Raw genomic sequence first — 71,287 nt, 5'->3', positions numbered from 1 at the left:
CTTTTCAAAAATCTACTGCGCATTTTACAGTATACTGAACAGTGTTATTGGAAATTACATTTGCTATATTGCAATAGTTTGTAAATATAAAAATATATTATTACTATCAAAGTGGGAATTATATACTGTAAAGCATTCCTAATACTCCATCATTTTAAATATGCTCAAAATTCTTCTTCTAACATTCTGTACAATATATTCCAGTTAATAGATATTTCAGTTTATTTTAATAGATATTCATTTCTTTTTTATATAACAACTTTCTACTAATGGAAAATGTGCGTAGAAACAGGTGCTCTGATTTGTTAGATGCGTTTAAAGAGAAAATTATCAGCCTGACAGTCGAGTCATTCATCTCAGTTTCTTAGCTTTCTTTTAGAACAATCAAAAAATATTTCACGAGTCTCGGAGCGGAAAACTCGACACTCCCGCGTCTCGGCTCGAGAAATCGTTCAGCACCGCGAGGGCGGACGAGCCGCCGTTACAAAGAAGAAGAACGAACGTCTGACGGTCCGTCACGTGCACCGCGAACTCTCAGCGCACCGCCGGTACCGTGCGAGCCGAAGGCGTGTGCGTGAATACGCGTGTTTCACTTGGGAATCGCCATCGGGATCAATAAAGTAGCCATCTAGAGGTTATATAGCGCCTTTCACATACATCCATCTATCAATTATATAGTGCCTTTCACCCTATCTATCTATCTATCTATCTATCTATCTATCTATCTATCTATCTATCTATCTATTATATAGCACCTTTCACTCTATCTATCTATCTATCTATCTATCTATCTATCTATCTATCTATCTATCTATCTATCTATTATATAGTGCCTTTCATATCTATCTATCTATCTATTATATAGCGCCTTTCACTCTATCTATCTATTAATTATATAGTGCCTTTCACTCCTATCTTCTATCTATCTATCTATCTATCTATCTATCTATCTATCTATCTATCTATCATATAGTGTCTTTCATATCTATCTATCTATTATATAGTGCCTTTCATATCTATCTATCTATCTATTATATAGCACCTTTCACTCTATCTATCTATCTATCTATCTATCTATCTATCTATCTATCTATCTATTATATAGTGCCTTTCACTCTATCTATCTATCTATCTATCTATCTATCTATCATCTTAGCTCTAGAGTGTAAGAGGTGCCCACATCTTTTTCGGTATCTCCTCAGGGGGGCTGACGTCACGCAGACCCCTTACTGACGGACCTTCTTTAATTAAAGCAGCCGCTCCCCGCTGTAACTCTCCACCGCGGCTCCCGAGGCTCACCTCCTGATTGGTTTAAACTGTGGAGGCGGGTCTCCCAAGAGCGGCTCGACCAATCGTGAAGCCCCCCTGCGTGCTCATTTCACGGTGGGCTTCATTGTTGATTTCCGTGTCTTTCGAACATACGAAGAGTTCACTTCACGGAGTGCTGTGAGTTCCGCTCTGCATACGTCGTGTTTTGAGGTCATTGTGACATTTTGGAGGGTCCTGCCTGTCAGAGGGTCTTCCTGCCCGCGTTCTACTTTGCTGTTTCTACACCCCTCGAGTGTTTTAGACCAGCCGTGCAGAGATCGTCGGTGGGCTGCTGTGCGATTTTTAGAGGACCCCCGGCTTTGCTCATCCGCCAGTCGTCTTACTGGCCGCACATTCCGGTTTCGCTTTTAAAGTCCAAAGAAGCAGCCCGCCATGCAAAGACCCCCGCGGTGGGGGTGTTAAGAATCCTCAGAGTCCTCGTTTTGTGTTGCATTGCGTTTGTTGTCTTTGGTCCTTCAGACCCTGAGACCCCCAGGCACTGCAGTGATTGTCACACGTGTGCCATTCAGGTGCCAAGTTGGACTTTGTGAACTTTTCAGTGCCACCGGAATGGCTGCCAGCCTCCCTTGCGTGACTTCACTCTGATATTTCAGTTCTCTCCACAGCTTTAGAGGGCTAAAGACGACGGGGGGGCTTCATAGTCTGCGCTCATTGGAGGCTCTCGTGGCGTTCGTTTCTTTAATGGTTGTCCAAATTGAAACATGGGGTCCGGACAGACAGACTGGGGGATGGGGGGGGGGCGATGTGAAGTGGATGGCAACAAGCAGGACATCAGCAGCCGCTCGACCGCCCGCCCGCCTGAATTTCCGACTTGAGTCACCAAACTAAAGGAGCCGAGGACATCGGTGACAACCCTCAGTGTCTCTTTAAAGCGCCATTTCGTTCTGAACATCCAAATGGCCGTCACCGCTGACCAAACTCCAAAGTCCGCCATTGGCGTGGGCCACCTCAGCTCGAAACTCCAGACGTGCAGCCTTGAGAGCCCCTCGGCGCCGGACTGGACCTTCAGACGAGTCGATGAGGATGAGGATGGTGATTATGGGAGGTGCTACTATCGTTCTGCATGAACCACCCGCTGGGCACATCGAGTTTCGACTCCTGACCGGAGTGAGCCACCAACGTCCCTTTTGTGCATTTCACCACCTCAAAGCTTTGCTGTAATTGTGTCACTGAGCAGCAGGGTGACAGGAGCGGCCAATGCTCACATGTGACTGCAGTGACCGCCGTAGGCAAAGATGACGCATGGCATCGCCAGTCCAAACATGGCCAACCTGACAGTGTCACCAAAGCACCTCCCCTGACTTGTCACTGAGGCATGTGACACTGTAATGTCGGTCACTTTGTCCTGCTGTCCTGTCTCTAAAGTTCGGGGGTCCGGCTGCTGTCGGTCTCCTCCTTCCACGTCGCTCGCATTTAGAGAAACACGAGTGGCTTCACAGCTCGGCCCACTTCATTACGACAGGCAGTTGGGGGTCCGTATTTGTAGCCGACTGCCAGGCCCTTAATGTGTCTGGAAATCCCACCGCCATTCCACAGCGTCACACAATGCAGAAAGTCGCCGTAACGGAGGCTGAATGGCAAACGGAGGAGGTGGACATGGACTTGTGGGCTGCAGTTAGGACCACCCGACCAGCAGGCCCCTCAGTGTCTTTGTCTTCTTCGCTCTTCAGGCCTCCACTGCCAATCTGACGAGAGGAGTCTACGGCAGCCACACGGGTAGAAGAGAAGAAACCACAAAAGTGCACGTTGGGCACATAGAATGACGTTAGTGAAATGCTGGGCACCCAGGGACCAACGCCTGGCATCACAGGGCCCAAGGGCTAACGGAGCTTTCAGTGCAAGTTGGCCCAGTGGGCCGTCGTCCTGTCGTGGGACCGTCCATTCATTTAGTGAAGCTGCACAGTTCAGGGCCGGAAGAGGAAGACGAAGAGGAAGAGGAACGACAGTAAGTGACGGGCACGAGAGCTTAGCAGGCTGCTGGACTTGGAGGCAACATTCACCAGGCTCGCCGTCTCCTTTGGTTTTGATGAATGCAGGCAGGACCACCTCAGAGCTGATAATGTCAGACGAGGGTCCTCAGCGGCCAGCAGCCCGGGGGTTTACTGCGCCCACCTTTAAACACCTGGGGACGAAGACGAATCGGCTCATCCCCAAAGGCCCAAGAAGATCTCGAGAAGCCACGCTGACCTGACGTTGTGCAGCAGACGCCTGAAGTTCAGCCACTTGACCCAAGGACCCCCCAAAGTCCCCCTCAGCGCCAGTCACACCAAAGTGAGAAATGGAGGAGGCCAAAGGAGGAGGCCGGGAGGCGACTTGCAGTACAAACTCCAAGCCACTCTGCCAAGGGGTGCCCGGGGCCTTGGATGGTGACAGGCTGAGGCTGCCCGCGTGGTGCCAGTGTGAATACTCGACATGAAGAACTCCTGATATTTTATCCCCGAGACTGTCGAGCAGCCCCCTCAATCAGAGGGGCAATCAGAGAGCAGAGCAGACACCCGGCGTTCACGTGAAGAGACCCCAAAATGGACAACATGAGCACAGCTGGAAGGGGACAAACAGAAGATGCTCATTGAGGACCACCGGTCACCTAGCGGAGGGACGCGGGGCTCCGTGATGCCCTCAGCTGAAAAGTCCAAGTGGTGGCTCGTTGGGCACACCTCCAGCCAATCGGCACAGGAGAGTTTCTATCACCCCCAGAAGTGCTCCAGGTGGTCCCTGACCTTCTGGCTGTAGCGCCCCCTGGTGGTGCCCACAGAACCCAACAGTGCTGCTCTGGACTCCAACTCCCAGCATGCCCTGCAATAAAGCAAAGTGCCACAGCAACCCAGTGGGGGGTGCCCTCTCGCGTCCCAGCCATGCTCTCTGCCTTGGTCCTGCCACACGGCTGGTGTCACAGGCTGGTAACGGTCCCCGCCATCTGTCACACTGCGTCACACATGGCTGTCAGAGCAGAAGTTAAACTAAACCAACATCTTCCTCTCTGTGCTCCTTTAGATGGCTGCCCCCTGAGAAGTCCACGTGTGCCCCACTTGCTTGTGCCCCTCCAGGACTGGGCAGCAACATGACATCATCACATTACAGCAAATTCCGGATTCTTCCAGTGGGCCGCAGACCTCGTCTCCCGTCCGCGCCGAGGACATTCCCGTCACCCTCGAGCACTAAAACTAAAAAGGGACATTAACGTGTCTCAGAGACCACACGGCCCCCCAGATGTGTGTCTGTGCAGGTGGAGGTGGTCCGGGGCTTCTTGGCCCCTAACTTGGCCCCTTTTTAGATCCTCACATCAAAAGCGTTGTCACTTGGCACGGTGGGCTTGATGTTCCTGACTCGTCACCCCCTCGCTAGACTACGTCACTCAACCGCGTTAAAGTGGCCCGCTGAGTGAATGGACGGATGTCGCTGCCCCCCAATTATGTTGCCAATCCGTTTCTGTTTTGTTCTCTTTACAAGTTGCCGTCGTTATGAGCGCTAATTCGGTTTCCTTGCGTTCGTGTTGTCCACTTTGCCCCGCGATGCTCTGGCACCCCCTCCAGGATTTGTTCCTGCCCTATGCTGGCAGACCCCCACGACCTCATTCAAGGACAAGAGATGAGCGTACGATTGGCAGTTATGTGACTGGCATTGTCACAGCGCCCTCTGCTGCACTCAGTGAGGAGTGATGCTGCCTGATGTGGTGCTCTCCTCTGTCTTTCCGCGTTTGACTGGCGCCGTCTGCCCTTCAGGGTTCACTCCATGGCATCCACCCATCAAGCCCACCACGCGTTACTTTCTGTTCTGCTGCAGCCTTCAGCCACAATAAGGACACCCGCACTTTATGAGGTTAATGGACTTGCTAAGGGGCACAGCAGCCGCTGCCAAGAGGTGGGCACTGGGACCACAATGTCCAGTCGTGAGGGAAGGGGGGCGCTGAGAAGAGCGACTTTAAAGTCCATAAGAATAAACCTGAATAAGTGGCAGAGCAGAAGAATGAATGAGAATCCAGAAATGGGCACCATAAATTCCGATGGACAAGCAAGAGGGCAGTAATGCTGTGGTCAGAAATCGACAAAGAAACATAATGTGTGGACCCCGGGCATGGGCAGCCCACCTCCCACTGACTGTTTAGGCTTTGTCCTCGAGGGTCTCGCCAACACCACGGGGTGAATCCAGAAAAGAAAGCCCAGTAAAGTAGAGCGACGGCACAAGGACCACGCCATGCCACACACTTCTGGGCATACAGTCTGCTAGGGATATGGCAGACTCTCATGCCGTTTGCTGCTGTATCTTCATGGGTGACGTCTTCAGTGCAGAATAGCAAATGTCTTGGCTCTTGGCAGCCCACCATGACAAGCTCTGGGGCTTCAACGGGCACTCCCCGATACAGAAGGCTTAATATGCCATCAGCAGGGCGAAAGGACCCGGGCAGCCAGTGCAGTGAGGTGCTCAGGTCTCCAGTTGAGACGCCATCTGCTGCATTCTGAGCTCCGAGACGCCGCTCAGTCATCAGTGCCAGGGACTCCCACCGTGTCTTCCAGCCTCCGTTCATTGCCAGCGGATCTTTTGTGGTAGCGGACTTCACTTTGCCTTTTCTGGCGGCTGCTTCATGGGTCCCGGTGGAAACAAACCTGAAGACAGGGGGCGCTGTGTCAGCCCGCAGAGTAGCAGGACTCAAAAACAAATTGGCAGGTCCTGTAAGAGGCGGGCAGCGACTGAAGGGCACGGCGTGAGAACGCAGGCCCAGGTCTGCTTTGTGAACCCGAGGAAGGCGGCTGTGTGCCTTCTGGGCACTTCGCTGGTTCAGATCCATAATGACCCCGACACAGCTGGTCAGCACTGTGTAGGTTTCCACATGAGTCCTGATGCCAATGTAAGTGCCTGGCACACCATTTTTTAATGACATTTTTGGAGGTGACTGGCACCATTGGTGGGCATACTGACACTTAGCCAGAGTGGACCTGGGTGAACATGGAAACTTTACACTGGCATGGACTGTGCCAGCAGTGTCTCTGGAGCTAAACACTGTGCCACCCACCCCAGTAAGGATTCCGTTTTTTTTTGTTTTTTTTTTTAGGTTGCAAAGAGTTCAGGAAGAGAAAAGCAACAACAATGGGCGCACTGAAAGGCACCACACGGGCACTAACAGCAGACAATAGCCAAGTGCCAGTGGCCCACTAGGCTGCACCTGCTGACGCAGAACTGCATGCCAAGGGGGTGTGCCCGGCATTGGCTGCTCTGAGCACTGACCCAGATAAGGAAGGAGCTGTCCAATCCAAACTGAACATGGGGATCACCACATAGGTTAAGACTGGCAGGCCTGGCAATGGGTGGCACAGGTGGGAAGCATCAGGAGAATGAGGGCATGGCAACTGGCATGCAGCTTTGGTATTTTCTGAACCAGGTGAGTGGAGCAGCACTGGCTAACTGGGCAGACTGGCACAACCCACTCGGGCAGGATTTGGGTCACTTCCAGGTGAGGGCTATGCAGGCACATCATGGGCCAGTTGATTGGAGGACAAATTCACACACATGCCCAGTTGGTGCCCAGTGCGTCTCTGTGGCCATTCTACTGTAAAAAGGTGCTACATGGACTTATCGTTGGTGTCTCCTTACCTCAGAATGTACCCAGTTTAAAACACAATAAATAGCAATAAAAGGGCACCAATCGACAGTGCCCCCTGCAGGCTCAGGCAGATAATGAAGAGGTGGGCATCTCCAATAAGGGACCTGGAAATGTGGAGTCAGAAAGGGGCAAGACATAATGGCGACTGGGCATGCATGGTAATGTAGTGAGCAAGTGGCACCAAGTGGGCAGCAAAGAGTGCCATCGATCACATGACCGCATGCCTGCCCAGAGAACAGAGGGCATGGAGACCATCTGAGTGCCACAGTGACATGTTACAGTTCAAGACAAAGGTCACTGGCACACCTTCACAAAAATTCTGGTGCCCACGTCAGTCAATGCTTCCTGGGTATATCACATTGCTGACACCGTGGCCATCATGGTGACCACCCAGTCTGAAACCTTCATGCCACAGCTGCTTTAGGAGAATGTCCTCACCGGTTATGTACCCTAATGGCCATCTGCAGTCCTGGGCATGGGATGGACGGGGGGGTCCACTTGTATTTATTAATGAATTCAGTTATTTTGTATTATTCTTAATCTGCATGTCTGCTGCTTTATTTATGTGTCTGTTTGTCCGTCTAATGCAGTCATCCGTACTCTGTTATATAGCGCCTTTACATCTGCCTATCTGCCTCTCACATCGGCCTGTTATATAGTGCCTACCGTGGCCACCAGGGGGCACAGCCGACACACTCGGACGTGGACACGAGCTCAGCACAACACACGCCCTTTGTATGGAGTGGAATCGACACGTAGGACCCTGGGACCCTGATTATTACGAGTCACTTTGGACCCTCCGTCGTTGCCCTGCACACAGTTCTGAAGCACAGCTGTGTCTTTACTTCTCCTTCTCTTCTCCTTCCTTCCTTCCTTCCGCCTCCACTCTTCCTACCACCTCTGGCACCCAAACTGAGGGCGGGCGGGCGGCTCCTTTACGTGGTGCCCGGGAGTACTTCCTGTGTCCCGAAGGGTTGGCCCTGGCGCACTTCCGGGTCAGGCCGGAGCCCCGGCCGCTAGGTAGGTAGGCCAGGCCCCCAGTCCCCAAAGCACCTCCTCCAGGGCTGAGTCACAGAACTCCAATTCCCATGAAGCCCTGTGGCTAACCGCGGCGCTGCTGCCATCTAGCGCACCGTCAGCGTCCCGGCCGGGCGAGGGTTCCGCTCGTCCATCTTTCTTATTGATTATCGATGTGCTGATCTTCGTGCGCGTTTCGTTTCTTTTCTTTTCTTTGTTTTTTCTTCGCCCGTCCTCAGTCGCCCATCGCCCGCCGGTGACGCACCCCCCGCCCCCTCGCTTCCCGCTCTGCTCGGCCCCGCTCGGCCCCTCGGTCCGCTCCTCCGTCTCTCCCGTTCGTCTTAAAGGTTAGCAATGTGATTTGTGACAGACACGCGGCCCGTGCTCGAGTAGCTGGCACCTACTTTTCTGTGTCGGAATTTAATATGCAACTTTTTATTGGAAAACAATCGGACTTGTCTGGCAAAATCCCGGCTGCAATATATCTGTTAGAGCAGATAATTGGATAAAGGCAGGGAGAGCTATTTATCACTGCAAATTTTCAGGATTTCAGGATTCTTTTTATTATTTTAATATATTTCTTTGGTATTAAATCACAAAAATGATGAATTACACCTGTCGCGGCTGTTTTTCCCTCCCTGACAGAAAATGATGCACTACCCAATTTAAGTGGTCATTTGGACTTTTAAAGATATGTATTTTTTTTTTTCTATTAAAAAAACCTTCCAATAGTTTTTCTCGGGCTTTTTTTCTGTTTTTAATAACGAAGTGTAAGTGGATTTTATTGTCGCCGTAGCCGCTGCTCTCCCGCACCTTTAATATCGCGCCAATTACCGGCGCCGGGCTCTCCGTGAGCGCCAAACCCGCCCGGCGTGCGCACCGCCACGGGAAAGGAGCCGCGCGCGCCGGGGACTGCAAAGTTGGGCGAATGTGATGAATGCGACGAGACCTGATTAAACTTTATTAGGTGGCATTTCATTAAAATCTGGCATCTCTGTCTAGTTGTTACTTTGACACATCAATAAAGTAATCGCGACATGCCAGGCAAAGGCACGACTCGCGCCTTTCATTATTTACCTGGCACCACGCAGACGGGCAGCTGTCTCCCGGGATGCCCTCCGTGCCAGGCCAAGCAGTGCCCTAGCGCGCTCTGCACGGCTTCTCTTCATTCTGCCGAGGAGAAACCTGCTAGACTGCGACTTAGGGGGGCGACCACCTCCAAGAAACTGCGAAATCCGGCGACGTCCCCACTCAGGGGGCCCCCTAGTGGCCCCGGAAAGGCAAGCGGCTCGAACAAATCACGGTCAGCCCGTCAAAGACGGTCCCCGGCTGGAATGGTGGCGGCCACCAGAGAGAGGCGCTGGGCTGGAAAAACACGCAAAGAAGTGGGCGGCGCCGGCTTTATAGTGCCTTGAAATGTAAGGACGAAAAGTGAAGGGGCGGGCCTGCCAGAAAGAAGGAAAAGGGGAAATGCGGTATACAGGATAAGGAAAGAAAGAAAGAAAGAAAGAAAGAAAGAAAGAAAGAAAGAAAGAAACTGTGAAATGTGCTCTACAGGATAAAGAAAGAAAGAAAGAAAGAAAGAAAGAAAGAAAGAAAGAAACAAACAAACTGTGAAATGCGCTCTACAGGATAAGGAAAGAAAGAAAGAAAGAAAGAAAGAAAGAAAGAGAAAGAAAGAAAGAAAGAAACTGTGAAATGCGCTCTACAGGATAAGGAAAGAAAGAAAGAAAGAAAGAAAGAAAGAAAGAGAAAGAAAGAAAGAAAGAAAATGTGAAATGCGTTCTACAGGATAAGAAAAGAAAGAAAGAAAGAAAGAAAGAAAGAAAGAAAGAAAGAAAGAAAGAAAGAATGAAAGAAAATGTGAAATATGCTCTATAGGATGAGAAAGAAAGAAAGAAAGAACGAAAGAAAGAAGAAAATGTGAAATGCGGTATACAGGATGAGAAAAGAAAGAAAGAAAGAATGAAAGAAAATGTGAAATATGCTCTATAGGATAAAAAAGAAAGGAAGAAAGAACGAAAGAAAAGAAAATGTGAAATGCGGTATACAGGATGAGAAAAGAAAGAAAGAAAGAATGAAAGAAAGAAAGAAAATGTGAAATGCGGTATACAGGATGAGAAAGAAAGAAGGAAAGAAAGAAAGAAAGAAAGAAAGAAAGAAAGAAAGAAAGAAAGAAAATGTGAAATGCGTTATAGGATAAGAAAGAAAGAAAGAAAGAAAGAAAATGTGAAATCCGTTATAGGATAAGAAAAGAAAGAATAAAACTGCGAGCGTTCGTTAAGTTCGTTCGTTCTTTCTTTTTTATTCCGCCCATCATCACATTTCAATATTCAGACCGTCTTAATAATTCATGAAAGAGAAGCCTTTAAGGAGTCGCGGGACCCCCGGGGTTTTCTCGAAGGTGTCCTGCTGGAGGGTCTCAAGGTGTGGTGTCCTCCGTGGCCGGGGGGCTGCCAGCAGCACAAATCATTTCGTGGACGTAGACTGCGCATCTCACTGGGAGCTGCAGTTTTTTTAAAAGATTTCCGAAGCCTGTGGCCACAGCGCCATTAACGACCATCACTGTTTGGTGGTGGTAGGTGATTGGGGGGGTTGTTGGTTTGGGCAACTCAAAGACCACAAAAGAGCCGAGTCAGGCCACTTGTCGGTGGTCTCGGTCAAGTTTCCCATTTCACGCGAGTCGCGGATTGACTTGTCGCCGATTCAAATCATGACGCAGGCTCATCGCCCACCATTTGACACAAAACGCCATATACGGGGGTCTGGTCTACTAACACAATTAACAGAAACAACAACAACAATAATAATATTAATAATACGAAGGCAGAAGAGCGTATTAGTCCTATTGTTTCTGGCGGTATAACCCACTGAATATACACAGAGACATAACAGAGTAGCTAGTTATGTGGACTACGGGCACGAATCCAGGGGTACAAGTGCCAGACAAGTATTAGGGGCACCAGCGGTCGTGAACATCAGCGATATCGCCGTCATGTCGGATGTTCCAATAACAATCGATAGATCAGTCCTAGCGAGTCGTCCTGATATTGTGCTGAATAATAAGAAAGAGAGAATCCGCCTGTTGACCGAGGACTTGAACTTCCTGTTCAAAGAAACCGAGGAGATCAGTAAATACACGGATGTGGACATCGAGATTAGCAGGATGTGAAAAGCCAACACTGGGCCAGTTATAGTTGGAGCACTGGGCACATTGAAGAAGGAGCGGGATGAAAACTTGAAGAAGCTCCCAGGCCACCCATCAGGTTGTGAAGTGCACAAGATGGCACTTGTGGGCACTGAACAGATCCTTAGAAAGGTGTTACTGTAAATCACTTTGGCTTCTGATTTACCAGCTAAATCCGGAAAGACATCATGCGAGAGGAAACTGACTCTGAATAATAGTAATAATAATAATAACAAGCGCAGGGCAGTGGTGCCAGGGCGATGCCGCGGCAGTTGTTCAGACCCCGCACGTTTTTGTAATCCGAGTGACAGGTGAGCTGCCAATCATTTGACCCTCCGCCGTTGTTGGTATTTTTTTTTTTGTCTGCTGTCCCTTCATATGTGACAGTGTGTACATGTTCAGTATGTGAGTGCCAGCCACATTTCAACATTTCTGTCGTGTGTGCCACGTTGCGTTTCGTGTGCCATTATTGACATTGTTTATTGTATTAGAACTTTTTTTGTGAAAATGTGCAGCGAATTGAAGACTTAGGTTGGCAACCTGTGGCCACCTGGAGGTCACCAGTCTCGTAATTCTCGCTGTAACGAGCGCCACTCGCATGCCCGCCGGCTTCAGAGCTGATATCACGAGTGGGTGAGGCTGGCACGAGAGACGCCTTGCTGAGGTGAAAGACCCCATATAAACTATGAAGTATAAGGTCCCCGTGCCCTCCATCCAAGTCTGCCATTCAATTCTTTATGCTTCTAAAGGTTCTAGAAGCTCACTCACTCCAGCTTGGGCACACGGCGTGCGGTGTGCTGTGACACGAAGCCCACGCATTGGGGATATGAGAATTTTTAAAAAGACCGACAAGAGGAAGACGAAGACCCCAATAGCGGCTTTCAGCACTGGCGCGGTGACAGCAGCAATCCATAAAGTGCCACCAGCGGACAGCAGCAGCCACGTCCCCCCAAATGTATTCCCAGGCCGAGCGGCCGCGCGCGCGCTGCACTCCCGACTTATTTCAATTATAAATCACCGTGTCCCTCGCAGCCAATCACACTCATTTCCAGCCAGTGCATTTGCATACGCGGAGTGATGGATCGCCGTGCCAGCGCCGGCGAAGCCCTGATCAGCGCCCACGGTGGCCGCCAGTCTCATTCCGCACATTTCGTCTGATTTGCCGGGCAGTCGGACGCGTCCCTGTGTCCCCAAGCACGTGTGGCCCGTGTCCCCCGATGTCGCTCGGAACAAGTGCTTAGCTCTCTTTTTTTGGCATTTTTTTGCACAGTTTTATAGCGGCCTCTAGGGGTCCACGTGACTGTCATCATCATGTCCTTCCGTGAGAACCCTGAGTGCCGTGAGGACGGACTGAGGTCACTGATGTGAGGTAGAATGCCTGGGGGGGCTGGGTGGTCTCATGTTTTTTCTGTCCTCCCTGGCCATCGGACCTTACTTTTATTGTATGTTAATTAGTGTCCTTTTATTTGTCTTTTTTTCTCTTTCTTCATCATGTAAAGCACTTTGAGTTTCATTATTTGTATGCAAATGTGCGACAGAAATAAATATTGTTGTTGTTGTTGTTGTTGTTGTTGTTGTTGTTGCTAAGGCGTTATGTTCGGAAGCAGTCAGCCCACCAGGGGGCGCCAGGCTCCTAACTCGTTTTCTAATCTTAGGTCTCCAGTGCCAAGGAAGGCGCCTTCCAGCATTTTCATATTTTTAGGGTTTTTATTTCATGCCAGGCTGCTGGACAATATAAAGCTCAGCCTGCTTCATCTTCGGATGGTGTCTTCAGGGGGCCAGCTCTTGGTCAACCTCATGCAACCTTGGACAGACATCCTCATGCAACACTGGACATGTACTGTGCCCTGCGTGCCCACAGGCAGCCCTGCGGAAAAGGGCAGTGTAGGGGGCGCTCTAAAAGTATTCCGTCCCACAGAGAGTGAAGCACTTGGGCCCTAACTGTGCACTCCTGTTCAGTATGGAAAGGCGCTATATACAGTAGACGAGGAGACGAGGCTGAGAGTCATTATACTGTACGTTTGGAATGATTTTAGAGTGGAGGCTCTACTGTATTGGCATACCACTCCCATGCCATGCCCTGTCCAAGTGACATGTAGACAATTTTATGATTAAACCGTACTTTAAAGCACCTTGGGGTGGCAGGCACTATATAAGCCAAAGCATTTTTATCTGTGCCCTGGCTTATGGCTGGCACCATGGAGTGAGGCCGCTGTGCCCGGTGTGCCTCTTCTTTCCACCTCAGCAGCTCACCCGCACGACTCTGCCTCCTCTCCTCTCGCCTCATTTCCTGTCTTGATTGGATCAGAGGTTGGCAGCTGTGGACAGACCAGGTCCTGGAGAGATAGATGCCACTTTGGCAGTGACCTCCACACACAGTGCCATCTGCCTGCAATGCAGGGAACCTCCTGTCTGACATTTAACCCTTGCTGTCCTGTGGAAAAAGCAGTGTGGGTCATCAGACCTCAATGCCGACACTCAGGCTGGCAAAAGAGTACAATGACAAGGGCACAGGCAGGCACCACTGCATCACCTGGCACAGGTCAAGGGGCACCAGGCTGTGTTAACAGGCAGGTCAAACAGGAAATGGAAGGGTTTGGGTGACCAGGGTGCCAACTGCTAGAAGAGGGTCAGGCTGAGGTGGGCACCATGACCTTGGCACACAAACGAGAGACCAAGTAAAGGAGCCAGGTGAGCGTCTGTGAAAGGAGGAGGTGGACGGCTCTCACTCTTTCTATGGAACTGCACTTCAGGAGCCATCCGGTCTTCATATAGCGCCTTGCAGAATCTCATTGCTGCCATCAGTCCCAGACCGAAGGACAACAATTAGGTGCCCACCCCCAGTTACACCACAGTACAAGGCGCTATATCTCATATGCACACCTGCTCAGCTGGCACTGCTCACTCACACTGTCACTGTCACCATCTCTACAGCCCCCTTTGTAGCTAAATGTCAGCTGAAGAGCGCACAGCTCAAGGGCACTGAAGTGACCGCCGCGCCATTGATTTGTGCCATCCACCTCATTATCGTCTGATTATCACTCCATCTGCTCACGGCTGACCTGAAGTCAATTACTCAGCTAGGTAGTTGCCACTGCCGCCTAGACACTTGGGCCTTATAGCGCCTGCACTTGATGCCCAGGCTGTCGAGGTCTCTCAGTTAAAAACAGCGAGAAGTGAGGGCACCGGGCTGACATTAATGATGCCAGAAGTGGACCCGACCCGTCCACCTCACTTGATGCCCACTCACCATTCCAAATGGTCGGGTCGGGTGCCTCATGCCTCCTTCATGGCCTCACTCTGGTGCCCATCTCTCACTTGGCATTAATCAAACCCAGAGTTCACAATCAAAAGGCGCTCTGTTGAATCACGGCTTTTAATAAGGAATTGAAGTGACAGGCGCACGTGCAGTACTGGTGTCCCCCACAGGGGGCGCTTTATGCATTGCATGCCTGGTCATTTTATTTCACTCCCAGAATGCCAGAGCCCACCGTGACAGGCACTATATTTAGTGGACAGTGGGGCTGGAATACGACGTTCAGCTCAGCCCAACCCCCTGCTCCCTGGCCCCCCGGTCACCCCGCCGATGTCACTTCTTTTGACCTCCCTGGTGCTCTCAGGACCCGTCACCGTCCAGATTTTGGCTGTCATTCTGCTCCTTATCAGGGAGGTGGGGTTTGCGGCGCCATTTGTTCATGCGTGGCACCACAGCTCTGCCCGCTCGTCAGGCCGTTAATCCGCCGGGAGTCCACTCTGTGAGGTGGACGCAAATCCCACAAACCCCCGGCAAGGTGTTGATGAGATGAGCTTCTGGGCCCCTCGCTCAGCCAGCCCCTCCGCCTTGGCGTCTGGAAGCCGGCGATGAGACAGCCGGAGCCGAGTGGTCACTTTGGCCTGGCTGCCTGCCGCCTGGCAGGGAGAGGTGGCAGATCTTGGCTGTGCCAGCTGGGGTCAGCGGGAGCAGCCTTAGTCTCCAGCGAGGTCAGCGTCCCCCTTCAGACTTCGGGCCGATTCATCCCCTCAGGGGTCAAACACATTAGCACCGTCTGCCCATGCGTGCCGACTGCCACGGTGTGGCCATCTGTGTGTGGGGCGCGCTGTGCCCTCCCACTGGCACCTGCAGGTGCGCCTCTCCACTTCTAGGAGGTGCCCTCACCAGCCCTTATTGTGCCATAAGAGGTACGCCAAGGGGCCCGGGCCTTCTCCTCCATGGCTCCTGCCCAGGCTGGTAGGGCTTGGTGCTGCAAAGCCTGCGTTTCATGATTGCTGTGCCCAGTCCGATGCCAGCGGGCAGACCAGGCCCGGTATGTGCCGGTCAAGCTGAGATGGCAGCTGTAATGTCTGTCACCCTCCGTTCCGATGTGCCTAATGAGTCAGGCATCGAGTGTTCAGAGTGCAAGTGGCAGCGAACATCACGTTGGGCCGACAGTTGAAGTCCTGCAGAAACAGCCGGCCAGTCCAGAATCTTCAGGTACCGAGGAACTGGGAAGGGGAGTCTGTGCCCAGTGTTGGCACAGTGGACTGGAGGGATGGCAAGAGAAGCCCGGAGTGGGCACAATGGACACACTTTAAAAGCCAGGAGACCAGTGGGCTCGAGATGTTCTGGAGCAGCATGGGCCACAAGGTCAGCACAGCAGAGTGCAGACTGGCAACAAGGACCAGGCAAACTGCACAGGGGGCAGTCGGCACGTTCTAGCCATCTCAGGATGGCAGCTCACAGGACAAAAGGGACCAGTTCTAGGCCACAGCAGCAAATTCTAGATGGAAAGGTCTGCGAGTTCTAGAGTGGCCAGGAGCAGATCAAGGAGAGCTGGGCTACTCTGGTCCAGTTCTAGATGGCAGCTCAGGGCAGCGTGATAGGTTCCAGAAGGTCAGGCCACCTTCCAGAAGGGGCATCAGGACTGTAAAGCCATACACTTTTAGACCAGTTCTAGAGCAGAGAGTCCCTGTCTGGGCACCAAGGCCCCTCGAGATCGTCCCACTCAGGGTTCTAGACCATGGGCTTTGCCAGGCCTGCCAAACTCTCCATTCTAGGGCAGTAGTCTGGAAGGGTCCGACCACTCCAGATGCCAGCAGCCCACCCGCAGAGGGCAGCGCCCTACAATGGTCCCACCAGCAGGTGGCGCCCGGCCCGCTCGCCGGCCCCCGCGCCACATCAGATGCCGAGCTCCTCTTCTGAGAGCTAATTGGGTTTTCCGTTGGCAAATTGAGTTCCAGGCAGGGAGAGGGCCAGGGGCTTTTCATAATTGTATCGATAAGAAAATGAATATGATAAATGGCATTCATTCAGCACAGACAAGATTTATAGCCGTCCTCCGGGCATCTGGTGAAAAATAAAGAAGCAGGTTTATAAAAGTGACCGGCGCGGCGTGCGCCTCGCGCCCGCTCGTCTTCGAGACGTCTGACCTGGCACGGCCTGTTGACACGGCCTCAGCTGTCACTCATGGCCCGACCTGGCGCGCTTCGCACGAGTCTGTGCCCGCCTTGCGCTGAGGTCTGAAACGGCGCCCCCCAGAGGCCTGACCCCGCTTCGCCGCGGCTATGAATAAACATCTAATAAGTCCCGGCGATATGAAGCCATTTGTTTTCCCTGGGAAGCTGAGGTGTCAAGGCACACGCGTGGCGCCCCGGAGTCGAGCGCGGGCACTGTGTTGGGCGTAAGCCGAACGCTTTGTTCTTTTGTTGTCATTGCTCACTCACACCTTCACGTGACACTGGCAGCTGCCTTGGCAGTCAGCTTGTGGCAGGGTGGCACTCAACAGGCCTTCAAGTTTTCAGAGTTGGAGAGCAGCTGCGTGGACCCAGTCCGGATGCTGTCTTGTGCCCGTCTCCCGCTTGGGGGTCCAAATTCAGTGACACTGCCGTGAGGACCTGTGAGTGCTAGTGACAAGCGTCTCAGTGCAGCGCCCCAGCTGTCATTTGCTCGTCTTGACACAAGGCGGTGCGGGTTCCTGAACGGATGAGCCTCGTCTTCTCTGTCCACCTCGGGCATCACCACAGGAGCGCAGATTCCCACCCGTCACTTTCCCGTCTCTCCTGAGGGTCTCCGCCATGTTCCCTGTCAGTCTTCACACCATGGCGCTGACATTGTGCTGTCCCAGGTGTCATGCCCGGTCTTTATGTCATCTCTTGGCTTATCGACTGTGGCACTGTGGCTGCTGGTTCAATGCCCTCTTAGTTTGCCATGTTGGTGGGCACCATATAATAAGAAGTCATTGGACAGTCCTGCCCTCCCCCTTTCTTTTGGTCCTCTCGTCTTCCGTTATTCCCAGAATTCCATGTGCTGCCCATTCCTGCTTTAAGTGGTCAGCCTAGCAGTAAAGAGTCAGCTGACCACTTTGTCCATCTCCTCCTCTGTTGTCTTCCTCTTTTCTTTCCCTCCTCTTCCTCCTCTTCCAACTGCCCACCTTCTCCTACCTTCTGCTCATTTCATGTCCGTCATTGTCCCACTTTCCTGATATTTGTCCCCTACAGGCAGAGAGCTGCTCCCAAGCTTCAAGATTCCCGATCCTCCACCCTCTTCGTCATTCTGCCCAGCTTTGCATGCTTCACATCTCCAGATGCCATCCATCTGTTTGTGTTTCTCTGCCATTCCCGTGCCCTTCGTTTTATTTTTTGAAATAGGCAGCAGGACGTACAGTTGTGGGGTCACCACCATCTAACCCGTGAGTTTCTAGTGCCCTTCTGTGCCAAGCAGTTGCCCAAGCTGCCTGATGTGGCCCTCTTTACTGTCTCTGCCCTAAAGTCTTGCCAGGCTCTCAATCTCCTCAGGTGGCCACCCCATGCTGGCACTCTTTTGGTCAGTTCTCGAAGCTCTAGATGTCCAGCTCCACCTCGGTCACCATCAGCAGTCATGCCATCCCTGCACCAGCCCACTGATCAGTGGCACCCAGTTTGGCACAGTGGACTTGGCATCAGCCTGCAGAGCGCATGGCTCTGAGTTCAATGCTCACCTTTGCTTACCAGTGAAAGGCGCTATATAAAGTTGAGGCAGTTCTCTTACATTCTCACTACTGGCATTTGTGACCACAACTTACAGTAACTGCTCTGCTGCAGCCCACCCATGTGACACTTAGGCACCAATTCGCCCGTGGATGATGCCCCGAGGGAAGTGGCACATATAAACTGCCAGACCATGGACTGACCCCTATAAGCCCTCAGAACACCAGTTTTGGTAAATTCAACAGGTGAGAGGGGGGGCTCTTTGTTGGAAACCCCTGAAGTTCCAGATTTTCAGTGAGGGGCCTGACGTGAAACTCAAGGGGGAGCAAATCAACTCAACAAGGTTTAAGAGTCTGCTGGCATCAGCTGGCATCCGCACTCAGCAGGATTTAGTAGTGAGATCTGGGTGCCCACTGCAGGCTCCGCCTAGGGACATTTTGGGCCAAGTGGGCACCAAAGTCTTGGGAGGTGGCGCACTGGGAGATGCCCATCGTGGCTCCGGTGGCCTGAGGGGTGGCTCAGCGTTCAGGTCTGATTGGCACGCATGGCACTGTGGAGGGAGAGCGACTGAAGCCCCTAAGCCCTCCGGGCCACTTCAGCTGCTTCCATGTTGTGCTTCACTGCCTGAAGCGGGTGCTCTTGGGATGTGGCCTGCACCCTACAGGTGTCACCCAAATGCCAAGGTCATGTGCCTCACTGAAGGTCAGTTCTGAAGGTCCCGCCACTGTCCATGTGGCACAGCTGTGCCCGTCCCAAGGTCCCCTGTAACCCAACCTCGATGGCTCCATTGATTTCGTTTTGGAACCTCCAAGCTGTAGCTGGCTGACGAGTCCTCAGAGGCACAAATCGATGTTTGTCCACCTGAGGGTCTCACACACACAGCACACACACTGCCCCCACCCCTCGTAACCCCTGACTGTGACCTTTGAACTTTGAACAGCCTTAATAATGATGCCATCACATTCTTAATCTACAGCGATGTCACACAGGAGTTGCCACTTGAAACAAAGGGACGCTCTGGACGCTGGTGGCCTGCTGCCTGGCCTTATGTCCATGTGTCTCCACCCAAAACGCTTCATCCTCATTGGCAGCCTTCCTCCTCCTCCTCCTCTCCTCTCTCAGATCCAGCTTATGACATCACCAGTCCCGGGCACCCGTCCAGTGTCACCCCCAGCTTCCTACACTTCCCAGGAGCCTCTGGGAAGCCATAACTCTTGCTGCTGCCCACTAGTGGCCTGGGAGTTTATTGGTCACGTGGAGCTCAGCCACGTCCAAGAACACATTGGCCTGGCATCCCAGCCGGGTCGGGGACGGGCATGTCCAGGTCAGATGCTGCCTTTCAGTTCTCTCCATCCACTTAACACGGGCTCAATGTGCCCAGTTTGTTCATCTCAAATGGGCAGTGATGTCTAAATATGTGGGGGGCACTCTCCCTTATGTGGGCACATTTGCCATTCCCACTGTGCCCACCCATTTCCGTACATTCAGGTGGATTTAGCTGCATAGTCAGAGCAGCTCTTCTCAAACCTGAACGACTCTTCTTTTTACATACCCAATTTGATGCCCGTAGGGATGTGTTTGCTGGCTTTATAACACATTGTGCCCATATGGAAGGGGCTGAATGACCAGAACCTGAAAAGGGGCACTTGTCTCCACCCAACACGCCACAGAGAAATGAAACTGTGAGCCCTGGCATAAAGTCAACACCTCGGGTATTGCTTCCCTGCCCAGTAACATGAAAGGGCCAATCTGGTCAGCCTGAGCAGCACGCAGCACAAGCCATCGGCCAAGGACTGCCAACATCAGCCATGTGCCCAGCACAAGGTGCGTCAGAAGTGTGAGCGGAGCACAGATGCAGGTCGAGGTCAACAACTGATGGCAGTCATTTAGCTTTAAGACCAACCCGCCCGCCTGTCACAAATGACTGTCACCTCATGCCAAGTCTTCACAGCCTCTTCTGCCCCCATTAATAGGAGACACGTGTGACCGATGACAATAGAAACCAGCATGGTAGTGGCGCCAGCTGAACTGGGAAGTCATAGAGGTGGGCACCAGCCCTTGTCTGCCCAAGTGACACTGTTTACAGGTGGTAGAGACCCCTTCTGTGTGCCCCCTTCTCCTGCCATTTCCATATCTGCTCTCTCAGTAGGTGATTGAGTGTAAAAGCCAGGGTGGGCACATCAGAGCCATGGAGTGTGCCACCTCAGGGCTTCAGGCTCATCACTGCCACATCCTGGAGAACACCAGGACCACCAGAGTGGCACCAGTGGTCACACGAAAGCCACCATCTCAGTCACTAAAAGACAGGTCACCCGGGCCACAGGTGACATTGTGGAAGGGAATTCCAAAGCTGCCTGGCAGGGGCAGTCGTACCTTGACTGGAAATCTCCTGCGCTGCCCAGCGGTCCTTCTTAAGGGTGTTGTTCTCCTAGCGACCACTAGCTGTCACTGTTAGTGAATTATATAGCGCCCCCGACCTTAGAGGTCATTCTGGGCTCCACATCTACAGGTCACCTGGGTGAAGGCTTGTGCCCTGGCAGGACGCGGAGGTAAATGGATGCCAGGGAGAGACATGGAAATGCAGGAGGCCCCCCGACTGGGGGGTTGGCTGATGGCATCTTTTCATCATCTCAGCTTTGTTTCATTTTGGGAATGACCACCACCCGAGACCCCCTTGTCGGCTCTGACTGCATCGAGGGTCTTCCTGTGGTCCTCAGACCCTTCACCTCACTCCAGTAGGGGGAGCCCCACCACGTAACTGAGACTTTCAAAGCCTCTGGTCACCAGCAGATGCCAGTAAAGGTCCCAGCTGGGCAATCCGTAGACATTAAGGGGGCCCTGACCCGGACTAATGCCATGATGGCACGGAGATGCCACACTTGCGATGCCATTTGCTTTGCAGATGGGTTCAAGTACTTTTCTAAATGACCTCCAGGTCAGCAAAGGCGGTGCCTCCTGTGGGTTCAGAGGGAAGTGCCCCGGGTGCCCCTGATTGGATGGGACAGGCTCGACATGGGCCCCCCCCCGGCCCGCAATCAGAGGGGTCCCCTCATCAGCAGCACAAAGTGGATGGCGTCACGGGGGCTTCTCACTCAAGCGGAGAGCAAATTAGCTGATTAGCCTTAAATGGCAGCAGACTCGGCACGCGGGGCAGCCAGGGCCTCCATGCTGGCAGGGGGGCTCAGCCACCAAGCAGTGCGAGTCCGGGGTTGGCCGCGGCTTTGAGACCCTTCTGATGCCATCTGTTTATCTCTGCATTCCACGTTTGCACCCTTGTACTGTATATGCCAGCTATGCCACACAAAAGCAGAACTCCTGATGGGGAGGAGCTCTCAGGTATCAGAGGAGGTCCGGGACACAAGTGGGGGACAAGGAGACCGAGTGACCAGTGGTGGACAAGGACGAAATGGGACTGGTGAGAGGCACAGGGAGTGGTGGGAATGTGTTTGGGAAGTGCAAGACTGTGAGGGGCCACAAAGAGGACAAAGTGGGCACACAGATAGTCAGGGGGCAATATGGAAAGTGAGGTGGGCAAAGACTCGGACGATAAGGAGAGCACAGAAGCGGGCCAGTATGAGATGTGGGCACCAGGGGATGCCTGGGAAGACCAGTGTCGGCAGGAGGACTGGTAGCAGCGCCAGGGTGTCCTTCACAAACAAGCAGCCTGAAGCGGAGAAGATGGGAGGTGGCACAGCAGTTAGGCACGGCCTCCAGGCTGCAGCTGCAGCTCCCACAAATGAAATCGAGAGCCACCCGACGCCATAAATAAAAGGCAGGGGACAGAGCGGAGACTGGCGCAGGATGGATGGCTGCACTTAGCAGTCATTTGAAAAGAAAGCAGTTTATTAATTAAATCGGCCTTCAAGACAGCCGCGTCGCCCCGGGCAGAGCAGGAGAGGGGCGGTGGGGGCGGGACCCGGCGTGTCGCTCGGGGCAGAGGGGCAGGTGCAGGCGGCACAGGCGGCCCGCCGACTGGTGGCTCTGTCCTCTGGGGGCCTCTCTGACTGGCACAAAGTGAGGATCGCGGTTACAGACCTGCCAGAGAGGGCCGGCCGGGCTTGTGGCAGCTGGTCACCCCTGCTGAGAGCCAGCAGGCGGGGGTCAGGGGGTCAAAAGGCAGCCATTAGGAAGACAAAGAGACGGCGAAGTGACAAGCAGGTTAATCGGCTTTTATTAACTCTGAGTCGGTAATCTCATTGAGGCGCTGCCAGCACGCGTCCCTTTGTACGGCGAGGCGAACGATCCTCACGGGCCTGAGGTGCACTGCACGGCAGGCTGGCAAAGGGAGAGCACGGGCTCTGAGTGCCCGCCCCAGTTTGGCCATTGAGCCCCCCTGGTAAAGAAGTCAGAAGCTGTCTTTATTGAACAAAGGCCTAGCAGGGCGCTATATAAGCAGAGCAAAGTGGCATTGGCCTGGGACAACGAAAGGCGCTATATAACTAGAGTGCCCGGTGCACCCTTTCTTTAACTTGCAGGTGATGCAGTATGTGTACCCAGGCCTGCTGGCACCAGGCTGACCTCCCTTAATCTGCACTGCTGCCAATCTAATTAGTCAGGAATGGCTGCTGATTGGACAGTAAAAGGCCACCAGCATCAGGGATATCCAGTGGGCAGTTAGTGATCGAGGTGGGTGGGCGCTGGACTGATATGATCTCAGTCACCCCACCCGACTGTCAGCCACTGAGGTGGTCCCTGGGCTCTGAGGGACCCTCATCGGAAGCTCCTTTGAACACTCCCAGAGCCCCGGGCCGTGTCCACCATCGACGGTCAGCTCATCTCGTGTTTGATCCCTGCAGACCCCCCTGCCCAGCGCCACGGAGGCCCACTCTGGTAATGCTGATCCCGCTCTCTGTGCTTGGCAGGCTGAGCCTCTGACATCAGCAGCCTTGAACTCCACTCATGCATTCAACCATCAGCAAGCGGCAGCGGGCAGCTGTGCCCTCCTGGCAGAACAAACGTGCTGGTGAGGGGAGGCCTCTGCAGCACCCTTCTGATCAGAGTGGGCGGTGCCCACCGGACCGTGAGGGCGTGGCAGCCCAGGGAGGCCACAGAGGTCAGGGTCCACACTGGGACTACTTCTCCTTCAGAGGGGGGCTTGTGGCCAGCGGCAGATCATCATTTGTGCCCAGAAGGACTTGGCCGCATGCCAAACACAATAAAACGTCAACGGCGAGAATCCATCTGGAAAAAACAAAAAGAAACTGACATGGGGGTCGCACTGGCATTCCTGAATATTTGGGGAGAAGAAGAGGCCGACCCACAAGGTAACCAGCTGGGGGCATCTAGGCTGCGTGAACCTCGGTCAGTCTGTGAGTCACACAAGTGTGCCACGAAATGACAGGTGGACCCCAGCCTGATGGCAGAATGCCATGTCATGTATGGACTCTGAGGTGCCCACATGACAACAGGCACCGTGCAAGGCACAAGGTGACCAAAAGCCATAAAAAGGAATCTCAGGTAATAAGGATTGAGTTATGGCGGTGCCCCCTGCGATGGACTGGCACCCCGTCCATTGTGTCTTCCTGCCATGCTCCTGCTGCCCGCTGGCATAGGCCCCAGCTCCTCGTGACCCTGCCCTGGACAGGCGAGTTTTGAAGATGGATGGAGTGATGGGTTTTTGATGCCCATGGAGCACTTGTGTGTGGTGCCCACCACGACTTTTGTGAAGCGCTGGGCAAACGAGAGGCGGCCATTCAGTCTATCAGGCCGCCTGCTTAGCCCTCAGGCCCCTTTGGGTCCATCGAAGGGGTTAAGAGGGTCTTGAATGTCGTGAGGTTTTCGTTATCCGTGGAGTCTGTCGCTGCTCGACGATTCCCGTCTTTTCCATTTTTTCCGTTACTTTCTTCGCGTTTCTGATTCACCGTCTTGGTTACGGAATCTTTGAATGGGCGCCGCCTTTTTGTGTGTCGTGTACATCAGCGGTGGCTCCAAGTGCCACCGTGTGACAGCTGGAAGTCGTGTCATGTGACGGTGGGTCGCTGATGGCGTGCGTGTTTGTGGATGAAGACGCCTTTGGAGGTCAGCCACTAGGGGTCCCCTCAATATTTCTCACCCTCTGGTTTTTTGACCCCGGTTTCCTCCTGGTCCATTGAGCTTTAGAGCGCAAATCCTCAGAGAGAGGGTCTCGCCCGCCCTGTTCTGCTGGGAGTTATGGGCTACTTTCTAGAATTGGCCTGTGGGGCGTCAATGAGTTTTCAGTGAAGCACCGGTCCCATGATGTGACTGGCAAAGGGGCTGGCACTACTGGTGACCCCACAGGGTGACCACTTTGCCAATATCATGACATTCATTGTAGATGAAGACCAAGTGGATGGACTGTGGCGCTTCTGGTGTTCTTATAGGGGGGCACGTCGGGTGGTCTGTCCAAGTGAATGACTCCCAGTTCTGCCAGTTTAAGATAAGAAACAGAATGGCACTGAAGAGTCTCGAGTGGTGACCAGGACAAGGCAAAATGGGAGGGGAGATTCAAGGGGGCTGTCGGTATGCCCTCTGCCCACTAAAATGAGCCGATGGATGGCACACTGTCACGAGTGATGACTGCCTCAGCTTCTGTGGTGGGCACACCCTGACACACTGAAGGACACGTTGACAAAATGTGACACTCTCTGAGGGTGTTTTATTTAGCCCCTTTACACCACAACGCAAGGACTGTTGAACCCGGGGTGCCCTCCTCAGCTCCTGCATTTTCAGATGGTGCCCTTAGGGTCATCATCCTCATGTCATCCCCATGTCCTCAGATATTCATCCCTCAGATGTCCAGAAGTGTCCCTTTTGTCATTGCAGGGCAGAGCTCAGACCTCGGGCACCTTCATGAAGGCTCAGGCAGGCATCAGGGGCTCACTGGTATGATCCCAAGACACACATCCACTTATGACTGATGGCACTCGTGTCCATATTGAGGGGTCTGCCAGGCACAACAGTGACTGTGAGTGGACACCCGGACCACTGGGGCAGAATGACACCTTTAAGATGGAGGACTGACATGAGGACTCAATGATAGCATCCCACGGCTGTGCCCCGCTGGCATGGTGGGCACAGGAGTTGGAACACAACCAAGAAACAGACGAACCCCCTCGCATCTTTCATTGGATCACAGACAGTAAGCAGACGGCAAGTCAATGAGGTGACCCAGATGTCATGGTCCAGCAATGTCCCTCCAACTGGCAGCTCTAAAGGTGGAGCAGATGCCCGGTGGTCTTCTGGTAGGACAGTCTGAAGGGTGAACTCGGGACGGTGTACTGAAGTTGTAGACCCCTGAAGACATCGAGACATCAGGCCAGCAGCATTGAGTCTTCATTGTCCTGCGCTGTCCCAGTTCCTGTTACTCCCCTTGTCACTTTAAGATCACCTGAGAGATCCACTGGCCTAAATGGCCCAAGAGGAGACCCCATGAACAGGGGACCTAGTGACATCGGCCACCATTCGGATCACAATGAGATGTGACTTCAATTAAACAAGATGGTGTGGACTGAATGGGGGCGCTCTGGAGCAGACCTGGAGCCCCCGCCAGCCAAAATGGCTTCTAAGTGACATCACCTAACGAGAAGGAGCCAATATGACACAAGGTGGCCAATCGATTCCCCCCGCCCAGCTCCCAGACTGCAGGTCAGCTTACCTTTACCAAACCCACCCACCACCACCTCCTTGTCCTCCTCACCAGGGAGCAGTGAAGACCCTTGTAAGGTGACGACACTTCCAGGTCACCTCAGTTCCCATGGTGGCTACATATCTCAAGAGCCTTTGTGGGGACCCTTGATGGTGCGCCTGCCACCCACAGGTGGTTCCCATAAAGTTCAATCTCAGGCAAAGCTCTGTGAGTGTGGCATCCCAGCCAGGGTGTGCCCTGCCCTGCTGCCACCTCTGCCCCCCTGCTTGCCCTTATAAATGGATTGTATGAATGGCTGAATTCCAATCCAAACTCTGGAAACTGGGGTATCGACAGGAGATGGAGGAGGGCACACTCACCATATCGATACTGAGACCTCAGAATGGGCAGTGCCAGCAGACCTCCACAGGCTGTAATACACAGCAAACCCACACACACACAAACACACTGTGGACAAGGGTGACCCAGAGAAGCAGGACCCCCACCCCAGGTGCGCCGCGGACCCCAGTTGTGAGCTCCACGGAGATTCTTTGTGGGCTCCTCGCCGGTGCTGCCAGATCGTCACACGCCACTCACGTCCAGACACGTTAAACTGCCGACGTCACCCGGTCCTGGGACCCCCCAACTCACATTTCTGGCCATGTGAGGCGCCGTCCCGTGCTAACTAAACTGGCACGTGCCCGCCACACACCGCGGCCCACCCTGCCGCAGCAGACTTTCTCCCCGGCGGCCGCCCACTTGGATTTGAGAAATCGGCAGACGACAAGAACGGAGGAGGCTCGCAAAGGAGTAAATAACCGTTAAAGGACAATTTACACCGAGCGTGAGGTGACAAACGGATTCGATTTCATTCTTGTCGTTCGGCGGGGCGTAAAGCAGCTTAATGTGGACGTACGGCGGCAAATTATTGGAGGCGATTGATGTGGAGGAGCGCCGAGCGGGGGATCAAAGGGGGGTGGGCGGCGTGCTGACGTGGCGCTGCACCTGCAGCTTCGACCCCACTTGAGTTCCTCGAAGGGCAGCGGTGGGCGCCCCACACTTACTGGTCACCTTAAGGGTGGGAGCGAGTGCGGCGGTGGGCCGATCGTCGCGACATCCATGCAGCCATCGATGACATCGCGCACGCGGATTTCGCTGGGAATTTGGCTGTCAAGAAGCGCTGCGCGTGCACCTTGCGAGCTTGTCGCGGTTCTTGGCATGCGACCCTGGCGTCATGGCGCGTCCTCGGTCACTTGCACGACTCGGAAGGGGAAGCTGGACCCCCTGGAACTCCTCGTCGTCAGCAGGTCGACACGCTCGTGGATTTGGAGTCTGCAGGTTTGAGTTTCTTTATCTGACCTGCGCCAGCCGCGCCGCGCTGTTTGCCCGATATAGCGCCTTTCCTTAGTCACAACGTCTTCCGAGTCGCACCTTATTATTTATTATATTGCAGATTTTGTATTATGTGGCTACATGTGGCATTTGTGCCCATGGTACCCATGATGACAAAGTGACACCTTGTCTGCCAGAAGGCCTGCCAATTTATTCCAAATCAAAAAGTGATTCTTGATTGTGGTCGTCCTGTTTGCTTTGGGGTCCAACTCTGACATCATTTAGATGGGCACATGTCTGTAAAGAGGGTCCCAGAATTCACACAGCGTGTCAGCACAACACCAAACCCCAAAGTCCAAGGAACTCTCTGGAGACCTCAAGTGATTAAACTGCAGTGAGGCGCAGACCACTGGCCTCAAAAACTGTGACATGGGACAACTTCCACGAGCTGGCCGTCCCAGCAAAGTGAGTAACTGGACAGGGAGGGTCTCGATCAGGGAGCTTCACAAGTCTTGAAACGGGAGAGCTTATGGTGGGGTGGGTAGACAGGGGGTCCTCTCGACAACCCACCTGGACTCTGAGAGTCAGAAATGGATGGACAGAACTCATGGAGAGCCGGCACCACTCGTCACCTGCATCACCTCATCCAAACGGTGAAGCACGGCGGTGGCAGCATCGTGCTATGGGGACAGGGACACTGGTCTGGATTTAGGGTGGGATGGGTTCGTCCAGATACAGAGAGGGGTCCTTGAAGAACACCTGTGACCTCAGACTGGACTCGAAGCGTACAGTCAGGACAATGCAGGAGTGGCTTGGGGACACATGTGTGGGGGTCCTACACTTAGAACAGCTGTGCGGAGACCTGAAGATGGCAGTTTGCAGTCTAATGAACAATTTTGGGGGTCTCTGCCAGGAAGAATGGGGTGCAAAGCTCACAAAGGCTGGAATGGCTGCTAAAGGGGCTTCTACGAACCATGGATTGAAGGGTCTCAATGCTTCGAGGAAGGAGAGATTTCAGGTTTTGATTTCTCATAAATGTTTGGACCTTCCTAAACACGGCGTCACTTTGTCATTATGGGCTACGGAGCGGAGATTCATGGACAGATAAGGCCAATGCAGTTTTGTTTAAAGCGGGCACAACACAATCGACTGAGAGGGTCTCGATACTTTCTCCATTCACTGTGTGCTAATGCGTTGCCTTTTGCTTCTTAAATGTCACTTTTAGGGCCACACAGTCCAAAGCCACCTGCAGCCAGAAGGTCAAAAATCCATTCTGTGGCGTCAATAATAAAACAAACGTGTCACCTGTTAGCTCAGAGAAAGTCATGGCATTGGAGCAGGCCAGTGACCGTGGGCTTATCAGGAGCTCATCGGACCACCGCTTCTCATCCCACCACCCCAATGCGCCGCTGTGTCCTGCCAAGCCCATCCAATCCATCACAGCAAGCCTTCAGTAAAGTGATGCACCGAAACGTCGCAGAGTGCCACCCTGTGACAGAATCCTGCAGGGAAAGCCCGGGCAGAGCGAATTACCATAAGGACCGCCCTGTCTCAAACTCATTTGAATAACAATTAGGAAACAAAAGCTGGGAGGAAGCACTCTGCTTCAGTGAGAACTGGCACACAGACTGGTCAAAGGGCTCATGAAGCCAAAGGCATCACACGCTGAAAAAGTCAAGGCCACCTGACCTCACCGCAAATCCACGGCTTTCATGTGCCACCGATTAATAAAGTGACATCAGGCTGAGCAGACCCCGCTGTCACCTGCTCCCATATCAGAGCTACAAAGGCACCTGCATTGGACAACGTAATGTCACAGCTGGCATGAACCTGTGACACCCCACCCATGCCACTGCAGTGGGCTTGTGCAGAGATGGCACCGGAAAGAGGTGTCAAGAAATGTGGAGTACCAGTCTGTCATGTTGATCAATTTGGGTAGAACACCCGCGGGCACCGAGACCGTGACAGGACAGGAAGTGATCTCAGACCTCTACTGGATGGAGCCCCAGTGCCCGCCTGGGCAGCACCTGTCATGTGCAAATGTATTTAGTCACAAAAAGATGAAAGCGTCCAGAGGAAAGGAACCCGAACTCCATGGCCATCCATCTGTCGAAGTCTGGTGAAACGAGCAGGCCTGCCAACCTGTACAGTCCTTCAAGCCTGGTGCTGTGGCAGGCTGTGTGCTTGTTGCCAAGTGCTGGAGCTAAAAGAAGCCGAACGCCATCTGATGTGGACCACTGAAGCGCCATGAGCGCGTGGAGCCGGTGCCACCCTGTGACTTTGTGTCAGGTTTGAGGAATGCATGATGGCTGTCATTTCAGTTCCACAAAGGCTCTGCCGGTGTGCCAAGTGACACGAAGGACGCACGTGGAGCAAACCAAAATCAACGAGAGCTTCTCCTCGCATTGGCCCAGAGTGCACCTTTGATTTGCTTGACTCTTTGGGAGTCGCCCGCATTTCTCAGAATAAACGCTGTTACTGATGTGCCAGTTTGTGAAAAGTCTCGGAATTTGCCACAGTCCAATGTGCCCTGAGGCAGTGGCACACAGAAAGGCATCCTTTAATCTGCGCTTGCACACATCGACTGAAGATGCTTGAAGGTTTCCCCTGCCAAGTGCCACTGTCTCACGTAGTGCTTTGCATGTCTTTATGGGGGCATTGGGGTGCCAGGAGCTGCGGTTGAAGGCACTCGTTGTTCTTTTTATTTTACATGAGTGGTCAGCCCTTTCAAAGTTGGTGGCTAATGTGACAAAACGTGGCCACCTCAGCTTGTCTTAGTGGCAGGGCCATGAAATCAGACGAGAGTGCAGGTCATGACAGAGGAACATTAGAAGTTTAGAACCAGAGACCAGCCGGCCCAACCAGCTTGTCCATCCTGTGCACCGAGAACATCCAAAGTAACATCAGGTTGAGTTTTGAAGACCCCTTAAAGTCCTGTGGCCCACCACACTGCGTGCTCACTCAGTCCAGATGTCTGGAGTTCTCTTCCTGATGCTTATGTGACATTCACCCTTCACAGGTCTCCATGGGTGTCCCCCCCACCCCCCGTGTTCTTCATGAACTCCTTGTGAAGTCCCTGTCCCCATCCCCTGGACTCATTCACTTCAATCAGGTCTCCTCTTCATCTCTGAGAGGACTCAGCTCTTTGAATCTTCATAACTCGTCCCCTGTAGCCCTGAATCAGCCAAGTCGTCTTCTCTGGACCTTCTCTAGCTCTGCTGTGTCCTCATGGAGACCAAATCTGCACCCAGGACTCCAGATGTGTTATAAAGACTTGAGCGTCACCTCCTGCGACTTGTGCTCCACCCGTCAAGGCGCTATATAACCTATTGGCCTTCCAATCTCCTCAGTTGCTCTCCATGGTCCTGTGTTGGCCCAGCCGCTCTCCTCCGGACTTTCTCCAGTGCCACTTTGTCTTTTTTGGAATATGGAGACCCGCAGGACTCCAGCTGACGTCTCACCAGTGTGTTATAAAGACTTGAGCGTCACCTCCACACGTCAAGGCGCTATATAACCAGACATTCTGTGAGCTTTCTTAATGGCTCTCGACAGTGTCGGCCAGGAGGTTGCGTCAAGTCCTCTGCGACTCCAAATCCTTCTCATGAGGTGGACTCTCGATTTTCAGACCCCCCATTGTGTATTCAGACCTCACATTTTTACTCCCTGTGTGTCACACTTTATATTTGGTGACATTTATGTCATCATCCACAGATCTGCTGTCCCTCTGTGACGATTCAGCGGCTGCTTGGTTCTCAAGCCTGGCACCTTTGGACTTTGAAAGGAGGCACGTCAGGAAGTGCCAGGATGGAGTCAGCGGGCTGGGGGGGCTTTGATTTTGTCTCCAGTTGCTCTTTGCTTTTCTGCAGGCCCTGCTGTGTCATTAGGGTCAGATGCTGGTCACGTCAGGGGCCCATCAAAGGGTAGCACTAGTGGGCTGTTTAAGGGGCCCCCCAACTCCTGAATCAACGACTCGCCCTGACTGAAGAATCTCTAAAAGAACTCCCAACCTGCGCTCTGTGCAGAATGAGGACATCCCACCAGACGGAGCACAGGGCACCGCAAAGGCAAAGCCAGCGAGTGACCACCTCCACCAGGCTGACGTTTTGGGTTCTTCTCTCCAAATTAAGGGACACAACAAGCAGCTACAGGGCAAAGCAGAGCAGACATGGAGTTGGTGAGCCCGAGGAGGACCAGAGCAGCAAACGGCCTGAGCTAAGTGACAGGAGGGTTTCGCCTCAACAGCAGGAGAAGGTCCAGCAGGCAACCCACGGGGAAGCAAATGAGGGGCAGCTAAGGGAAGAGCCCGCCACTGGAGAAATCCCACCAGTCAACAACAGGAGCCAAAGGGTTGACTCGGAGTGGCGAGGGCCGGTGAGGGTCCTCAGGATGCACTTCATCACACCAGAAAGACATGTCACTTGCTGAAAATGCAGAGGGAACTCGGGGACAGTTCTTCAGTGTCAGACCCTTCAGTACCAAGGAACACGCATGAGCATATCGAGTCACAAGACCACTCGAGGGTCCGCTGCAGACAAGAGGGGCTGACCCTCCTTGGCCACTGGCATGAGATGCCAACGTGACAGCATGACATGAACAGCATCTACAAAAGAATGGGACAAACAATTCAGATGGAAGTCGTTCAAGTCGGAGGAAGACATGAAAATAAAAGTCAAGCTGACCCCAAGGAAACTCGACCAGAAAGACAATCAGAAGCCCCCCGCCGGGCTACAACGTTTACACCTTCACACTCGGAGCATTAGAAAGAAACTCGGGGTGACAACAGTGACGTGGGACTGTGATGTGCTTATGGAGAGGAGCACGATATGGGGGGGCTACACCAGGAAGGACAGGGGGGCGCTACACGTGAATTCAAGATGGAGGAAGGGAATGCAGCAGGATCACTGGGGGCGGAGCTAGAAAGGATGACGGCCAGAGATTGGCTCGTTAGAGTTTGCCTGATTTCAGATATTTAATCAAGTGGGACACACGTGCAGGAAAGAAGGCGGTGGAGATTATGGGGGATCAGAGAAGCCCCCTGTGGCGAATACAAACGAGGCTCAGGCACTTTCTGGTGATGGCCATCTTGATCTCCTCGTTTCGCACACTGAAGACGAGTCCTAAAATCAGAAGTAACCCTGAAGATCACAAACGTTTAGAAGAAGACAGAGACTTCTAAGGTGGTGAAAGTGGACGTCATGGGGCGAGAAGGTGCCTGCAAGACACAGTTTGAGAAAGTCGGACCTCGGCAAGTGTAAAAATAGATGGCCTGACGTCAGAGACCACCTGATCCGGGCTCAGAAGAAGATTCACAGCAAAAAGACTACGTAACCACCTGAAATGGGCGAATAAAGGGGAAAAAAAGAGTAGAAGTGGAAAGACCACCATAGAAGGAAAGGAAGAAATCATTCGGACGTAGACGAGAGTCGGAGAGAAGCCGACGAACAAACAGTCCTACGCCATTAAAAAGACGACGAGAGAGAATGTTAGAAAACTCAGGGACACCTTCGTTTGCTCCAAAGCGACTCACAAAAGAGCTCAACATCATGGAGTAGCTTTAGGCCTTCAGCTGACAGAAGTGAGAAGATGTCGTAACTCGTACATTTACAATCGATAAAGCAGTTCAAATTAAACAAGAATATCAAACATCACCGAGCAGACAAAAGGAGAAATCATCGAAAATGAGGAGGAGGCGCCAAACGAACTGAACGAATATTTCACTCAAGTATTTGTAAAGGAAGAAACAAAAGAAATGCACAAGTGAAACCACACTTGGTCCACCGAGATTCTCGAATGGACGAGCCTGACGTGTTTCAAGCCCTCTGGTATCGAAAGAAACGAAGGACGTCACCTTCGAACCCTGATGAGGGGCACTGGGCAGTCACTGGAGAGACGCAGATGTGACGCCGACCTTCAAAGAGGAAGACTGAAGAGGACCAATCGGCAAAATGGCCGCAATAAAAAATACCGAAATGACGATAACGGCATCGAGAAGAGCTGGCGTGGGATTAGGAGAGGAAGGTCCTGCCGTGGTTGGCAGAGCAGAATTGACATCGACGTTTAGTTCTGCACAACAGAGTGGACGGAGGTCATCGGCGGAGACCCTCAGTGTGGGTCTGTCCTGCATGGGACCCTCACTGCATTCTCGGATTTCATTCTGCTTTAGTTAGTAAACTTGTGAAGTGTGCAGATGACACTGACAGTGGAGGACTGGCAGACCCTGAGGGTCAGCAAAAACAATTCGGAAAGACGATGGAAGACCCTGAGCTTCAGGAAGAGACCTCTGAGGGGTTTCAGGTGACACCACATTCTCATCGAGAGAGAGGCAAACAAAATGTCAGCTCATAAAAACGATGAGATGTTCTACTCAGATGCACACACCTGCAGTCCTCACACTACAAGAACGACAAAGCGGCACAGGATGCCCGCAGAGGACAGCAGCCAGGGGGTTACATCTGCTTAGTCGCAGTAAAGGGGGCAGCGTGGGGACGTCATGCAGGTCTTCAAAGTCCTCAAAGGCAGGTTTGAATCAGATAGTCGGGGACACACCAGTGGGAATTACAGGGACGAGATCTTCTTCTTCTTCTTCTTCTTCATGCAAAGAACTGTGGGAATTTGAAACAAACCCCAGAGGTGAAGCAGAAACCTTGAAAAGCACTTGGTAGGACCTGGAGGAGACATGGGGGCCGCTTAGCTCTCAGACGAGCCTGGTGGGCCTGAGGGGTCTCCTCTTGTTTATCAGATTTTGGTTTTCATTCACCCAGCAGATGCTTTTATCCAAACTCCACATAATGGTGGACAAGACGACGTCACAAAGTTGACCACCACAAGTGAGGCACTCCAAACTCCTTCGTTTGTCACCAGAAGCCATCAAAGTTTCCTCGTCCCCTTGGGGTCTCACATTTCGATGTCACTCCATTCATTTTAATGGCGTTGGCAGTGCAGGACGTGGAAAGCGTGAAACGGAACCTGACGAGGGGCCGGCAGCTTCAAGAAAGCCGTTGCATTTACTTTGGAATTGTCGGACCCTAAACCGATACCTCAATCGGTAAATACCGCGGATATCGTCACTTAGCCTGCTGCCTTGTACAGCGGGTGACTCGACTGGCACAGGGCGGCCTTCGGAGGAGTTACGGGCAGGAGCTGAATGGCCTCCGTCGCTTTGACGGAGCTTTCTGTGCGCTGACTGCATGGAGAAGACTCGTCACAAATGAGACGAAAGGTCACAGTGACAAGACCAGCAGCCTCCGGGCCAGCAGAAGGAATCCGCCCGAAGACGAGATGGCCCCCCACGCCGGCGGTTCAGCTCCCCGCTCAGCATGGCGGCTGTTTACGGAATTCTTTCTGGAACCTTCGTGGGTGTGGAAGGCGATCCTGTAGAAACCCAAAATGGTTCCCCTAGGTGGCCGCGCCGTCTCAGTGACCTGTCACTTCAATCGAAAACACGCGGCCCCTTTTGGGGGGTTGGTGGCGCCGTTAAATTCGCAATGCCGGGCGCGACACTTTGGGGTTTTGTTTGTTTTTTATTTTCGATTTTTTGCTTTCTGTCAAAACGAACTTCACGTGACAGGACGATCATCTCGTGCAGTTTAGGGGGCAAAACTGGAGAAGGACGCGAATGGTCACATCCTGTGAAAAGCAAAGGACATCTGCTCTTCTGGCGAGAAAAATAAATAAATAAATAAATAAATAGAATTTTATTAAAGGAATCGTAAACGAAAAAAGAAAGGCAGCGTGGGGGAAATCAGCAGAGCTCCGATTGCAATGAAAACGAAAAAGAAAGAAAGCAAGACTTCTGATTTCGAATTGAACTTTATTAATCATTAATCAGCAAATCACTGACATTATCAAAAGTAAAGAAACAAAGAAAACAAACACAATACCTGATTCACGTTCGAAATAAGAAAAACGAATCGATTATCATCCTCAAGGTTACAAATCGCCCCGTGAACACAGCAACCCTTCACAAAAGAATTCACATTTAAGGGCATTTTGTGGAGTTCGAATTCTACTGGAAGTAAAGGCTGCGCAGGTCCACGAGGCCATTGAATACCCTGATCACATCACAGTCCTGATCTGACGTAACGTTCTCGTTTATTTAGAAAGAAAGAAAGAAAGAAAGAAAGAAAGAAAGAAAGAAAGAAAGAAAGAAAGAAAAGTGGATGGGAGAAATCGCCCGGTGATTGTGTGACGCCCGTTATTATTTTAACAATTCGGCTTTTGGTTGACTTTGGTGGGACATTTCCGATTGCGACCCCTTGGTGCATCTGAAATCCAACGTCTCAATTAACTATTATTATTATCATCCTCATTTATTATTAATAATAATTATTATTATTATTTTAATTTTCGTTGGTTGGTTAGATCTTATTGTGTTATTGTGACTTTACGATGTACGCAGAGCCAGTCGATCTTAGTGCTCCAACTACGACTGGAAAAAGTATTATTATAATTATTACTAAAATAATAAAAACAATCATAACAACAATGAAGCAGAAGAGTGCATTGTACGTATATAGCGCCTCTCCGCGCTCCGAGTGCTCCTTACGCTTTTCTTCCGTGCGCTGAGATTTTTTTTTACAAACGACTGGGGGGTCGAAACCTGCAAGCAGCCGCTGATTGGCCAACAGGTGGGTGTCTCACAAATATTCGCGGGTCCTCCGGAGCTTCTGGTACTTTCTCGAGCTCGAACTCTGCCTCCGGTATTTGGAAGTGTTGCTGGCGCTTCTTGTCACCATAAACCACGTGGGCAGGCCTCCGCTCGGTGCTGATGACGTCATGGGTGCAAGTCGCTATACACCCGACGGAGGACTGGAGAGGAGCGGCCACAGGGGACAGAGACCGACACGGGGTGTGCGCGCCGAGGTGGGCACCGTGACGGCGGAGGGGAGATGGCGCTCGGTGGCACGTCGAGAGGGTCCTGCGGTCCGCTGCGCCTGCAGCCCTGAAGATTGAGACATTGCGTGTCAAAAGTAATTCATTAAAAGCGCCATAATTAAAGCCCGGCAAGAAAAATCCAGACGAAAATCCATTAAGTTTAAGAGCTTTATATTAAAATATAGTTAATATTTCATAAGGGGAGACAACTGTTGTAGAGGACGGTAAAGTTTCATTAGCGAGACGATCGGCGCTGCAAGGAAATTCATTTTTCGCGTTGTTTTGCGCCCCTTTCCGATATATCATCGTTTTTGCCGCCTAATGCGGAGATCCTTCTCTCTCACTTTTAAATATAGTAATAAAAACATACTCGATCCTTTTAAACACACTATTACTTATCGGAGCCTTTTTCATATTGTACTATCAGAGGCACTTTGGAAGCTCCATAAAAGCGCGTCATTTATTATTCAAAGGCCCGTCTTTTGCATATTGTTTCAGCACAAGCCGCCTTGCCAGACTCCCTTTGAAAATTGTTCACGAAATTGATAACAGCAGACACACAAGCAATAAAAAGACAGCCCAGGGCGAAGAGACTCCCCGATTATGCAGATCGAGAAGCAATTTCTCTAACAAAGAATGCCCCTCTTCTTCTTCTTTTTCTTCTCCTTCGTCGCCTCTCTCTCTCTTTCTTTCTCTCTAAGAGGAGTGTACATTTATTTATTTACTTATTGATCTGCCCCGAGCTGCATGCAGCGGGCCGGGCCGGGCCGGGCCGGGCACAGGGGGTCGGGCAAACCCCTCCGCCGAGCCGCTGTGCAGACCCTCGCCGAGGTCGCGGCTGCACTTTGTTCGTCTTTTTTTTTTTTTGTCGCCTCCCCCAACCCAACCCAACCCGTGTTAAAAGCTCTGGTTGCCCCGCTCCTCTGGCAGCTCGCTGTTAGTAGCCTTTAAATCCAATTAGCTCAGGAAATCTAGCTAATGATCACTCAGCGTAGCCATGCTGAAGCAAGTGGGAAAAATCCAATTAGGCCTCCTTCCGCCTCCCAGGCTGCTGCTGCTGCTGCTGCAGCACGAGAAGCCCGAGCGAGAGCTGCAGTTACCGGAGCCTTCACGCAAAGCTCGCCACGGCAGCCCCGCATCTGCTGGGAAGAATCTGGGCGAACGGCCCGCGACCACCGCTCGACTCTCAAACGCTCGTGGGCTTCAACAAGTCCTCCTCCTTCTTCACTGGTGACTCGGCTCATCTTGACCGGCTTACATGGGCAGAAGAAACAAAGGGAAAAGAAAGGAGAAGAAAAATAAAGCACCTAAAGGTCTCGATGGGACAATCGACGTGACCCTCTTTTCTAGCGGTGCTTTGGGGAAAACGGGACAAGCCGGGCGACCCCCCGCGCCTGCGCCACACCACTCTAAAAGCGCAGCATTTCAGAGGAAAAGCTCATCCCTCAATTGCCACCATTAGCTCCCCTTGAAGTGATGATGTCAACATCCAAATTGTTCCTCTAACCCCGGCTCTCTTTCTGGTGGTCCCCGGGAGAGCGGGGCTTTTTAGCATCAGACCTAATGGGCTATTAAAATATTAACTACTTCAAAGTAAAAGTCTTTTTTCAATTCCCAGAAGCTAATCAAATGTGACATTCTGGCTTAGGAGACATCATCACTTTTTCACAAATTACAAGCAACCACTTAGATCTCCTTTAAACGATCGGGTTCCCGCATTAACAGGCTTAATGAGACAGGCACGCGCACGCGGAATTTATTTATGTCCTCCTTATTACTGAAACCGACGTGGAGGCAGCGAGCGAGCGAGCGAGGGAACGAAGTAGTGAACACACTTTGGCATCTTCTGCCTCCTCCTCCTCCTCCTCCTCTTCCTCTTCTTCTTCTTATCTTCACCTTATTTTGCGCTTCAGAACAATTTCCTGATTCTGCGCTGACATATTTGAGCCACGACTGGCTTGTCCCCGACTTCTCTGGCATTCCACATTTCTTAAACACCCGCTCATTAACAATAAAACGAATAATAATTTATTTAGTAATAAACCCCAATGAATTAAATTAACAATACGATTAATAATTTCAAAGAATTCCTTTGCCCAATTCGCCTTCATGTTTCGTTTTTATTTCATCTGCGACTTCCCGGACGGAGGACCACAAAGGCGATTCAGCCCTGAACGAAGAGTGCAGTCCGTTTGATTTTCAGAAACAATAAAAAATAAAATATATATTAGTTTGTATTCATGATCTAATATATACAATTCTATATATATATATATATATATATATATATATATATATATATATATATATATATATATATATATATATATATATATATATATATTAAAAAACAACAACAACATCCCAACAAGGGGGCATCGGTAACGCCTCAAATGAAATTGTGCTAACTGCGCCATTCTAGCGTTTGTTCGTTCAGCGGACCGAAACGACCTTCTTGTTTGAAAGTTCACGGCTGAAATTCAAATCGCACTTCACGTTTGCTGAAAACTTCTTAGAAGGAAAACCCCGCGTCGACCATATTAGAAAACGATCGGGTCGATGGCGGCCAAAGCCTTCTAAACAACGACAAAAGTCACATAAAAAAAAATATCAAAGGGGACCTTCGGCACAAAATGGCCAGCGGCGCCGACAACGAAACGAAATCAACAAGAAACGGATTCGAATTTGGACTTGGCCCGTCACGCCTGCCCTGTTTAATAAACGAATCTGAAAAGTGATTGGAATCAGAGACCCCCGGGGGTCCATTCAAAGGACACGGACACGCGGAGCGGTACATTAAATAGCAAAGCCCCCTGACGAGAGCAGCCCATTCAGGCCGGAGCCCAAACCCCCCGGAATGGAGAGGATATTCAAAGTGTTCAGCAAGTCCTTCGAACTGCGTGCGTTCGTTTCACAAATGATATTTTAGGCAATTCGATATTCGATGTTTGGCGTGTCGTTTTTATCTTAAACGAACAAACTGTTTATCTATCTATCTATCTATCTATCTATCTATCTATCTATCTATTTATCCCGTTGAACACACACGACTGTGTGTATACAAATCTAACATTAAAATGACACACACACATATATATATATAGAGTATATAGCGCACATTATCTCAGTGTAGATGGTATATTACAATTCCATTCGTACGATTCTATCTCTCTCTCTCTCGGTTTTTAAATGTATTTATGTCTCCACCTAGAAAGCCGATGACATTCAGCGAAGCTCTGATTCTCCGTTACCGAGCGCCCGCCGGTACCGTTCACGGAGCGACGGAGGGCCACTGAAACGCCATTCGTTCTTGTAGGACTCCGCGTTTGGATATTTGAATAACGTCGCTTGTTAAACAGTTGGCGAGCAGATTTACCGGCGAGGCAGGCGGAGGGGGATTCGTCGCCGTTCTTGAGGGAGCGCGCTACACGTCCTAATGCATATATTAGAGACAGCGAGACCGTCCCCAGCTATCGAATTTTCCAACACATTTCATTTAGCAGACAATAATTCGGCGATATAAAAAGTGTCTTTAAATCCCCGGTCTGTATTTTTATTGCTGTCATGTAAATTATTCAGTGTGTTTCTGTAATTGAATCCCCCGCTTTTAAAAACTAATAAACTCGTCTTCCGTGCCGCGGCTTCACCCGAAAAGCCGGAATCGGCCCTAACAGGTGCTGATCAAATCGCGCTAAACCCGATTAACGGACAAATTCGATTCCCCTTTTCATTTGGCCTTCATAAAGCAAGATAAGTAAATGCGTTTTGAACTTTATTTAATTTTTAACGCCTTTAGCCCCGGTTGTGTGTTAGGGGGCGTCTCAAAAAAGATTTGAAGAGTTGAGTTAAGCGGCGATTTCGCCCGCCCTGCCTGCTCGGGGAGGCGCCCACCGCCTTTGCCCTGACGCGCCCGGGTCCCAGCTGGCAGACCGATGGCCCACGCGGTTGGCATCACTTCTGAAGCCGACAGGTTTCGTTGTGTTTTTTTTTTTTTCTCCCCAAGATCGATAAGGTGAAGAGTTTCGTGGAGGCCGCCGGTCGGTGCTCATTTATCTGCGGCGCCGATGCTACGGGAGAAGACAAATGTCAGCAGCTCGGCACAAATTTTCTTAAACCGCGAATGTGTCAGATTAACGACAACGCCAGCCGCGCGCTTCTTTTATGGCGGGGTCGCCCGGTTGCCTGCGTTTCGGGCAAGGAGGGTGGGGGGGAGGTTGGCATTATAGCCAAGACAAACTGCACGGCGGTGAATCTGGACGTGAATCCGTTCCGTCGGGCTAATTGGCTCCGTTTAATCAACGCAACGAAACGGCACATTAACGAGCCGAATTAGGGCCGAGGCGTTTACAGCGTCATTTGCAACGGCGATAATTGATGCCCGCAATAACTTGCACCGAGCACCGTGCCGTTCTTAGCGTGCTGCCCTTTCCGTTAATGAATTTGACCTATTGCACGTTTTCCCCCAAATGATGTCACTTTGAAATGCTCCCTAAGCTCTTATTTGGTTTCGCCAGTCATTGTTAAACTCCGGTCCAATGGCTCGGCAGCGGCTGCCACGTGCTGGCCAATAGGTGCGCGCGCCTCCAGAAAATGAGCTGCGAACAAAAGTGCGGAGCCTCAAAGAGATGGAGTCCTGCAGCCGTCCAGTCCCGGGCTGCGCTTGGCAAACTTTCACCGCCGATGCCTCCCTACAGCCGCACGCAGATGGCTCCTCAGTGCTGACTGGCCCCTGGGCAGCGTGACAGCGGAGAGGGCCGGCCGGCGACACCCGCCACTCCACTTTTCTTTTTCTTTTCTGTTTCGGGTTTTTTTTTTGGAGGGGAACCCCCTTGGATCTGCAGGGATGGATCAGACACCCAGCAGCGCTGCCCAGGCACCCCAAGCTCAACACGAGCCCATCAGCTTCGGGATCGACCAGATACTCAGCGGCTCCGAGCCCGACAGCTCCTCGCAGCCTTCTAGCACCAGGGGCTCGGACGGCAGTCCCGGCAGCTACCACGCAGGGAGCACCAGTGTGACCACGACCACCGCCTCCTTCAGCTCCTTGCCAGGCCCCTTCCCTGGCATCGGGGCAACTTTCGAGGACTCGGGATCCTATAGTGTCAACCTGAGCCTGGCCCCCGCTGGGGTCATTCGGGTGCCAGCGCACAGGCCCATGCCCGGAGCCGTGCCCCCGCCGATCACCAGCGCCATGCCCACCGTGCCCGGCTTTGGCAGCCTCAACTTTCCCTGGATGGAGAGCACTCGTCGCTTCGCTAAGGACCGATTCACGGGTAGGTGTGCAGGCTGCCGGCCTCCCGAGCTCAGCAAACTCGGGTGCTCACTTTGAAAGTTGAAACCCTCGTGTCAAGTGGCATGGCGGCCATCACCTGCAGGCAGGCGAGTGACAGGACGGCGCTGCCCTGCCTTCTGCCAACACAGAGCCCACCTTCCATTCGAGAAACTGGCGGGCAACAACTGCGCGAGGCCGAGGGGTTGTAAAGCCGCTTCAGGGCTTCAGTGTCGACACGCCATGACGAGTGAAACGGCCGGCCGGGGCAGGAGATCGGTGACCTCCGGAGCAAGATGGGAGGCCATTTACATGGGAAAAAGCCGGGGGTGGTGGAATAGCTTGGTGGTCTCAGGCCGCGGCGGGCTCTGAGCCCTTCGGCCTCTACGACCCGACCGGACCAGCGGGCCTGAACGGCCGTGTCGTGCGCTGCTTAACCGAGAAAAAAAAAAAATCCGCTGCTTCCTCTCGCTTGGCTGCCTGGTGTACATAATTAGGGCTCGGTCCCGGTACCGGCCATCTTCCAGGCTCACATCCCCACGTCGAAAAGAGGACCGGCGCCATCCTGGAAAATCGGCATCGAAACAGCAAAAGCATCGCAACGAGTGTCCATCAGTTCGGCCTCCTGGCACGCGGGGCCATTGGCCTCTTTCGTTCCGTTTGAGCCTTGGAGGGTCTCACCGAAGCGCCTTTAATAACCGGGGAGTGTTTGACGTGCTGCTGAGGTGAAGGCTTTTAAACGAAAATGCACGTTAAATGATAAAAAAAAAAGAAAGAAAAATATCGAATGACTTGGGTGGGTTTAGGACGTGGGTGGTGAAAAGGCGCCTAATTTTGTGAATCCCTCCAATACCAAAGAAAGAAAAAATAGAAAAGACAGACAGGCAGGCAGACAGACAGACAGACAGACAGACAGACAGAATATCTTTTCAATCTTTCTCGAGAATTCGTTTTAAAAGTCACTGCAGTCACGACCAGGAAAAACATGAAGCGCAAAGACCTCCATATCCGAGAGTGCCAGTCGAAAAAAAATTAAAAACGGAAAATATCGTTTATTGATGAGGAGGGTGAGGAAAAGAGGAAGAAGGGCTCGTGTGAACATCGTGAGCTTAAAGAAACTCGCGTCGATACGGACGTCCATTCTGTGTTTAGGGATCTGCAAAATCTACACGTGAAGAGCGCCGCATAAAAACAGAAAAGAGAAGGAAAAAATGAAAGAAAAGTCAGAAAGATGACTTTCAGAGGTGGTTGTTTATTTATTATTACTATTATTATGATTATTACTATTATTATGATGATTATTATTATTATGATGATTATTATTATGCTTGTGTTTACAACTATTATTATTATTATTATTTTAAGCTTGTGTTTATAACTATTATTATTATTATTATTTTAAGCTTGTGTTTATAACTATTATTATTATTATTATTATTTTAAGCTTGTGTTTATAACTATTATTATTATAATTATTATCGATGCTGCTCTTGTTATTCAATACCAGTTGTATTTTCAGGCCTGTCATTTAAATACTTTCTGACTTTGGAAGAGTCCCGTTTTCATTTAAACGAAGTATTTAATAATAATAATAAAATAAAAATAATAATAATAATAATATAATAGAAGTTTGACAAACGAGAGGACTGATCCAGGCATTTATTAATAGTTGTCACAGTTTCAATGATGACGGTAATATTTTTAAAATGATAAGCGACTCATCTTAGGAATATCATAGCAGGAATTTTGCAGCTGTGCAGTTTAAATAATGTTGCATTTTTTTCCAGCCGTTTTTGAGTGGAATGACAAAGCGCAATTCCGTTCGTTTGATTTTTATTGTTTTAAAATATGTCTGGGCAGCTGAAGCCTTGCAAATGCTAATCTACTGACCTAGAGATGAATTACGCGATTTACATCAGCCAAATTATTTTGACTCTTTTTAACTTTGTGTATTATTATTATTATTATTATTATTATTATTATTATTATTGTATTCTCCAAATAGGAGTTTCATTGTTTTTTTTTTACTTTTGTTTGTTTTTAATTTCTCGTTTGCTTTTCCCTAAAATAAAAACGAAAACATAAAAATTCAATCGGAATGTCCGTTTGTCATGCAATAAGCCACTGGACGCGGAGACCAACAAATGACAGCGCGAGGCGCGTATTTACGAAGCCGTGTTATTGATACTTGTATGTATTTATTATTATTATTATTATTATTATTATTATTATTATTATTATTATTATTATTATTATTATTATTATGTTGCGTCCTTTGCACTTTTTCTTGAGTATTTTTTATTTTTATTATTATTTCTGGTTTATTTTTGTGTGTTTTTTTTTTTTAACAAACCCCCAAATGCGGCGCCCCCTCGTCCGCTGACTCGGCTCGTTCCTATGAGGACATGTCACAAAGTGTGGCTGTCGCTCCTGGTAATTCGTTGTGGCGTTTCTTGTTTTAGGGTCCGCCTGAGCTGAACTCCGCGCACCGCGCACGCACGTAGGGCCTCCCGACCCGCCATGACAGTCGGACGTAGACGTTGTAGACGTTTCCTCATCACTCACACCAACTCGTTTTCTTTTCTGTGGATGCAGCAGCCCTCACACCTTTTACGGTGTCCCGGAGGATCGGCCACCCCTACCAGAACCGGACCCCCCCTAAAAGGAAGAAGCCGCGCACGTCCTTTTCTCGCGTGCAGATCTGCGAGCTGGAGAAGCGCTTCCACCGGCAGAAGTACCTGGCCTCGGCCGAGAGGGCGGCGCTCGCCAAGTCCCTGAAGATGACGGACGCCCAAGTGAAGACGTGGTTCCAGAACAGGAGGACCAAGTGGAGGTGGGTGAATGACGTCCTCGTGGGCTGGCACCGTGCAGAACTGAAGGGGTGTGTGGGTTCTTGGCACCATGTAAGGGTACGCTATGATGGGTTCACACACGTCGCCCATGCAGTCGGTGGTCCGAGGGGTCAGTTCAGTTTGGCAGTTTCAAAGGAGGGAGAGGGGCGGACAGAAGAAGTGGGGACTGCAGGACGAGAGGGGACATCATCCCTTGTCACGTGTGTCTTCCTCAGAGCGTGCCGGGTCCTCAGGACCACTTGGGCATGGCAGGGTTTTTTTTTTGTGCCCTTCAGGTCCTTCACATACAGATCGTGTCATTGGCTGGCATTAGAAACAAACATCAGGCTGGCTTGTGTTTGCTCCTCCAGTTTCTAACCCGTGTATTATTAAGCGAGGGGTCAGACCACAGAACGTGCTCGATGGGGTCCTTCATGACAGGAGCGGCGACCACGAAGTCACTCCTTCTCAGCTCAGGGGTCACCAGTTCTGGGCACCCTTTCTGCTGCCCATCTCTTGGTGGACATGTGGCAGAGCAGCAGACGGGAGACCCTGAGGGCCACATCTCCCCGCCATTAGGACACTTTCTTTTTAAAAATGTATTGCATTGATTCAAATCAAATGACACTCCATACACATGACTCGAGTTTTACAAAAGAAAAGAAAAGAAAAGAAAAGAAAAGAAAAGAAAAGAAAAAGGTTCGAACAAATCGAGCTCGGCCAGCAGAGTAAAACTACGACAAATGAATCAATGACATAATAAACGAATAAAGACAAATGGAGTCAAAGGGGGCCATTCTAGAATCCTCCATGAGATCCTGCGCTCGGCGGTCACATCAGGGACCCGCTGGGCTCTTTGCTTAGAATGCACGACAAGTGCCAGCCGAGTGCCCGCCAATCCAAACGACAAGACTCAATCGGACTCATAAAGCCCCCCCCCGGACTGACTTCAAGTGGCCCTCGAGTCCTCACTGCTGGTCACTGATGTCACCGCAGCCGTGAGGGGGTCTGCCTTTAAGGACCCCCGGAGTTTTGAATGAGTGAACACGGGATGATTTATGTGGGAATCCAAGTGGCATGCAGGTGGGCGCCTAAGCCCGAGTGGACCCCCCGGTGCAGTCACCGATCCTCGAGGAGAGGAAAACGAGCAGAATTCTCCTGGAAGGGTCTCGCGGTGACATGTCACGTGCTGGTGGTCTGCACTTGTTGTTCTATGATTTGGGGGTGGCAGCGTCGTTGTGTCCTCGGGCGAGGAGGACAGATGTGAGTGGCACAGCGGCGACCCGGGCTCACCTGTGACAGATGGCGGCATGTAATGCACTCGCACAGGTGACCCGAGGCGATGAATGCGCTGAGATCGGCCAGCTGCTCTTCCTCGGACTTTTGAGGGGCGTCTATTAGTCCACAGACCCCGAAAGCCGGCGCAGGGGGTCGCTGCCTCTCCGGATGTTTTTTTTTGTACACCAAATAAGCGAACGAGGCATCCTGCCGTTTTTAACGGAGTAATAAAGGATGGCACGAACTGAAAACGACGATTAACAAAAGAAAGAGTGGCAGGGCACCACAGGTGTGCCCACCTGCATGGGTTACACGAACCAAGACAAAGCCGAGCGACGACACGAGCGAAACGCGCTGATGTATTCGGGAAAACGTCAACCGAACCGAACGGAGCGGCGGCAACGCGAATCTCGTCTCTCTGCTGCCGGCGGCTTTCGGTTTGGTTTGTTTCTTTGATTTCGTTTGATTTGCTTCGCCATCACGTGAACTGTCCGTCCCTCCGGCTGCCTTCCTTTTATTCCTAATCGTGTCGCCCTGTCGCCCTCCTCGTCATTTTCGATCCCATCTATGCGCCTCAGTGACGATTTTCTTCTTTTCCGGATTCTCAGAACAAAAGAACGAATTTGTGAACAAACAAGAAAGGCGACAGTCGGGCCGTGAATTCGGTGACGTTTTGTATTCTTTATGTTTAAACTGCTGGCGGCTTCCGATGTCGAAAATGTCACCCACTGGAGCCGTCGAGTGGCGCGTTTTGTCGTGAGGGTCCTCCCCATTGTGCGGGGTCTCCTTCGATGTCTGATCGGCTCCCCAAAAGAGAAAACTCCAAGTATTGTTTGCCGCCAGATCCCCCCAAAACCAGGAACCCGCTGGCACGTGTCACCCCACTTGTCATGGAACCTGCCGGGGTCTTCCAGAACCTTCTTGTGAACGGCTGCTTTGAGAACCAAACATGGGGGCTCCCTATTTCAGACAGGACCCCCTGCTCATCTCAGCAGTTTGTACGCACAGTGAAGAAGACGCCACACATCTCGGCTCGTGCCAGACATTAACACCGTGATGGCCTTCAATGACGTGCCGTCTCTTCTTACCCAATGCTGGTCTGGACACCCAATTTAAACACGACGAGTGATATTGGCAGACTTTACATTTTATTTAATAAATAAATAAAGCGCAACAACGCGCCAGGCCGCCATTTGAACGTATCTTCATATTTTTAAAACTAGAACGCGTGCTTAACGCGCCGACCATTAAACGAAGACCCGTCGATCCAGTGTCACTAAAATGGGCCTGGCATTGCAGCTTCCTCTTCAAACTTCGTTACTGCCCCCTTGCCAGGTAACCCCTTCTGCTCCGCGACCCCAAGTCTCCATCTTCTCATTTTCACTTCCGGTGGGCGCAGAGTTTGTTCTCACGTTTCTTATTACGCGGCCAAACCAACGCAGCCGGATGACCGCGCGCTTAATGTCGCCTTCTCTGTCCTTGACATTCTCTGGCTGTCACCCCTCCAGCTCAGGCCGCCCTCCATGTTGGGCTTCTCTTTGTCGCCTTTCCCGCAGCTTTGCCCCTCGGACATTTCGTTCAGCTCACCCCGTCGCCCAGCGCGTTCTTCGGAATTGTGTTTTTCAAAAAGACGAATTGAAGGGTCCGCAAAGAAACTGAAAATATTTAGATCTGCGGTTTGGGACGGGACGCCACACCCGAGGACCCGTTCGTTGACTTGGTCTTAATTTGGACTTTCGCCTGTGATTGTGTCATACAGAGAAAGAGGTGACCATAAAAAAAAACAAACAAAAAAAAAACAACAACACTGACACTCCTATTTGGAGAATATAATAATCATAATAATCATAATAATAATAATAATAATCATAATAGGAAGGGGTGGCGCAGTGTGTAGCGCTGCTGCCTCGCAGTAAGGAGACCCGTCTGGGTTCGCTTCCCGGGTCCTCTGCGTGGGTTTCCTCCCACAGTCCAAAGACATGCAGGTTAGGTGGGTTGGCGATCCTAAATTGTGCTGGGTGTATGGGTGGGTGTGCGCGCCCTGCCCGGGGTTTGTTTCCTGCCTTGCGCCCTGTGTTGGCTCCAGCAGACCCCCGTGACCCTGTAGTTAGGATGTAGCGGGCTGGCTAATGGATGGATGGATGGATAACAGGAAGGTGTTGCAATATCAATCTAGAATGTAAACGAATGTTATAAATTAGCTCCAGAGGGGTCTTTTGAGTTAACTGATCCAACTCGCTACGTCATCCGTCGCACCCTTTAAAGTCCGAAGGTGACTCAGTCCTCAGTACCGCTAGCGACAATAGCGACTGTCCGGAGAAGAGCGCAACTCAGCCGGAGACGCCGTTTGAATCAACTCGCAAGTCGCAGGTCTGCATGTCGCTTTCAGGGCACTTGGACCATCGGAGCGATCAACAAGAGAGACCCCCACGGCGCAGGAGTGAAATCATGAAAACAGGGACCCCCAGCTATAGGCGGATTTAAAAAGCGAACAAAAGAAAAGAAGCCGATTGTATGTCAAATGTTGTTAGTCACCTTGGATAAAGACAGAATGATGACGATGATGATGATGAATAATAACACAATGAATGCAGTGCATGCCACTAAAATTGTTTTTCATGCCATGGCAGGCACACCTGGCACTGTCGCTGTGTGTGTAACCCCCAACCCCCCGTCTCTGCCTTTTGAGATTTGATCTCAGCCTGGAATGGCCAGGTGACCAGCGGGGACTTTTGTGGCCATGCGGCCTGTGCGCCCACCTGATGCTGATGGATGCCCCACAGGCGGTGGCGGAGGCCCCTGCGGGCTTACAGACGTTTTGGGGGTTCCACCAACACAAAACCCCCTGCGTGATCCGCAGATCGACTCGAAGGTCTCAGAGCGGCACTGACTGACTGAAGTAAATGAAGACCACCAGATGCCACCTTTAAAACGAATGGCAGAAATCCGAAGGAAAACAATGATGGAGGTACGTTTTGAAATTCTAATGGGCAACGTGCGCTGTTATCAAAGCTGCCTGCCATCTGCACAGATGACACGCCATCGTCACAAAGGAAGGTGTCACAAGTCACTAAAGTCCCCTTTCTAAATCAGCCAACGACACAGAGGTCTCGTGGGTGTGCAGGAATTTGTCTTTTTTTTTTTTTTTTTGCGCAAAGTCGAGTCGTTTGGTGGTCTTTGCTGTCCGTTCTTCACCTGCCGGAGTTCACAGAACAATCGGTCAGCACTTGCAAACGTGACAAGCCACATCAGGGAAGGAAGTGTCCTGTCCCCAAGGTTGTTGTCGTTTTATTTTATAAACGCTCTGCAGAAGTACAAACGCCGTTAGTGTTAGGAGTTCTCTGAGGTGGACGACCCGCTCGCTCACCACTGCGCCACCCTGCCTCAAACGACAAAAGACGCAGAACACAACGAATGTCCACAAAAGAACAATACGTTTTACACACACGCGAGCGACGGGACATCTGTCTGCGCACCAAAGGCTCCAACCAAACGGGGGTCCGCGCCATTCTTTGTCTTTCAGCCTTTGTTCGTTTTTCCGGTTCAGATATTTCAATAAATGGCGGGGCTGTCACAACGCACACCGGACCCCGCACTCGTGACGTTCCTCGTTTCTCCCGATTTGTATCTTCGCGCCTTGGAATCGTTTTGCTTGTGTCGCCGCTCGTTACACCGATTGTCGTTTTCGAGCGCACTGCGCTGCTTTTGTCGCACTAAACGTGACTTGAAACGCGACTCCTAAAAGGCGCCCGATGGTTCAGTGTCACTTTTGAACCCGAGACCCCGATTTGCATTCATCAAAGCAAACCAACGCCCATGTCCTTCATCATTAAACATAACGGGGGCGTTTGCGTCGTGATTCTCATGGTGGCCGCTGGCTTGTCGCCGTGAAGAAGAAGTTTGGAAGTTGGTCGTGTTTCACTTTGGTTCTGCTTTGCCCACCGCTCCACAGACGTGTCTGCCACTCTTGATTTGTCTTCCTCTTTCCTTAATAGCAGAGAGTGAAATTAAAAAAGAAAACGACGAGGGTCACCTTAAAGACCACCGCAGTACCCCCCGGTGCCTTTTGCGGCACGCAGACGTGCCCACCGATCAGGTCGTGCCCCTCAAGTCGTGGGGGGTCTTTTGCCAAGTCCTCCGTGAGTTGCTTTCACGCCAGTTTCGTGTCTTCGCTGCCCGCCACTGTTGTCCCTTGTTACGCCTTGATGTCCTTTAGGATTGTCACTTTCATTTCCTTTTTTTTTTGTCATCGACCGTCCGCGATGTGACGCTTGGACGGAGTGACAAAGCCGAACTTTCAACTTGTCCCTTAATGTCGCATAACGAAGACCTTCCTGGTCGGTCGGTCGGTCGGTCAGTCGCTCGCAGGGGCGGCCTTGGGGGGTTACCCGGATGTGCACGTGGTCTCTATAAACGTGCGCACACCGGATTTTCTCATTACAAGATAACCGGCGGACTTCATCAAACATAACGGTATCGAGCCCAGCGCCCGGTGACAAAGGTGTGTCACCTGCTGCTAAAGACACCCAAGCAGCCAAGGCCAGCGGGCATCCGTGAGACACCGGGGTCAGCGTGATTATCAAATAACAGCACAGAGTCCCCAAAGCCATCCAAGAGAGCTGCCCGCATTTTAACAATGACGGTGCCAATTTGAGCCTACTGTGCTTCTTTGGGGTGACATCATCAGTAGGCCAATTTGGGCTCCATAATGAAGCATCCACATGGTGGTCCAGAAAGGTCCTCGATGTATTTAGATGCCCACCTGACTCCAAAAATAGCCACCACACATACCTGGTGACAGATGCCAGTGTCCTCCTAGGGAGCCTACAGGACATTAAAGGTTTTACGAATCTTCTCAAGAAGCCAAACTCACGTGCAAAGACCCCCTCCCAGACTGAGATGGCAGTAAGGGGCCCCCAATGTCATCAGCAGGCCTCCTGTGCCACACAGGCAAACTATAGACTATAGTCACCCAGGGCAGCAAAGTTTTTGGAGGGGCTACACTTAATTAATTGTAAGAGTGTGTACCAAGGTGCCCGTGACCTTTATGACCAACAAGCCTGCTCAATGAACTGACTGAGGGTCTGCACGCCAAAATCACCAAGGGGGACCATCTATGTGGACCACCACAGCCCACCACTCTGCAATCTGTGACATTTTCAGGTCTGCCTGGGGACGTCTGCGCATGTGCAGGTGGTGACCAGGCCGCCTCAGCGTGAAGCCCACCCCAGGGAATCCCGAGAGTCACTTGCCATCAGTTAAAGACATGGCATGGATGGCATTTCGGGGCGGTAGGACTATGGAGGGCTGTGACAGGGAGCCGTGGGGTGTGACATCCTCATAACACCCACAGTTGTCACAAACTTGTGCCCACCCTTCTGATTTCATTCAGTCTCCATTGATGGCCTCTGTCGGTCACAATTTTCTCTTTCACTGGTGTGACTTTGTCACCTACCTGTGATGAATGAAGACCCAATGGGGTCCATTGGGCCGGGCAGGTGGGTTTGTTTACGGGGCACCAATGAGGCACAAATGCAGTACAAACCGATAAAAACGAAGAAATGCCAAAGAAACAAAAATAAAACAATAAATGAACACCAAAAGAAACAAATGAAGATGACAGAACAGAGTCATCTGTCACCGATGTCACTCACTGACAGGCCGACCCCCGCACATAATGAGGCGGCATTTGGGGCAAACCTCGTGTCGAGGGGCGCAGAAGGCAATGAGCAGACCACCCGGGGGGTCCTGGTGCTCCACAACGCGTCAGTGAATGCACTTTGACCCCCGACAGACGTATTCTTAAGTCGGCCCCTCGACCCGCCGAACGCCAGCTCCCCTCTCGGTGGTACTGAGGGCTCTGAGCGAGCGGCGGCTGCCCCGGTGACTTTGTGCCAAGAACCCTGAGGATACCATTACAGCAGTGTAGCCCCCCACTCTGGTGCCTCCTTCACCTCTGCCCTCATGTGGCTTCTGACGTTTGCATTGCCTGGTCATGATGGCACCTGGGACACTAAGGGTCACCTGAAGGTGCTGTTAGGAGGGAGCCTGGTGAGCAGTGAATGGGGGTAGGCCGAGTAAGGCCGCCCATGCGTCATTCAAGATTAGTGCCATCACTGCCCAAAGGTGGCACTGGACTGGCAAGCAGCTCCAGGTCTGTGCCACTCTCTGTTGAGTATTGAAGCGGAACTGGCAAGAGGTCTGGAAAGGAAACAAAGCGAGCTGCCCGCACATATGAGGGGCTCCAAGCACAGCAAATGACAAGGCCAGAGGGGCAGGAGGGAACAACGTGGGGGTTCACAGAGTGGCAGTATTCTGAGATGGCACGTGATGAGAGCAGCTCAGCAGAACCAGACGAGTCCTTGATGGTTTCAGGGGGTGTGGCTGAGCCCATGAGCCGCTGGACTGGCACCCCAAGTGAACCACTTTACCCACTCAAGGAGGAAGATGAGCGTGTGGTGCCCCTTTAGTTGGCACCTTTCATCTCCTGCCACAGTCAGCTTACAAAAATTTGGAAATGCGTAAAGTGGGGTTCACAGGAGAAAGGCGCTATATACATTAAAATCTGCCTGCCCGCCTCACTTCCTGCAAGTGTCCCTGCTGCAGTAGCAAAGTAGGGTGGCACAGCAGTTAGTCAACATAAAATAATGCGATGGAAAGGCGCTGTATCTATGAAATGTGTAATATGAAGGCGCTATATAATGTGCAGTATAAAGGTGCTATATGTGTAATATAAAGGTGCTATATAATGTGTAATATAAAGGCGCTATATAATGTGTAATATAAAGGTGCTATATAATGTGTAATATGAAGGCACTACATAATGTGCAGTATAAAGGCGCTATATAATATGTAATATAAAGGTGCTATATGTGTAATATAAAGGTGCTATATAATGTGTAATATGAAGGCGCTATATAATGTGAAATATGAAGGCGCTATATAATGTGTAATATGAAGGCGCTATATAATGTGCAGTCTGCAGAACATGACCTCATAAGCTGCCCCGGTGTGGCACATGTGTCACCTTTACACAACTATCTGGGTACAACTAAAGGGGTCTCACATAACCTCAGATGCCTCTTAACTTTGCCATCATCACAAAGTCTCCATTAACATAGTGGTGGGGGGTGGGGTTGTCATCTCAGCTTGGCAGATGGTCTCCTTTCCTGTCATTGTCACCACAGACTCTGTGCCAACAGTTCTGATACCCACTCATCTCAGACAATTAGCATTAGGCAGGTACACATCCAGGATGGGATGCCAGGGATTCACTTAACAGACAACCACACAGAGCATATGGAAGTGGCACTGCCCAGTCTGCCCAAATCCAAATTGTGACGCCAGGCTTCTCACTGCTCCCCATCACTTCTGGGAGGCAAGGCATGGCAGCAAAGTTGGCATGACAAGGCAGACTTGAGCCAAAGGAGCACATGGGTTAATCTGAGCGGGCATGAAAGGAACTCATCATGTGACATGCTAGAAGGCCAGGCAGGTGACGCATCAGAATATCTCCATGACTATTAAAAATCTTCACAGGACACATGAAGGGCACTGGGTGAGCACCACTGAAACCAGTAAAGAGTCTCCTTATAAAAATGCTCACCTTGCTGGTGTACTGCAGACCAAACAGTCCATGGCCTTCATGTTCTTTGTGTGCCACCCTTGCCATGCTGCACAAGATGCCCATGCTGAGGAGTGACCTTAAATGCCAGTCTTGTCCCCGTTGTCACGATGCACGTTCAGCAGGCCGCTACTGATTTGGACAAACAGAAAGTTGTGATGATGAGGGTGTGAAGTGGCAGTGCCAGGGTCACACAGCGCCTTTTACAGTCATATCGATGTCTGCCTCCTGTGACTCGATCTCGAGTGTATATAGCGCCTTTCACATTGAGTGTTCTAGTGTGAAATGGGTGACACGTGACCACTCGCTGGTCCGGCCGGACATTTTCTTTTCTTTCTGCTTTTGGTCTCCAGCAGCGACCAGGGGTGATATGATGTGAAAGCCCCCCCCCCTCACTGTCCCTGTCCCTCATTTGTGTCCCCAGGCGGCAGACGGCGGAGGAGCGCGAGGCCGAGAGGCAGCAGGCCAACAGGCTGATGATGCAGCTGCAGCACGACGCCTTCCAGAAGTCCCTGAGCGACTCCATCCAGCCGGACCCCCTGTGCATCCACAACTCGTCGCTCTTCGCGCTGCAGAACCTTCAGCCCTGGGCGGACGAGAACGCCAAGATGCAGCCCGTCACGTCGCTGGTGTGAGGTGCCAGGCGTGCCCGTCGGACTGCCCACGTTGTAAATGCATGAACCTGACGTGACCCGGGACCGCTCCGGCCCTGGATTCGCCTCCCCCGCACCCCTGCCAACGGCCCACCCCGAGGTCGGACTGCAGTTCCCCTTCACCTCTGCATGCACACGCCGAGCCTTTCCGTTCAAAATGGAGGCGCCTTGGACCGAAAAAGAAGAACAAAGGAGGAAGGACGGGCCGCCAGGTGCACCCCTCGTGGCCAGCGTGCCCACCGTGTGTTGATCGCAGATGGTTTGTATGTGATTTGAGATGCCCAGCTTGTGTGGCATGGCCTTTTGGTGCCAACATGACACGGCCCGCACTCCCAGACCAGACCATCACGTGCCACGAGACATCAGGAGGCCAGACCGAGGACCGCCGTGATGCCCCCCCCACCACCACCTCGTCTTCTTTCTACGTTTTGTAGACTCGGGTCGTTTTGATTTGTCCTCATTGACTGCTGTGAAAGCGAAGCCACCGGTGGTGCCCACCATTCGACGCTGCCACTTTGGGCAATGCCAGGCTGTGACATCCACTCTCTGCTCGAGGTCATCAGAAGTGGTCCTGCTTTTGGTCTTCGTTGTCCACTGTCCATGTTTGAGGTGGCTGTGGATTTCATAAGGGTGTAAATAAAAGTTTCCTTTTTTCTTTAAGTGTGCGACTCTTATGGGGGGATGCGGGCATCTGGGAGGTCTAACCTTAAAATAATGGAGGGGGCATGGAGTGGCATGTGGGGCTGGCCAGAACGTGGCCATTAGGAGAGTGTTAACATCCCTTGTCATTCCTCTGCCATGTCCACTGAGCTGGTGTCACCAAACAAGCTGGCCTCGAGGGACACCAGGGCCAACCAAGTGACTCCATCAGGGTCACCTCCATTCAGAGCACTTCGTGTATAGCGCCTTCCACAGGTGACACTGGACAGGCCACACGCCACCTGCAGAGTCGTCTCTGTCTCCACAGTGCCCTCTAGTGCCATTCACTGGCAGCCGACAACGAGCGGGTGGGCTCCGCCAGTCTGTGCTCTGGTGTTTGCAGTGAAGCGCCCACCGCGCAGCGGCCCCCGTTGGAATGTGAGAAGCTGCAGACCTCCGCACCTGTTGGGAAGCCCACCGCCGAAGTAACTGATAGGAAGCAAATCTTCTTCTTCTTCTTCCTGCAAACATCAGAGTGCCACCCTAAATGAGGTTAGTGGCGACTTCCAGGGGACTCTCGACGACATCATCGATTACCGACTGGCAGTCCTTCATGGTTCACAGCCCCCCTTTGTCGCATTTGTTGTTAGCCCCCCTGAGAGGCCTCTCCTTCTCAATGCCTGACCCCCATTACACATTTAATTCTTTACTCACCAATGGGAGGCGCTGTAGGTTGTGATTGACAAGCGCCAGCGCCAATCTGAAGCAAACGGCGCATTTTGAACTGAAACCTGAGCCCCAGAAGAGGGGGGCTGTCGTGTCTTTGGTGGTCCATTTCTCAGTCTCATTTGCATATTACTGCACTGACTTATCTCACACTCACTCGCCCTTTTATTTTATTTCATGATTGCCCTCACAACGCCAACTGAATGGCACATACACACAGTCACTCAGTTGGGCACCATAACATGGCCTTCAAGATTCTCCCTCATTCTGCTGCCCCTTAAATCCGTGAATGCCACTGGACAGCGTGTGCCACCTGTGGCAGCCCAGCCACCCTTTCTGCCATCTTCTACACAATCTTTGGATGCCCACTCCAGCATGCCACCTCTTGCTCTTACCAGGTGCCCTCTGGAATTCACCTAAAGGACTCCAGGTCGTTGTCCATGCCCGGCCCCACTCTGGGATCTCTGTCCTTAAACCCGACAGATGCCACCTAATTTTAAATGAGTGACTCAGCCTTTTGGCTGCCAGGTGGTAAGGACTGTGAAGGTCTGGGGCTGAAGGCACTGGGTGACCTTGGCAGTGGTGGACAAGGACCACCACTCTGACATACAGTGCCACAGCAGCTGGCATCCAAACATCTGGAGAATTGTGCCAATCACAAGTCTCCAACCCCTGGGTACTGGGAGCGTGGGCATCATGCTCACAAAATGTGTAGGCTTGAACTCGGGGAGATACTAAATACCCAATATGCAGTGCCAGTCTGGTCTCTGTGCCATCGCATGGCATTGGAAATGAGCCTGCACTTTAGCATTAAAAAAGCAGAGATGGCAGTAGGCAGAGTGGCATTGTATGGTGGACACTGGAGGAGATGGGTGAGGGCACCTTCAGGCACCCCAGCACGCCGCTGGGTGGCTCAGTGCTTAGTGGTGAATTCAAAGCCTGGCAGCACGCAGGCCTTTCAGTGGGTCCTCTGCCTTCTTCTGGTATGTGTCAGGGTGCCCCGTGGCAGGCGGGCACCTCACATAGCCTTCATCCCTGCCATGTGCCTTGAGCCAACCTGTACAAGTGAAGATGGAGCCCAGCATAGTTGGCACCATCTGGGCATTCTGCCACTTCACCCCACCACCATACCAGAGCAGAACCCCCAAAACTCATCATCATCATTCAGTCAACACAAGCTAGTGCCCACCACAGCCGACACACCTGCAGCTCAGGGGTCAGTTCAGTGCCATCTGGAATTGCCGAGGACAACACAGCCAGTTGAGCCTGTGAGAAAGCAGTGCCAAACATGGTGACACCCATGATGCCAGTCCCGTTGCTCTAATGCCCTTGCCTGTCTTGGTGGACTCCAGTGCCCCACTGACCTGTGACAGACACTCTTGAATTTGCCCCAAGACTCCCTCTGCTGACTCCTTGTGACATTTTAATAAGCTTACCTTAGAAAACTGGCACCTGAACAAATGCAGTGCCCATTTGTGGCTTCCCTTGGACTTCAGTTCAGTCAAGGCCCCTTCACCTATGAGGGTGGTCTCGCTCACGCATGCCACCCTGCTCTTCACCTTTAACTGCCATTCATTAAGACACCTGCCCCTCAATGTGGGTGCCCTCTACGTTGGTCAGCAGATACCAAGACACACTGCCATGGGGCAGGTCTGCCAGCACCTTGGAGTGACGCCACATTTGGGCTCGTCTAGTGTGTCTGTGCCTCTGAACGGGGCTTGTGGGACGAGCAGGGGCTTATGGGTAGTGTAGTCCTGTCTATCGGCCCGACTACTTTCACGTCACGCGACTCAGCGCAGAGCCCCCGAGACGATCACTCTGGGAGACTTGGAATTGACGAGGTGGGCCACCTGCTCCCGATGCCATTTGCCAATGGGGACCCTCGAACACACAGACAAATGGCTCCGCTGACGTGCACTGACGGCTAAGGCCTTGGGGGGGCTTCGTGCGCACACCTTCATTATCGTTCCTCGGCTCTTTAAACGGAGAAGCCCACCCAAGTGGACCTTGAGGGGCGTTATGACACTCGGGCATTGTGCCAACTCTCCTCCTCGATTTGACCACCTGCATGTGGGGTCTTCTGACTGGGCTGCCCACCTGCTTGAGCACAGACCCCCGCTTGAGGGCGTGACCTGTAAATGAAATGAGCTTCCTAAGAGGACCCCGTGGCACACTGAGCTGCACTAAGCCCACCCCCCTTGTCAATTCCTAGGGTGACCGTCCCCATTTCAGGCCACGCTTTCCAATAAAGACAACATTGTGGTGTCAACAGCCCCTCGTTAAATGCTTGCCTCCTTAAGAGTGGACTCCTGGAGGTGGCCAAGGGCTTCATGACTGGCACGGTGCCACTCAACCTCTTTCCCCAATTTCATTCCCCTCCGTGTTGTTTTGTCTTTAGCGTACTGGCAGCCTGTCCACCTCAGGTGACCCTCATAAAGATGTCACCCTGTGCCTGGGCAGTGACAAGGACATCACAAAGCATCAAGAACAATCCTGTGCAGGACATTCAGCCAGCGTGAATACACAGCAGGCCAGCCTCAGCAGTGCCAAAGTGATGCCCACAGGATTGCATAAATGTCTGCACAGGGAAGAATAGAAAAGGGCACTCGAGAGAGCAGGTTGAACCTCCTGAAGCGGTTTGCCAGTGAGTTTGTGTGACAAAAGGGACAGAAGGAAGCTTCGCAGCCCGTGCTTACATTGGGCATTTTGTCCCATTGATGGCACCTGCCATCTTCTGCATCGTATTGGCCAATGTGTCACACATTCAAGTAGTTTCAATCTCACCACCGTCCTTGGCAGTTTGTCTTTTAGGAGGCACCGGTGTAACCAGTGGCACCGTCAGGAGGGGACGTTATAGGACACGGGGGCTGTGCTTGGAGGTGACATTAACGGAGAAGGTGGTAGTGGTGGTCGTTAGGATAGACTGGAGCTTCAGCCACAAGTAAATGACGGCGCTGGCAGATGTTTGGGGAAAAGACCACCAAAGACCACACACTGAATCCAAACGAATGCCCAGGGACCACCCTTGGTCTTGTTAGACTGGTGAGAGTGGGCTATGGTGGCATGGGGGGGGCATCACTCTGCCAGGTACAGTTGGGGTCACCTCAAGGGCTCTGGCACTCACTTCCTGCTTGGGGGGGGCTGCACATGCACATACAGGGGCACCAGACCACCCGCTACACTCCGTTCAGCTCCAGGCCAATCAGAGGGAATGCTTGGTCCAGCAAGGCTCCAGCTAATCCAAATCATTGTGGCAGGTACATGGCAGTGCCAGGGGTGCCCACTGTCACCAAATCCATTCAGTTTTTACAGCCTTACAAGGCAACAAGCTCCTCCACTAGAGGGGGGGAGCGAGGATGGCACATGCCCGCTGTCCCTCCATATATGCCTGCCCTGCCTATCACAGCGATGAGTGGCACAAATGGATGTCTGAGCCAGCCCAGGAAAGCTTCATGGCACAGGGTCTCTCCTGTGGAGGTCTGGCCCTGGCCATTAGAGGACAATCAGCTCCTGGCCTTTGGCGTCATAACGTCAAGAAGGTGAAGTACCCACGAACGCCCCCACCACCCCACAGGCCTACTGAGGTCCGTGTATTTGCTGCACACCAAGACTGGCACCCACGGCATTGGGAGTCTGCCATCACACTGGCACCAGTGCCCACCTCCCGCTGCACCCCCAAGCAGCTCCATGGAGGCGGAGGATTCTGTGCAGTGAGAGCCCAAACAAAATTTAAAAGGTTTATTTAACAAAATAGACTGTGTGCCAATAAAGACACCAATGTGCAAAAGGCATTACAAAGAAACTCCAAGCACCGCCCTGGCAGGGTAACGACTGTGGCACGGATTGAGAAACTTTAATAAAAAAAAAAAACAAAACAACAAACAAACAAACAAAAAACGGGGAAGGAGGCCTGCGAGTCCACACACACCACAGACAGCGAGGGGCTCACTTCTTATCTTTGATGGTCTGCCTCCACTTCCAGAGGTCCTGCACAGTCTGGGGGGATTGGGGGAGAAACACAATTAATGAAGAACAACAAGAAGAAGAAGAAGACGCTCAACGCCGCGACCCCTCAAGGCGGGCGGGCTGGCTGGCAATGCTCACCACGTACCTTTTTGTCTTCTATGTGGAAGCAGTTCTTCACAAAGTTAACAAACTTGGCTTCGACCTTTGGGAGTGACGAACCCTGAAGTGGGGGGAGAGAGAAACACACAAGAGGGGTCAGCACAGGTCCAGGGGGCACCAAAATGGGACCATTAATGGCCACAGCAGCAAGACGCTCACAGAAACAAGAAATCCCAAACATTCAGGCAGAGGGCCGAGCCATCTGCAGGGTCCAACATGTGACCCGTCAATGGGTGCCCTGGCACAGCCAGCCAGACCGTGACACCTGCGCCAAGCTGAGCAAGGTGTCTGGAAAGGCCAGTCGAGTGTCGTAACGGAGGAGACCCCCAAGTCAGCTACAGAGTCACGCGGCCCCCCTTGTTACTCTGCAACTGGACCAACACCATTTGGTCACATCAGGGGCTCGACCCCTCCTCACAGGTTACTATCCCAGCAGGACAATTTAGGAAGAGGGGGGCACACCTTCCATTTGTACACTCACTGAACTAAGGCCTGTGCACACCTGGTTATCAAAGGCTTTGTGGTGCCCCCCTCACCCATATTAGGAAGGGCTACAACTCCCCCAAACTGACAAAATCAACAAAAGCCTGGCGTGGTTACAGGGGGTAGAGACCACCACCCAGTTTGCACAACGGGTTTTAAATGCCCAAGGACGAGCAGACCTGCTGACCAGCCAGTGATGGAGTCCACAAACCGTTCAAGATGATCGTCTCACAGCCAGCCAATCAGAAGCGCAGTGTATTTGATGGCTTTTACTGTCCCACCCAAGGCAGTTGTGCCAGGCAGACCCCATAAGGGCCATAGAAGCCGCTCTGTTTAGGATTGGCCAGCAGGTGACACAGACACACCCCCCCCTCATCATGGCAGCTCAGTGGATGAAAGCTTTAGTTCAGAATATTCAGCAGGACACTGGAGTGGCACGGCTCTCTGACATTTCCTGCATCTCAAACTAACGAATGGACAAGTTTCTAGTTTTGTCCCTGGCACATTCTCTGATGAACTCCAGCCCCTTCAGTCCAAGGTCACCACCAAGCCCATGCAGACTCAGGGCCCCTATGCCAAGTTCTCATTCACCAGCAGGTGTTAGGAACTCCAATTCTTTGGCGATTCTGGCCAGACAGCGGTGTGAATGCGCACATCACGGACACAAATGTCCTAACGTGAACTATGAACAGACCTAAATGTGCCAGCCAAGTGATAGTGAGAAAGTGAGACGGCGGGCAGCTCCTTCAAGTCACCTCAACTTGATGGGCCATGACCGATGCCATCTGCTCAAACTAAAGCGGTTAGTCATGTCAGCTTCACATTTCGGCAAGAGACTGCGGCACTTGAGAGGTGAAGCTGCATAAGAGTAGAAGCCGGGGGACATGAAGACTGAGCTGTGGTGGTTGGTGTGACTGCAGTGAGCCCACCATGAATGCTCTACTCCTAAAACCAAGCCAGGCCAAAGTGGGACCCTACAGAGTGACAAAATGTCCCTCAGTGTCCTACTGAACACAAAGACCGGCTGCTGCTGCTACTACACGAGGACCACCTCAAGAAGCCACACTCACTTTTTCCACAAAGCCATTCATTTTTGCCTTGACCTCTTCAATAGTTAGGGGGGGCCGTGGTGTGCCAGGAGTCTGAGGTTTTCCTTTCGTTTCCTGATGGAAGAAAAGAGAACAAGGTATCAATTATAAAACTACGTGGATTACAGTGTGAGAGTAGACATTGGTCAATCAATCAATCAATCAATCAATCAATCCCCAGCAGACACACACAAACACCCACCTCCCGTAAGAGCCAATCAGAGTGGATTTGAACAGAATGTTGTCACTCTCTTACAGCACAGCTACAGTATGGACCGAGTGGCCTTTAACCCTTCAAGTCGGTGGCTCCCTGTACCACTTAGAATGGAGTTCAAGGTCACCCTCCTTACCCACCCATCAGTGCATTTATGGATGTGCTCCCCTGTACTTGCAGGAACTCCTTATCCCTCCTACGTCCTCGCGCACCGCACCCTCCGCTATTCAAGTTCCCAGAACTAAGCTTAGCATTATGGGTGACGGGGCCTTTTCTTCGGTGGCACCGAGGCTGTGGAATTGCCTCCCCGACTACTTGAGAGCCCCACAGTCGACCGATGACTTCAAACAATCTTTTTAGAGAGGCATTTTGTTAAATCATTTCTATTGACTTCTTGTTTGTTAATTTCTTCTTATTTTGTAGCACTTTGAGATTGTTAAATATAAAGCGCGATATAAATAAAATGTATTATTATTAAGTCACCATGAGGCAGCGCTGCACCCGTCGAGCCGAGTGTTAACCAAGCCAGTTAGGGCATGGCATATCAGATGGTGGGTGGCCCGATTCGCTTCACGCACAACACTTTTACTTTGCCGTTATCCGCTCCTCGATTTTGCTGTGAACTACTCCGTTTCTAAACTTTTACTAAAACGGTTTTGAAAATGGAGTTATTTGTTCCCACATCACAAAAGCTGTATAACTAGCGTAGCTTTAGCTAAATGGCACTATACCGCTAAATCAGAGCCATCTTGTCAATTAGCATAGGTGACGACACCTCAAACCACACCCAGCTGTCACCATGTAACCTCCACATGGACTCCACTAGTCACTCACGCGTTACACCTGCAAGGTGAGGCAACGGCGACAAGGAAAGAAAAGAATGAATCCTTGAAGCGGAGACGTCGTCACCAACAAGTACAAATATTGAATGGCAGCACATCACTGCTCACTCCCGCCATGCCCAAAATGTATTCGATAAATATAAAAGCAGTAAGGATTGACTGCCCGTCACTGACATGGTAGGCCCTGTGAAAGCACATCTCCATCCCAATTTCAATCTCACATGGCACCTATAATCTGAGATAGCTAATCAGGCTTAACGGGCACCACGTCAGTGACGTGACGGCATACAAAAGAGCATCGCGGAGAGGCAGCGTCCCGGCAGGAAAGCTGGGCAGAGATTCACCAATCAGCAACGTACTGCATCTACGAACTGAGGAGCAATTTCAGGGTGTAAAACTTTGAAGACTCCGACTATCCTGTCATCTACAGGACACATCATCAAAAGTGTCAAGGCGGAAAATCAATATTGGATGCCCGTGATGTTCTGATCCTTGGGCACAGGGCATTAAAAACAGTGCCGACTGTCACAGAGAGCACTGCCTGGGCTCAACACGTCCAGAAATAAGGTCTGTGAACACATGCGATGAAGCAGCCTTAAGATCCAGAAATGGCGCCATCCTCTCTGGGCCAATGCTCACTTAAAATGAGCTGCTGTGTGGTCAAACGTATCGGAATTCTTTACCACCTCCTTCAAAAGCTCTCATGCCTGATGGCATGGGGGTGCATTAATGCCCATGGAGAATTGGCAGCTTGCACATCTGGAAAGGCACCACAGGTTTTAGACCCAACATCTGCTCCCTTGGATATTTCAGCAACACTAAAGCCGCCCGCCTCAGTTACGAGCGCATGGCTTTGAGGGAGAAGAGTCCGCCCGGGTGCCCAACTGGCATGCCTGCAGTCCACAGCATTATCCAGCTGAGAACACTTGGTACATCATGAAGACAACGACCCAGAGCTGTAGAGCAGCACAATCCTCTATCAGACAACAATTCTCTTCCAAAGTCCAGCAACAGTCCTCAGATGTTAAGAGGGGAGCAGGCTGCCCGGTGGCGAGCACGGACATGCCGAGGCCATCGAGCTCAAAGTGGCTGTGTAAAAATATCGATACGCGAGTATCGCAGTATTAGGTTTGATAGCGCAGCGATTCTCAAAAACACAACTTGTAATTACATGTAAAGATTCAGGGCACACAGTTCATTTGGCATTGTGTTTAAACCGCCAATCACAAGATGGCAGCTAGCGCAACATAAATTGAGACAGGACGTAGCGCAAGGGTTGACGTATGTAGGCTTTCAATACTCAGGTGAGCGGATCTGGCAGACAACGTGAATCGTGCGGAGACAAACTGAGTCAACTAGTAACACGACAACCGAATCCAGAGGAGTTCGAGAAGCTCCCGCAGCGTTCAGAGCGGACATGTGGGCTCATTCTGGCTTTCACAATGAAGGCTGCACTAAGGAGATTGACAAGAGCCATGCCTGCCGTCTGCCAATTGTGCCAAAATCAAATATTTGGCGAACGCAACAAATCGGAGCGTACACTTAGCAAGACACCATTCTAAAGTGCAGATCAAGGAGCAGCAAACATTAAAAACTCACTAATGGAAGTTCACACACCAAAGGTGGCACAGACCTCGGGCAAACCAAACAACTCGCTCAATACTCTGTCTTTCGCAAAGATATACGCCCTTCTGAAATACAATGGAGCCTCGTTACACATTACTGGCATCGCTGCGCCCAAGGGGTACGAGGACTGGAATCGCTCAGCTCCACCGCAGGAGACATCGTTACCGCAGAGAAGTGTTCTGAAAGCTGGGCGTGTTGAGCAGCTCATCTTCATCCACAAGACCATTAAAAAATAGGCACAGACGCACAAACTAATAAGACGTGCAATCCAAGTTTAGGATCTGAAACTCTTCACTAACACCACACGCGCATTCTTACATTTCAGATTTTCTTTACGAATCCTGCAAGCACTTTTATATTTCACTGACACTGGCAGATGATGACGTTCAGATTGCAGAAAATTAGGGTTGTGATGTCACGGGGACAATGAACCACTTGCTTGAGAAATTTAAAAATGGCCTCCATGCTACAGCAGAACGTGAACACACACACACACAGTCAAGTCGCACAAATTTCCCAATACTGTGAACAAACGTGAATTCCTTTGCTCAGACTACAGTGCTATGATGTTACACATTTTCTGATGAACTCCCTGCAAGTGTGGCATACTGAGAACCTTTAAAGCAGGACTGCCAACACAGCCATTTTGTAGCGACACAGGAACGCGTCAATTCCTTTCCTCAGACTGCACAGAATTGATCACTACGTCGTCTGAAGTTCCTGCGAGAAACGCAGCTGCAGATCCCACTGTTTGGATTGCTTTTTTCCAATTTTTTTTAATCTAATTTGAAGAAAACTAATCACCTTGCTTACAGTATTGCAATACATCACAATATACCGAATCGGACCCTCAGGATCATCGTATCACAAAATTCTTGCCGATACACGGCCCTACTTCAAAGTGACCTTATTCTTCTTAAAATGGTGCACTGGCCTCAGTTTAAACATTTGATTTCTTTTCTATGTTCTATTGTGAATAAAATATGGGTTGATGAGATTTACAAGGCATTGCGTTCCACTTTTATTTACACTTGACACACAAAGTCACAACTTTTCCCGGAATGAGGGTTGTAACTGCGGTCAGCCAGCCAGTCTGCAGTGATGTGAACACACGAACGTAAAACCTCCAAGGGTCAGAAAGTCCTGCCTGCTATAATTGCCTTGTGAGAGCCACTGCTGAAATCTGCACAGAAGAGCGGACGTTGTTTTCTGCACTTTGTTGGCTACCTGTTGTCACGTCTCCGGATTAGAGCGCAATGTCAGGAAACAAACACCCAGAGGGTTTCGCACACAAAGCTATCAACATCTTACTCCACAGCCCACGGACAACGGCTTATCTGAAGCCATGTGAAGACCATGCAGAGGTTTACATACGAAGGGAAGGGGCGTTAAGGACTGGCAGAGCCACCAATGACGACGGGTGGCTTACATTCCCTTGAAACAAGGTGCCAAATTTCTTCTGGTATTGGCGAGACTGGCTGATAATGGGCACTACCTCTTCATACGGTCTTGGACGGTCCCTTGTGGAGCACACCATTGTGCTCTTCCTCCTCAAATTCAGATGGCAGTGTCTCGATGTGCCAGGTGGCAGGCTGCTCCACCAGAGAGCTCTCAAAACGAGCGAGTTTTTCATGAAATAGTAGAATGTCTGACTTTTAACATTTGAGGTTTCTGATGCTCAATTGTGACCACCACATGGGATTGAGATTTACAAATCACTGCATTCTATTTTTACTAACATATTACACAGTGGCCCAACAGTTTTGGAATTGCAGGTTGTATTAGACGAACAAGTCGTCATTTAGCCACATGGCCAGACCCCCCACCTGATCACCAACCCTCCCATCAAGTTCTCCTTTATAAATCTGGACTTTCGCATGGGAAGCTGTGTGCACACAAAGAGGCACAACCCAAGTATTCCTGGTTTATAAAAATCGGACACACTGGGGGCTTGTAAAACACTGAATTCAAACTCTACTCTGAGGGTCTGATCAATAGAAGGGCAAATCCATGAAAACACCAACAGACAATTTAGAAAAATCACTCTTGGCGGCCGACAGGCACATTGTGGGTCACCTCAACGAGTTCCCAGGTTTACAAAAGCCCCGTTAACAAAAAAAGGGATGATAAAGCAACAGTGTGTGTTAACAAAGGTATTAAAATCAAGGAGGAGAGAAAAACCCCCTCTAACCTTGGAGTCCTGCTTGGGGGTCTGCACTGCGGGCTTGGACGGCTTGCCATTCTGACTAGTTGGGGTTTTTCCTGTCAGTTTCTAATATACGGGGAGAAAAACAAAAAATCAATTAGGTATCACTTCAAGTATTTGGAAAGCAAAACCAAATTCTTCCCCAGACACGCACCTTTACAGGAGTTTTTTCTTCTTCTTCCTCCTCCTCTTCATCATCATCATCTTCCTCATCCTCGTCGTCATCGTCATCATCATCCTCATCCCTAATGAGCAACATTCCAACTTTAGTAACAAAATTACAAAACTGAGAGACCCCCCACCCAAAGGATGGAAAAGGAAAACATACTCATCCTCCAGGTCGTCTTCATCTTCCTCTGCCAGCTTGGCTTTTTTCTGAAAGAGACAGATGTTAAGAGGAGGAACACACACACGCGCACACACACACGCACACACACACGCGCAACAAACCTTCAGTTGTATGGAATCTGCTCGAGCTGGTGCAGGCCTTTTCATTTGTGGTTTGGAATTCTCAGACTCTTCCTCATCCTCCTCATCTGAGGACATATCTTCACATAGGGCTGGCCAAAAGATCAGGCAAGATGTGAAATTCCTTTCAAAGCTATGGCCATATCATCCATAAAAGCCTTCTCTCAAGGAATGAACTTACCAACAAGATGCTGTCCGCTGATGTGAACTGGGCCAGAGCCTTTCTTCAGTCTGAAGGTAACAGGAGGTGCCATCTCAAACCCACCCAGGCTAACCTGTGGAGAAGATTCACAAGCATTAACAGGACAGGAAACCAATGAGCGCTCCCTTAGGATGAACCTTACTACTCTTTTGTTTGGTCTTAAATCTTTAATTTTGTGTGGGGGTCTCGTCTCTTCCCACTGTGTGTGCGCGCGCACATGTGTATATAGTGTGCCATCACTAAACGCAATACTGCTTAAAATATCGCATTATATTTGGCAGGCTGCTTGCTGGATGAGACTGTGCCTGGAGAGAAAGTCGAAATAATTTATAAATGAAAACCCAAACACAAAACTCACTACAGCTCTTTATAAAAAAAAAAAATCAGATGCCTTTTGATTCAAGGGCACTTTGTATTGAGAGGGTCTCACACACGGGTGGCATGGAGGCAGTGCTGCTGTATTGCAGTAAAGAGAAAGGTTCTTTGCCCGCTCTCATCTCCACGAGCTTTTCCTCCAGGTGCTCAGGTTTCCTTCCCCAGTCCAAAGACACACAGCTTTGGTGAACTGGCAATGCCAACTGGCCGGTCCCCCGGCTGGCCCAGGGGCGCTTCTGCTTTACAGCGGCTGCTTACTAACACAGGATCCAGCTGCCCCTCAACCTTGGCCTGGAGAAGTGGCAGGGAGACCCACCGCTCCAATCATCCATGGATTATTAAGACATAACCCCTAACCAACAGTCCTCGCCTCAACGTGGACATCAGTCCAATCTCTCCACGGGTTGGGGTGGTTGAGCTCAAGTTTGAAAATGGGATTTATTAACCGAGAATGCCACTGACTTCTCCATGGAATCTCCACCCTTCTCAATGCACTTGTACCACCTGCCTGCCTGCATTCCAGCACAATAAAAGGAGCCAAAGGAGGAGGATGTGGCAATGTCTCAAACGTGTCCTCAGCAGTGTGCCACTGTCTTGCAGTAAAAGGACTCCTTGAGACCGCAGTGCCTGCCACATTGAACATCAGGTTTCCCATTGGTCTCCAGCGCTAGTGACTGGGGTAGCCCTTGGCATGGAGTGTTAAGAGAAATAACGCGGGTGCACAAGTGGTGGCAAGTGCCCCCAGACCGACCATCCTTTACCTTTGCTGTATTGCTTTGCCAGGTCTCTTCATGACCTTCAGAGTACTGAACACAATCTTTAACACACATTCACATCCATGATTACCAACTAGTGCCCGAACACACAGTCTTATACAGATGACACGCACTACAGTAGCCAAGGAGAAATCGCTCACTCGGGGTACGCATCTCTCTCAAAAAAGGACAAACTGCATCACACACAGCCGCCCCCCCCAGCGCACTTCTAGGCAGCACCATGCACAAGAGCCAGCCGCTCTTCACGACGCACGCCCTTCAGTGCAGGAGAGCAGAAACGGCAGTGCCGACGCTTACTTCAGTACGAGTGAAGCCTTTGCTCAAAAGCCACTCATGAGCTCCTCAACTGGTGTTACTGCTCATCTCAGTAATGTGATCTGGGACACATTTCAATTTGTCTGGGACCCCCACAATTAAGGCTTTCAGAGGACCCAAAGGGTTCACCTGAGGGGGGTTCCAGACCCCAACTGACTCCCACATTTTATACCAGGTGTATAATTAGACTGAGAAGATACTTGGAGGAAATAAACCAGAGGTGTCCGATTTCAAAAACCACAAAGCACTTGGAGTGAGACGAGCGCTCCATAAGAAGTGCGCACAACTCTAAGCACACCGCCACTTCATGACAGATTTAAAAGACACACACACACAGGCGCTACAGCCACCAACTGCAAAAACAAAATGGAAAATGCTAAGGCGGCCAAGGAGCGATTCACAAAATGTACTCAAAATCCGCACAAAGACCTTCACGTTCTACCAAATAACTGCTTTGCTTTTTCATTTGTACGATTTAAACGAGTGCTTCAACAGAAGAGACGCTTTAGAGTAGCGTCCCCGTCCGCTCCTACAGCCACCTTCTGTCACTTTGACTACGGCAACTCTAGAGGCACTGTGGTCTACGGGTGAACCAGGCATTAAAACGCTGCTGCATGGCAGGTTGGCATTTCCAATTACATTCCTATTCCTTTACTAGTTTAGACATACGAGACAAGGAATGCTATGCGGCCTCCTGGGGTCACTGGGCACATTTTTGATTCACGTTTGTCGAGTATTAAAATCTCCATTTCCAGTGGTTCTTTGTTACCAACGCCTTGACGGGAGTTCTTTTCACCTCCTTTTCTTTTACACCAAATGTGTATTTTAAAATTCGTATTTTCTTGAACACTTGTCAATGTTTACATTCAATTCAGCCTTTAGGAGGCCACCTAAAATCAGCACAAAACGCACAACGTCTGACCACTCAAATGGATACCAGACACGGGGATTAAGTGACAAGTAACGGGGGACATTTTGCCATGGAGTGTTTCTTTGTCAAAGTCCAGCACTCCAGAATTGAACACTTATCAGAGCCATTGAATTTGATATTAATACTGAATTAATAACCAAACCCAAGTTTAAAAATTTCTTGGTCACCACTACAGATTACATGGGTTAAAACTACAGTTTCCATTAACACCATCAGCTAGACGCAGTTAATATCCTATTAAAAATGGGCCCGCTTGAGTAGTACAATATAAAACTTTTACCAAAAGTATGCAAAATAAAGTACTTTAGACAAAATCTCAGAAAATTAGGATCATTTTTGTCAATAATGCACCCCCTTGTGTGTCAACGCCCCTCCTTAATACAGAGCGATACGTACAAATTTAGGATTAACTTGTGCTCCCATCCAGAAATGGTTCTCCAGGGACATCCCTACATCTTTCCAGCAAGGTGAAACTCAATCCTGACAACAAATACACGGCTGCATAAGCCCAGACAGCATGTGAGAGTCTGGCCGGCCTGCTGGCTCGAGTTCCTTTGTGGCAGATTATGAAACAAAAGGTCCTGTACAACCACACAGCTGAAGAATTGCACTTTCGAAACTCAATGCCTTAAGAATCACTAAAAGCAGTGGTGGTCAAACATCATGCCCAACACTGGACGGTCTCTCAATGTGCGTGGAGTACGGTACAGTCCCCGGACTTGAAAAGTGGGGAGCACATTTTCAAAAAATGCAATTCACAAGGTAAAAACACGAATGCATCGGATAAGAAACTGGACAAATGAAAGACCACCTTGACAACCATCTGGCCAAGAGCTTAGCTGCCCCAATACCTTGATGCTGTAGGGCTTCCCATGGAGTGCAGGGTGAAGAACAGAGGCCACCAGTCATTCCTTTGCTTTTATTAGCATTTCCCATCGGTCTTCCAACCGTTTTTGGAGTTACAGATTTTTACACTTACTAATCCAAGGCAACCAGCACATTCAAAATGACAGTGGATTTCAAATATACTGAACGTCAAATGGCAGGTGAAGTGATTTGCTCAAAGTCACCCAGCTTCAGTAGTAGGATCTGAACCCACAACCTCTGGGTTTGCAGTCCAAAGGCATAACCACAACAGCACACTGTACATCTATAGCTACATCAACACGTGGTATAAAATTCAATCACTCTACACGACCATCATTCATTTACACAAACTTACCATAGGCTGCAAGGACGGCTTCAGAGAAGCAATCACGGCCTTAATGGTGTTGCCATCCGAGTCCAGGCCTTCGACCTCCACAATGTGCAGTTCATCCTTTGCACCCGCATCCACACACACCTGTCAACAGAGACACAACAGTGAGCCACAGGTACAAGTTTAGCACGGAGGACTAACACTTGGGAAGCACACGGGCACTCACCGTCCTGATGGACAACTGGTGTTCATTTTCATCATCGTGAAAGATGACCTCGTGCTCTTGATTTCCAACGAGCTCACATCCTGTGGAGAATTTGAGGTAGCAGACAAAGATGTTAAGTGAGGGGGGAAAGAAAATCTCAAAGATTCATTCAAAAATCGCAGCCTTCCATACTTGCTACACGTCTCAAATGCCAAATAATGGGCTCGACTACGTTTCGAATCTTGCGTTGGGTGGGGGGGCGCACACCCCCACAGGGGTCGGTGTACGGAGGCCACGCACGTGAGGAAATTTTCACCAGAAAAACGAGCAAAATGCACATCCACTAAAGACTGGCATCTGAGCGCGGCGACAGAAACAGGGCTCGCTCTGCCAGCTGCAAAGCGCCACCTCACACTGGGCACGTGTATGGGAGTCCAGGCAGGCGCCCCCCTACTGAAACAAAGGGGCTTCTCAGGCAAGATTACTGCGCACACGAAAGGCCACACAAACGCAGCCGAGCTGGGATCGATCAAGTCTGCGATTACAAACAAACCGAACGAATGGCCGTAAATTCTGTTCGAAAGCAAATTCTAACGCGATCCACCTCTACTGTGGGGAGTCGCCAGCGAACGGCCCAGGTGGGCTGCTGCTGCTGTCTCTCTGCGTCGCAGCGCACACGACACGTGTATTATACGCGGGGGACGAGACGAAAAGAAACAAAAGCCCACCCGAGAAGAGATGCAATGCCGGCCAACGCTTCAGTGGTGAATGAAGTGTCCGCCGCGAGCTTACCGAAGAGGAAATTTTGCGGCCTCATGTTCTCCATGGACATGCTATCCTCCATGTTGTCGACTAGTGGTAGGAATTGGGCGAGTATAAAGGGGGGATTGGCATCACGACGCACATTTATATAGAGAGGGCCGTGTGCGCGGCTCTCGCGATATTTTGTGCGCAGTGCCTAACGTGTGCCTGACTCAATTGCTGCACCAAATCTTCAATAAAATGGGGTTGGATTGGGGTGCCCCCCGAATGAATAGCAAACGAGTACGTTATCTTTATTATATGTTAAACATGTAGGTCATTTACCTGGCCCATAACATAAACGTCTTTGAACGCACCAAGCATATCAGTATAGTGGAAATTCATAAACAAAGTGAGACGCCACGCTTAAGAATTATGAATTAGTGAAATAGAAATGCGCGGCTTGTTGTCAGGTTCTGATTCAGCTCGAACTCGAAAGAAGGGACGCATGCCCGCCGCGTTCACAAAGTGAGCGCTGAAGTTAATAATTGTTAGAAATAAGGATATTTTTATAAGGTTCAGTTCCGAGTAAGCGAACGTGAAGCAG

General features: G+C 51.0%; 2 protein-coding genes across 3 annotated transcripts; one reads left to right on the top strand and one right to left on the bottom strand.

The window, feature by feature from the left end:
* Positions 1-40,676: 40,676 nt before the first annotated feature.
* tlx3b (T cell leukemia homeobox 3b) lies at positions 40,677-54,180 on the top strand. 2 transcript variants are annotated; one of them, XM_039775758.1, is made up of 3 exons: positions 40,677-41,138; positions 43,733-43,967; positions 53,292-54,180. In XM_039775758.1, exons 1-3 carry the CDS (start codon positions 40,709-40,711, stop codon positions 53,500-53,502), a joined length of 876 nt encoding a protein of 291 aa, XP_039631692.1. In that variant the 5' UTR covers positions 40,677-40,708; the 3' UTR covers positions 53,503-54,180. The 2 variants fall into 2 exon arrangements, with proteins under 2 accessions (XP_039631692.1, XP_039631691.1); XM_039775757.1 differs by having other exon boundaries at positions 43,730-43,967.
* A 4,525-nt stretch (positions 54,181-58,705) lies between these two features.
* npm1a (nucleophosmin 1a) lies at positions 58,706-70,853 on the bottom strand. Its single transcript, XM_039775151.1, has 11 exons — positions 70,732-70,853; positions 69,961-70,040; positions 69,759-69,878; positions 66,119-66,212; positions 65,920-66,029; positions 65,798-65,844; positions 65,624-65,714; positions 65,455-65,535; positions 60,564-60,656; positions 58,997-59,071; positions 58,706-58,881 (listed from the first exon to the last, which is right to left on the bottom strand). The coding sequence occupies exons 1-11, from the start codon at positions 70,781-70,783 to the stop codon at positions 58,831-58,833; spliced, it is 894 nt and encodes a 297-aa protein (XP_039631085.1). The 5' UTR covers positions 70,784-70,853; the 3' UTR covers positions 58,706-58,830.
* Positions 70,854-71,287: the final 434 nt, after the last annotated feature.

Source organism: Polypterus senegalus, chromosome 13, assembly GCF_016835505.1.
Source record: "Polypterus senegalus isolate Bchr_013 chromosome 13, ASM1683550v1, whole genome shotgun sequence".
Classification (NCBI taxonomy): Eukaryota; Metazoa; Chordata; class Cladistia; order Polypteriformes; family Polypteridae; genus Polypterus; species Polypterus senegalus.
The sequence above is the reverse complement of the archived record's forward strand: the minus strand, read 5'-3'. Positions and strand labels throughout refer to the sequence as shown.

Coding starts and splice junctions, on each gene's coding strand:
- npm1a (XM_039775151.1), bottom strand. CDS start 70,783: ATGGAGGATAGCATGTCCATGGAGAACATGAGGCCGCAAAATTTCCTC. Junction 70,041..70,731: donor GCCGCAAAATTTCCTCTTCG/GTAAGCTCGCGG, acceptor AATTCTCCACAG/GATGTGAGCTCGTTGGAAAT. Junction 59,072..60,563: donor TGAATGGCTTTGTGGAAAAA/GTGAGTGTGGCT, acceptor CCCCCACTTCAG/GGTTCGTCACTCCCAAAGGT.
- tlx3b (XM_039775757.1), top strand. CDS start 40,709: ATGGATCAGACACCCAGCAGCGCTGCCCAGGCACCCCAAGCTCAACAC. Junction 41,139..43,729: donor CGCTAAGGACCGATTCACGG/GTAGGTGTGCAG, acceptor CTGTGGATGCAG/CAGCCCTCACACCTTTTACG. Junction 43,968..53,291: donor AACAGGAGGACCAAGTGGAG/GTGGGTGAATGA, acceptor TTGTGTCCCCAG/GCGGCAGACGGCGGAGGAGC.